Source organism: Solanum lycopersicum, chromosome 3 (genome assembly GCF_036512215.1).
Source record: "Solanum lycopersicum chromosome 3, SLM_r2.1".
Taxonomy (NCBI): domain Eukaryota; kingdom Viridiplantae; phylum Streptophyta; class Magnoliopsida; order Solanales; family Solanaceae; genus Solanum; species Solanum lycopersicum.
Window position 1 is genome coordinate 35,604,845 of NC_090802.1, and position 72,089 is coordinate 35,676,933.

A 72,089-nucleotide genomic window follows, 5' to 3' on the forward strand; every position below is an offset into this window, starting at 1 on the left:
TGTAGGTGCAACTAATGGTGGCATCGACGGTCCGTTCTGCACAACCGTCGATGGAATCAGAAACTCCCAAAAAAATTCAGCAGAGAAAAATTGGCTAAGTCTTGATCGACGGATGGACCGACGGACCGTAGGTCAGACGACCGTCCGTAGTCCGTGAGCATTGATCGAGACCCCCATTCACCCACTCTCTGAAAAGAGCTACGGATGACCAGCACGGTCCGTAGGTATGATCGTAGGTGGAAAATTTGCAAACAGTTAAGAGAAAATGCAGTTGGGTCAACTTCAAATGATAATAACTCTTATCACAAAATGAATTAGGTGTCCCATGACATACCTACAGATAGATATTTGAATTATCTTTCCATAACCACCGACCTTGTTAAAATCAGACCTTCGAGTAAAAGGTTATGCCCATTTTAGTAAAGGTCTGTCGAATAGGCCCTGACGATGGACCCAACGACGAGGCGTCGGGTAGACGACGGACCGTCAGCACTGGCCGTCGTTTGGCCCAACCGAAACTTTCCCAGGGGTCTTCTGGACCTTTCCCACTCCATTTAAACCCTAAGTTACGTCTTTTTGACCCTAAATCATCATATTTTAGTCAGTTTAAGCCTAGAAATATAATTAAAACACATCTAAGTCAAATCATTAAATCTAAAATTCAAAAATTAGAAGCAGTGAAAGGAGAAAAATCTCAAGACTTAAGTATTTTTTTTCGTGGATTTCTTTACCAGGTATGTGGGATTTCACTAGTGGGTTCCTTTCGCCCATTGGGTCCCTAGTTTTCAGTCAGATTCTTGATTCCTATATCATGCTTAGACCTAAGGTTTTCTAGAACTTTGATAGAACTTCATGAATTTATTAAATATATGTTCCAAAATCAGATTATCATGTTATTACTCAGATTATCGCATGAATTTCAGAACCCTAGCTTTGTATTTCTTTAGTTCTTGAATTACACATGATAGGTCAGATATTTCAGATACTTCAGATATACATGCCTAAGTTATAATTTCATAATTACAAGAGTAATTGCTGCATTCTCAGTTTGCATGTTCAACTTTGAGCTATCCAGTATTTATAGAAACTCAGACATAATTAGTTAATTTACTGAATTCATTGGGAGTAGCATAATACTGAGTTGGAGTAGGGTTCAGCGTACCCAGTAGTCAGAACTACTAGCCAAGTAGGTTATAAGTCCCCTCTGTGGGAAATCAGTTTAATGATCACACCAGCATGCCTTTATACCTTTGGCAGGGTATATTGGGTCCTTTCGATATGGCGTATACATCGGACTCCACATTTAGCTCATGTGGTTTTAGTATCGATTATTAGTAGCTCCCACAGTTCAGTCAGACTCTCTGCATTGACCATTTATCAGTATATTCAGTATTCAGTTTCAGCATATTATAAATTGGTCATTGCTTCCAGTTAACTCAGAGTTCAGTTTATCATGTCAAATTATAATACTTGCTATTATGCTTGTTTAGTTATGTTTTATTTCAGCTTTACTCTATCCACATGCTCAGTACATTTCAAGTAATGACGCATACATGTGCTACATCTTCTCATGATGTAGGTTTAGCTTTTCAGCATCCAGATCACGCATAGATCAACTTCCGACCTCTAGTTCATCAGATTCAGTGGAGAGTCCTCATTCTTCGAGGACATCAGTCATAAGTTTCATTTCATTCTTTAGTCATTAGTTTCAGTTTTTGCTAGATTTAGCTGGGGCTTGTCCCAATATTTCTAGTCCAGTTTAGAGGCTACTTTCAGACATAGTTAGTTTCATCTTAGTAGTGAGTTAATATTTCTTTGTATTAAACTCATCAATTTTTCATATATCTCAGTTTTAGCATATAGGTATTCCCTATCTTTTCATTATAATTTATGATTTTGCTTCCGCAACAGTTTATTATCTTTAGTATGCTCATGGTCATGCCAGCAGGGTTAGCTTGGGATCACTTGTGGTACTAGGTTCCGTGTCCGCGTCTCAGGGTATCTTGGGGCATGACAAAACTTGGTATCAGAGCACTAGGTTCAAGAGTCCTAGGATGTCTGAAAAAGCCGCACTAAATAGAATCATTTTCATGGGTGTGAAGTGCACCACATCTAATGAGAGGGAGGCTATGAAGTGTTGTAGGAAAAACTTCACTTTCTTGTTACTCTTATCGTGCATAAGGTATGATCTTATTCCAATCAAACTTGACATTCTACGTTTCAGATCATGCCTTCTCGTGGACTTGGGCATGGAATGCTAATGCATGCAATGCTAACGCAGTTCCTCTAGTACCGGATAAGAAAGTTCAAATGCAGAATTTTAGAAAGCCAATTGAGCTTTTGGCTCAGAGTATGACCAACCAAAACTATCAATAGGTTTTATTTCCTACTAATATAAATGACCGATTAGTGGCAGCCAGAGTTTGTGATTTTGTTAGGATGATTCTGCTAAAAATTTTAGGGTTGTAAGTTGGTAAGGACCCATAGAAGTTCATTGATGAGGACAAGGAAATATTTGGTGTGATGTAAGTAACTGGTAGTGACAGGTGAGATTGGCATCATACCAACTCAAAGGATGTTACTCATATATGGTTCACTCAGTGGAAAGACAACTTACATGACTTTGTCTTTTGTAACTCAGTATAGAAGTCCAATTCAATGTCGTTCCACAAACTCTCTCAGAATCTTTCTCAGTCTCTACTCAAGTTGGTGACCCAGTTATAGCTAGACGGGTATACAGAAATTGCCCTATCACAGTCTCTCAGAAAGTCACCTCAACAGATCTAGTAGAGTTAGAAATGGTAGACTTCAATGTCATTCGAGACATGGATTGGTTACACTCATGTTATGCATCAGTCGATTGTAGAACTAGGGTTGATCGTTTCCAGTTTCTAGACGAACCAATCCTAGAATGGAAGGGTAGTAGCTTAGTGCCTATGGGTCGATTCATTTGTTACCTTAAGGCCAGAAAGATAGTCTCTAAGGGTTATATCTATCATCTAGTTCGGGTTAAGGATTCTAGCCTTGAAACCCACTCTTGAGTAAGTTCCAGTAGTCTGTGAATTTCCAAAAGTATTTCTAGAAGATCTTCTCGGAGTCCCTCCTGAAAGGAAAATAGACTTTTGAATTGATCTCCTTCAAGATACCCAACCTATTTCTATTCCCCCTTACAAAATGGCTCCAGCAGAGCTTAAGGAATTGAAAAGGCAGTTGAAAGACATTATAGATAAGGGCTTCATAAGACATAGTATTTCACCATGGGGTGCACCAGTGTTGTTCGTAAGAAATAAATATGGTTCTCTCAGAATGTGCATTGACTATACACAGTTGAACAAGGTCACAATCAAGAATAAGTATCCCATCCCCAGGATTGGTGACTTGTTTGACCAACTTCAGGGTGCTAGCCATTTCTCAAAGATAGACCTCTGATCGGGTTATCATCAGCTCAAAGTCAGAGATAGTGACATCCCGAAAATAGCCTTCAGAACTCAGTATGGTCATTATGAATTTGTAGTTATGTCCTTTGGGCTAACTAATGCTCCTACAACTTTCATGGACATGATGAACAAAGTGTTCAAACAATACTTGGACTTGTTCGTTATCGTCTTCATTGATGATATCCTCATTTACTCTAGGAATGAGTAAGAACATGCAAGTCATTTGAGAATTTTTTAATAGACTCTCAAGGATCGCCAGTTATTCGCTATGTTCAGTAAATGTGAGCTTTGGTCGCAATCCGTTGCTTTTCTTGGTCACATTATATCTAGCGAAGGGATCTGAGTGGATTCACAGAATATAGATGTAGTGAAACAGTGGCCCAGACTTACCTCTGCTACATATATCAGAAGATTCTTAGGTCTAGCAGGTTATTACAGAAGGTTTGTTGAAGGATTTTCATCCATAGCCTCACTATTGTATAGGTTGACTCAGAAGATGGTCAAATTCCAATGGTCAGATGATTGCTAGAAAAGCCTTGAAGAATTGAAAACTAGATGGACTACAGCTCCTGTCTTGACTCTACCAGAGGGTTCAGATGGCTATGTAATCTATTGTGATGCATCTAGAGCTGACCTAGGTTATGTGTTGATGCAGTGAGGTAAGGCGATAGCTTATGCCTCTAGACGACTTAAGGTTCATGAAAAGAACTATCCAACTCATGACCTCAAGCCTGCAGTAATGGTGTTTGTACTCAAGATCTGGAGACACTATTTGTATGGTGTTCGCGTATATGTGTCACTGACCATAAGAGCCTTCAGTTTGTGTTTACCGAGAAGGATTTGAATCTTCACTAGAGGAAATAGCTTGAGTTCCTTAAGGATTATGATATGAGTGTGCATTACTATCCTGGTAAGGCGAATGTAGTAGCAGATGCTCTTAGTAGATTGTCTATGGGTACTGTAGCCCGTGTTGAGGAATAAAGAAAGGAGCTAGTGAAGGATGTTCACAGGCTTGCTCGCTTGGGAGTTCGCCTTATGAGCATATCAGACAACGGTGTAAAAGTCCAGAATGGGGTAGAATCATCTTTGGTAGTGAAGGTTAAGGAAAAGCAAGACGGTGACCCAATCTTGCTTGAACCTAAGGGTGTAGTCCATAATCAGAGAGTGGAGGCTTTCTTCCAAGGGGGATATGGTGTACTTCGCTACCAGGGTAGATTGTGTGTTCCTGATGTGGGCGAGTTGAGACAACATATTCTTGTAGAATCCCATAAATCTAGGTATTCTATTCATCCAGGTGCCACTATGATGTACCGCAATCTGCGAGAAGTCTATTAGTGCAATGACATGAAGAGGGATATAGCAGATTTTGTGAATAAGTGCCCCAACTGCTAGCAAGTCAAGGTAGAACATCAGAAACCAGGAGGCATGACTCAAGATATCGATATTCCTACTTGGAAGTGGGATGTGATCAATATGGATTTCATCACAGGGTTACCTCGTACTCGCAGACAGCATGACTCCATTTGGGTTATAATTGATAGGATGACTAAGTCTTCTCGCTTTTTAGCGGTCAAGACTATTGATTTGGCGGAGGACTATGTCAAGCTTTACATCAATGAAATTGTGAGGTTGCATGGGGTTCCTTTGTCTATCATCTCATATAGAGGTCCTCACTTTACTTCTCATTTCTAGAAGTCATTTCAGAAAGGTCTTCGTACTCAAGTTAACCTTAGTACAACATTTCATCCACAGACGGATGGGCAGGCAGAGCGTACCATTCAGACCTTAGAGGATATGTTGAGAGCTTTTGTGATTGATCTCAAAGGTAGTTGGGATAATCACCTTCCTCTTATTGAGTTTGCCTACAATAATAGCTACCACTCCAGCATTCAAATGGCCCTTATGATGATTTATATGGGCGTAGATGTAGATCTCCTGTTAGTTGGTTTTAAGTAGGTGAAGCAGCTTTGATAGGATCAGATTCAGTCCTTTATGCTATGGAGAAAGTGCAACTCATTAAAGATAGACTTAAGACAACCTTAAGTCATCAGAAATATTATGCATATGTAAGGAGAAGGGAACTAGAGTTCCTAGTTGATGATTGGGTTTTTCTGAAGGTCTCACCTATGAAAGGGGTAAAGCGATTTGGAAAGAAAGAGAAGATAAGTCCTATATATGTAGGCCCTTACAAGATCTTGAAAAGGATTGGCAAAGTGGCATATGAGTTAGAGTTGCAAGCAGAATTAGCAGCAGTGCATCCGGCCTTCCATATCTCACTACTGAAAAAGTGTGTGGGTGACCCAACCTTTATAATGCCATTAGAGAGTGTGGCGGTGAAAGATAGTCTTTCTTATGAGGATGTACCAGTTGAAATTCTTGATCGTCAGGTTAAAAAGTTGAGAAACAAAGAAATCGTTTCAGTCAAGGTTTTGTGGAGAAGTCAGTCCGTAGAGGAAGCTACTTGGGAAGCAGAAGCAGTCATGTAAGCCAAGTAACCTCACCTCTTTCCTTCCGATTCCACTCCAGCATGAGGTAATAGTTCCTCTTCAATTTTCCAGTCATTCATGCATAAACTCATTCTTAGAATCATGTTCTCTCAGTTTGTACTAGCATTTTCAGCGATTTGCATGTACTCGGAACTCAATTCAGTCAGAAACTTAGTTTTCAGTGTTTAGTAGTGGGGTTTGCAGCTCTCTCCCTCTATTTCAGCTAGTTTAGTCTTCACTCGAGAACGAATGTTCCCAATGGGGAGATAATGTAACACCCCGTAGCCAAAATAGACCAAAAATCAGTTTTTTCAAAAAAATCTACAGGTTCAACCAACGGTGACATCGACGGTCCGTAGGAAAGACGATGATCCATCCTGCACAACCGTCGATGAGATCAGAATCTCCCAAAAAAATTCAGCCGGGAAAAATTGGCGAAATCTTGATCGATGGACGGACCGACGGTCCGTAGGTCAGATTATAATTCGTAGTCCGTGACCGTCAATCGAGACCCCCATTCACCCACTCTCTGAGAAGAGCTACGAATGACCAGCACGGTTCGTAGGTCTGACCGTAGGTGAAAAATTTACAAATAGTTAAAGGGAAATGCAGTTGGGTCAATTTCAAATGATAGTAACTCTTAGCACAAAATGAATTAGGTGTCCCATGACGTACCCACAGATAGGTAATTGAATCATCTTTCCATAGTCACCGACCTTGCTAAAATAAGACCTCGGAGTAAAAAGTTATGCCCATTTTAGTAAAGTTCTGCCGAACAGGACCTGACGACGGACCCAACGACGGGGCGTCGGGTAGACGACGGACCGTCAGTCCTGGTCGTCGTTTGGCCCGATAGCAACTTTTCCAGGGGTATTTTGGACCTTTACCACTCCATTTAAACCCTAAGATAAATCTTTTTTACCCTAAATCATCATATTTTAGTCAGTTTAAGCCTAGAAAGAGAATTAAAACATATTTAAGTCAAATCATTAAATCAAAAATTAGAAAATTAGAAGCAAGAAAGGAGAAAAAGCTCAAAAACCCTAGTTCAAGAACACATCAAGCTCCAGCGGTTCCAGCCCGGAAACTTAAGTATTTTTTTCGTGGATTTCATCACCAGGTATGTGGGATTTCACTAGTGGGTTCCTTTCACCCATTAGGTCCCTAGTTTTCAGTCAGATTCTTGATTCCTATATCATGCTTAGACCTAGGGTTTTCTAGAACTTTGATAGAACTTCATGAATTTATTAAATATATGTTCCAAATCAGATTATCACGTTATTACTCAGATTATCGCATGAATTCAGAACCCAAGCTTTGTATTTCTTTAGTTCTTGAATTCACACATGCTAGGTCAGATATTTTAGATGCTTTAGATATACATGTCTCAGTTATAAATGCATAATTACTATATTAATTGTTGCATTCTCAGTTTGCATGTTTAGTTTTGAGCTATCCAGTATTTATAGAAACTCAGACATAATTAGTTAATTTACAGAATTCATTGGGAGTAGCATAATAACGAGTTGGACTAGGGTTCAGCGGACCCAATAATTCCAGAACTACTAGCCAAGTAGGTTCTAAGTCCCCTCTGTGGGCAATCAGTTTAGTAATCATGTCAGCATGCATTTATACCTTTGGCAGGGCATATTGGGTCCTCTCGATAGGGCATATACATCGGACTCCACATTTAGCTCATGTGATTTTATTATCGATTATTAGTAGCTCCCACAGTTCAGACAGATTCTCTGCATTGACCATTTATCAGTATATTCAGTATTCAGTTTCAGCATGTTATAAATTGGTCATTGCATCTAGTTAGCTCAGAATTCGGTTTATCATGTTAAATTATTATGCTTGCTATTATGCTTGTTCAGTTATGTTTTATTTCAGCTTTACTCTATCCTACATGCTCAGTACATTTCAAGTAATGACGCATACATGTGCTACATCTTCTCGTGATGTAGGTTCAGGTTTACAGCATCTAGATCACGCATATATCGACTTCCGACCTCCAGTTCAGCAGATTCAGTGGTGAATCCTCATTCTCCGAGGATAATAGTCATGAGTTTTATTTCATTCTTTAGTCATTTAGTTTCAGTTTTTGCTAGATTTAGCTGGGGCTTGTCCAGTATTTCTAGTCCAGTTTAGAGGCTATTTTCAGACATAGTTAGTTTCAGCTTAGTAGTGAGTTAATATTTCTTTGTATTAAACTCATCAATTTTTCATATATATCAATTTTAGCATATGGGTACTCTCCATCTTTTCATTATAATTTATGATTTAGCTTCCGCAACAGTTTATTATCTTTAGTACGCTCTTGATCATGCCAGCAGGGTTAGCTTGGGATCACTTGTGGTCCTAGGTTCCGTATCCGCGTCTCGGGGGTAGCTCGGGGCATGACAATAATATTGAGCTCAATAACCATGTTTACGTTGAGCTCTTGTTAAATCAAGTTATGGAAGCATATCGAGCCCCAAAAAATACATCTATATGACATATCTATCAAATCAAGCTACAATGGCTTTATTGCATAAAAACATATACACTCTCTTTTATCATTATTTTATTGTTTCAATGGTTTCATAGTATAAGGACATCATTTCGTGGCATGTGGAAAGAATCACATGACCTGATGACTAAATTTATGATTGTTATGTTCCAAAGGACTCATAGTCTAAAGACATCATTTTCATGGCCCGCATATATCATCTCATGACCTAAGAATTTAATTTCTGTCTATCATGTTCTAATGGTTTCATAGTCTAAGGCATCATTTTCATGGTCTGCGGACATTATTTCATGACCAAAGAATTAAATTTTCGCGTATCATAGTCCTAAGACATCATCTTTTCATCTTAAGACAAAGTTTCATGGTCTAAATGGGAAATTACATCATTTTTGAAAATTATTTTACCATGTAATCACTATATATGTCCTAATCAATTTATTTAGTCAAAGCACAAATTTTACTTTTATATGACATATCTCAACATCACTTTGAAATTTCAAATGGCATACCTCAACATCACTTGGAAATTTCAAACACACCATCACTTATATTTTCTTATTTTGAAGAAGGATTTATAAAATTTATCGAATTAGGTCACACAATAATTGCCTACTCAGTATCTTTCAAAACAAATCGATGATAATTATTACCTTCACCTTTTGAAGGATTATTTTGAGAACCTATAATGTTCTTTCTTTTAATTACCTTTATGATGACTATTATCATTTTACCATGCTCATATTCATACATTTAACCACTTGTCATCTGTCTGACATATTATGCGTTGCTACCATATTCACATAAAAAAATAGCAAATCAGTTGTATAGAATTCACAAATTTGATCAAGAACATATTAATTTATATGTCATTTTTGTTTTTGCTTTGTTTCACGATTCATTGAAGATAGAACAATAGGGTTGATAAAGTATAATAAAATTAAGCTTATAATAGCATAACTATAAGAGAACAAGACAAGATAAGTAGATGAAAGAAATATTTTTCTTCTATTCAAGTGTATTTCATAGAAGAAATGACATAGAATATAATTTGATGAATATGAAAGTAAACAACTAGTTACCCTGTTTGGTAGGAAGGAAAATACTTTCTAATGTTTTTTATGGAAAACAAGTGGGTTTCTTACTTATTTTCTCATGTTTTGTCGGTGTAGAAAATAATTTCCGGAAAATATTTTTTAGTGTTTGATTTGTGAATGAAAGAAACATTTTAAAAAAATTTATCTTTATTTTTGGGACAAGGCACAATTACCCCCCCCCCTCCCGCCGATTATGACCGAAATCCTAGAGAAAACTTAACAAAACTAAGGTCCTATTACCCCTAGACTCACTTTTTTTTAGTTTTGTACACCGCTTGAGTTGTGTGACACACTCTGCGACTTCACGCAATTGAGGCGGTGGAATATATTTGGATGCCACGGAAGCCAAAAAATTGTCCAAAGTTACAAAAAAATAAGTGTAGGGCGGTTAATAAGACTTTAGTTTAGTTAAGGTATGTCTTTGGAATTTTGGTCACAGTCTAGGGGATACTTGTACCTTATCCCTTTATTTTCTTAACAGAAGTAGAAAATAATTATTAAACCGAAAATCAACATCCATAATTGATCTAGGACATGACCCCGACACACGCACTAGGATACAACATCACCAACATATATGAAATATGGCTATAATATCTTACCCAGGACCTGACCTGACTCCAAGATCCACCATTCAAATTAGGACCGAATATTCGACCAAGACCTAACCCCCGACATTCAAACTTGAACACGATCCATCAATCGGGATTTCGACTTCGACACTCAAATTAAGACACGACTTGCAAATGAGGATCTGAACCCAACAAACAACAATTGATGTGAGACCCAAATCTAACTTCAAATCAAAATGTCGGCCCTAACTTTCAAAGTGGGATCCAATTACACTCGACTTGGGACATAATTCCAAACAGAGATTTTTTGTTAACAAAAAAAGAATTAAATTTCTTTAATGTGTGTGGGGAGGGGGGGAGGAGCTAGTAGGGGGTCGGGGTAAAAGAATAATTTTTTTAAGATTTGAAAATATTTTTTAAAAACAAACTTTTAATTTTTTATGGGGAGGGGGTTGGGGAGTCGGGCGGATAAAAAAAATAAAATTTGAATATTTTTCTAAAAATAAACTATTAAATTGTTTTTAGGGGGGCTAGTAATGAGTGGAGTTAGTAGGGGTTAAGCGTGGCAGTGGTATCAAAACCGAGTGAACCGGTCCGGTAAGTATTGAAATTGGGACGGAACTGATACTGTGCGAACCAGTACCGTTTCGGACCGGGAAACCAGTAAAATTTGTACTGTTCTGTCCCGGTCCGTAAGGGAACCGATAGTATACCAGACCGAACCACACGGTAGTTAATAAAAAAACTTAAAGATTTAATTTTTTTAATTGAATATAATTTTTATTATAATAATTAAAAAATTAAAAATTGAAATTTCGAATTTTAAAAGTTGAAAGAATTAAAAAATTTCAAACTTTAAAGTTATAAAATTTAAATTTCAAACTCTTAAAGTTTGAAATTTTTAAAATTCAAACTTTAAAGTTTAAATTTAAAATTTTCAAACTTTTAAAGTTTCAAATTTAAATTTTATAAACTTTAATATTTGGAAATTTTAAATTCAAACTTTAAAGTTTGAAATTTTTAAATTCAAACTTTTAAAGTTAGAAATTTTAAATTCAAATTTTAAAGTTATAAAATTTAAATTTCAAACTCTTAAAGTTTGAAATTTTTAAATTCAAATTTTAAAGTTATGAAATTTAAATTTCAAACTCTTAAAGTTTGAAATTTTTAAATTTAAACTTTAAAGTTAGAAATTAAAAATTGACAATATTAAAAATTAAATTTAATACAACAATATTAAAAAAACAAATTAAGGTGAATAGCCTATATTTTTATTAATATTTATTTGATATTACAATTACATTTACAAAAATATTAGTAGAGTATTAAAAGATTTAATCTACACAGCCATCTTCTAGGAAGGGTTCTGTTTGAATTAAATCTCAAATTATCATACTTTTACTAATAATTGGTGCCACCATATAAATCCTTTCGTAAATCATTCAACATTTCTTTAGTAACATGTTCGGGAATTGGTTGAATAGAAAGATCTTCCATTGCTTCAATACCGTCGTCACTATAATCCTGCATTACTTCATCAACGTCATCTTGAAATTTGGTCGGTAGTGGTTCACGACCCAAATTTCTTCTCTCGGCATTAATCCAATCTCGAAATAATACTGATATCTCTAAGTTGTCGACTGCTAGTGAATGCCTATGTTCTCCAAGTTGAAACCTTGCTGCACTAAAGACGCCTTCCGAAGCTACCGACAACGCTTGCATTGCTAATATATCTTGAGTCATCGGTACTAGTTTTGGAAATTCTTTGCCGCGATTCTCCATCATGCTAGAATATCTTCAGTAGGTTCTGTATTTTGATTAACATAGGCGTCAAAATCATTTCTATTATCGTGAGAAAGTTCAAGATAATTCTGTAAATAATCATCAATATTATTTTCATCAAATCTACTCCTAGAGCTTTAAGGTTCATTTTTACTTGATAAATTTATATTAGCATTATATAAATCATACAATTTTCTAGCTTCAATTTTTATGCTATCTTTAACTTGTTGACAACTAGGAATTTCTTCTAATACATCATTAATATCTAAGTTAAAATACATTTTTCAACCATTTTTGATGCACCTACATCTTTATACTTAGGGTTTAACAAATATGCAGTTAAATAAATTTAAGGAATAGGAATATAACATTTTTTAAATTTTAGAATCATTTTTTCAATGGTTTGTTAAAATCTTGGTTATTTTTAAATTTATATAATTTAGAAGAAATCATACAAATATAAGGGAAACAGTACAAATTGATGCATTATAAAGTACATATATTCTTTTTGTAGTTAAGTAAAAAACTTTTAGGAAATCTATACGTTCATCTGTATCACGCCAATCATTATCATCTAGTCTATATGTCATATCAGAATTATGATCATTCCAAACCATTTGTAAGGGTATTCGATATTCATAAGCGACTACAAGCATTTCATATAAAGTATTCCATCTAGTAGCCACTGTTTTTGAAATTTTTCTAGGTGGAAGATTATTTTCAAAACAGCGATTTTCAAAATCTTTACGCCTAGACTTAACTTGACATTTAAATATAAAATGACATACATTTTCAACTTTCGTACATCCGTTATCATACATATGTACACCATCTCTAACCATCAAATTATATATATGTGCAGTACACCATAGAAAGTACAAAGTGTAGGGTTTTAAATATTCAACAACAACATTATTACTTGAAGCATTATCTAAGGTTATAAAACTTATTTTATCACATATTTTCATAACTTTGTAAAATATCTAAAATAGTTTGAGCAATATAAGTACCGGCTTTTTGCATTTGACAACATTTATAACCTAAATTTTTTTTTGCATATACCAATTTTCATCAATCCAATGTGCAGTAACAGTCAAATAATCGTTACCGTTTACACTACGACCCATATAAGAAGTAATAGCTATTTTACAAGTATTATAATAAAATAAACAACGAAGATATTAAAAATATTGTGCATGATAATCAAATACAACCTTTTTTTTAATTGTATTTCTAGCAAAACCTTTAAAATTTGGATTATATACAATTTGAATATAATGTATAAAATCGAAATTTTCAGCAAAACTAAATGGCAAACCCATAACACATACCATTTTCGCCAGTTCTTCAAGATCTTTTTCTCTACTATATGAAAGTGGTAAACTAGAGCCAGAAACATTAGACGGATTTAATTGTGTTTGTACCATGTTAGAGCCGACTACTCCTACATTTTCAGGAAGGGGGGTACCGTTTTTTAACTTCCGCTACCGCTTTAGCATGCAAAAATTCATTTTTACAACAAGACATTAAACGACTACTCAAATGTCCCGTCCCGCCAGATTTACCAACAGGTTTATGATTTAATCTATGTTTACATTTATTACAAATAGCTTGTGTTTTATCTTCGTTTTGTGTCATAAATTGCCAAACAACCGATTTTTAACACGTTCTACCTTAGGCATAGGATGTACTGGGGGAACAGGGGCAGGACAACGAAATGGAGCGGAACTGGGAGTATTAGTAGTCGTAGGTGGCTCAGTTTCATCATCATCATCATCAAAAGTAAGCGTATCAGTATAACTATCAATATCATTATCATTATCACTAGGCAAATCCTCATCAAAATTACCAAAGCGGCGTTGTAAATGTTCATGATAAGGATCTAATCCTGAATTACTATCAATATTAAAAACCATGTGTATAATCATCCGTATTTATTCTTAATATAGTAGATTTTTTAGTTTTTGATTTAGAAGAACTACCGATTTTTGCATTATTGGAGGATGTAAAGTTACACATATTTTTTACACGCTCTAATGCACTTTTTTCCCTTTCCTTTTTGAACAATATTTTTACCGAAATCCATATTAAAAAATTAAACGTGGGATTATATATAATACGAAAAATATAATGCGAATAATAAATCACAAAATAAATAAATAATTATTTAAACATAAATGAAATGAAAAATAAAAGTTGGAACGAATGTACCGAATGTCTACTTAAAAAAGTAGACGTTTATGACCACCGAAAGCCCAACGTGAAAAGTTGAAAATTGAATTTTGAAGCTCCAAATCTAATTTCCAAAGACCAAATAAGGCAACACCGGAATTTAAGATATTATATATTATAGAATTAGAGATTAGAGAGAAGAGAGTTGAGAGAGTAGAAGATGAATAGTCGATTTTGTGATTTAAAAGAATGAAATTTAGGGGTATTTATAAGTAAAAAAATGGGTTAAAGTGTAATTTTAAAACTTTAGGGTATTAGAAAAGTTCGGGTTGGGGAAGGACTCCTATTTGCTGAAATTTTACTCAAATAGCCGCTGGGGGGGGGGGAGTTTACTAGCCGTTACCCAATGACTTTTAACGGATATATTTTATATTAAAAAAAATTACCGGGTCGGACAAATTGGACCGGACTGATAATTTTCGAAACCAAAAAATACCGATAAATAACGGTTTTCGTCCCGATATCTATCTCGGAATCAGAAAGAATAGATCTATACTGAGACTAACCAATACCGAATCGAAACCGGACCAGACCGGTAACCGATAATTGCCGGTTCCGCTGTCACCTTTAGTAGGGGTATGGGTAAGGTGGGGTAAAATTAAAATTTAAAAATTTAAAATATATTTTTAAAAATGTTTAAATTATTTTTTTGGTGTGGTAGAGGATTGGGGTTGGTGTGGGTTAAATAAAATGAAATTTTGAACTAAAATTATTCTTTTTTTAAAATCAATACTTGTTGAAGTTTTTGTGGGAGGCGGGGTAGGGAAACCAGGAGTTGTGCGAGGTAAAAAAAGAAATCAAAAATTTGAATTTTCAAAAGTAAAATTTCTAGTTATTTTTTTATTTATTGGAGATAGGGACAAAATAAATTGTTAAAAAAAATCTTGAATGGGGAGGATTAGGTCATTAGGCAAAAAAATCTAATTTTTTTGAAGGAGGCAATTTCCTTAAATGTGAGTAAAATAAGTTAATTAAAAATATGTTCTAAATTATTTAAGCTAATCAAATATGAGAAAATTGGAAAACATGTCTACCACACCCCGACCCCCTAATCCTATTTATATTTTGGAAAATGGAAAAGAGCCTAAAATACACTCGAAGTATTAAAAATAGTACAAAATTACCCTTTACTCACCTATTGACTCCAAAATACCATTGTAAATTGACCACTTATTTAAGTGTTTTAAAATTAAACTGTTAAAATATTTTTTTAAATATTTGGCACTCAAGTATTAGTTATAATTTAATTTAAGTATAATTTATTAATCAACCCACTACCCACTCATTACTAACTAAACCCCACCCAATTAATAAGTCAATTATGATATCAAAATCGCCATAAACACTACTAAAACACGACAGAATTATAGATTCCTGAAAAATGACATCCAAAATTATTCGAGTCCGAATCGAAACCCCAATCAAATTTAGGTTGAGCCGTTATTTAGGAGGTCACTTTCAATATGATTCTTTCAAGCTTAAATTCGAAATTTATGATTAAAGGTAAAAAAAAATAGTACATTCCAAATTAATTCATGCACTTTTTATTTAATATAATTTTATAAATATTTATGATTTGTTTTAAAACTTTTAATATATAATTTTTTAAAAAAATTATCATTGAAGTAACATCACATAATTTAGAAGAAAGAATAATTAAAATTAACATAGTCAGACTTTCAATTTTTTAAAAAAATCTTAAATGGGAGGGGTAAGAATTTATTTATTTTTAATTTAAAGATGAAGGAGAGTCCAAAAAATATTTTTCTAAATTTTTTTGAAGGAGAGTAATTTTCTTAAATTTAAATAAAATGAGTTAAATCAAAAATATTTAAGCAATTCAAATATGAGAAAATTGAAAAAAACGCCTACCAAAAACACCCCAACCTATTTTTATATCTTGGAAAATGAAAAAGGAAAAATTGGGAATGAGAACTTGATAACCCTTTGAAAACCCCCCATTGAATTGAAAGTAAAAAAAGAAATAGTTGCCTTCCAACGTTCATCATCCTCATCGGTTCCCACTTTTCAGTTGTTTGTGTGAGTAACAATGGAGAAAGGGAAGAGCAACTGCAAGAACAAGAACAAGAACAAGCCAGCACCCTCAAGTGCCATAACACTGGAGCAATTCGTTTCCACCATGGCTCCTTTAATAGATTTGGAAAAGGTACATCCTTCTTCTATATCTTTTTTTCTTGTCATTCAGGTACATGCAAAAGACAACCTTGTCACCACCTTTTTTTTTTTTGGATTGATGGGTTTTAGCGGAATCTGTGGTTTTGTTCGATTAAAGTTTTTGTTTTCTTTCTTTTCATTTGAAATGTATATGAAAGAGGTGATCAATGTATTGTAGCATAATTTATTAATCAAATATTCCCGGTGCCCCCAATGTAACTATGCTTAAGACTTTTTGGCAGTCAAAAGATAGGAGATTCGGTTATCAATGTTTTTTGCTACTGTTATAAGCATCACAGCCTAAACTGAAGTTAAGATGCAAATTAGGCTAAAATGCTGACACAAAAAGTGGGAACTTTGGCCTATTGTGAGCTTAGCAAGCCGAGTCTAAGTTTATGTACAAGAGAATAACTGTGGTAGATTGACCGCTTCAGTCGAATTATAATGAATCTTGTAAGCACTGAGGTAGTTGGGGCTACATTGACATGCTTAAATACAGATTAATGGATCAGAAGTTTTCATATAGTTGGCCCTAACTAGTTTGTGATCAGGATGTGGTTGATGGTTTGGTTGGACACCTTAAGTGGGACAGAGGAAGTACTTGTTATAGCTAGAGATGTTGTTCTCTCTTTTTCCATAGAAGTGTTGATATTATGCTCTGTTGCCTGTATGGTGTTTTTAGGATGCTGAAATATCAGTTTCCATGAACTCTGCTGAGACAAGGAGTTTGGATTCTGCTCAGAAGAAGGGTTCCACTATTCTTAATTTGAAGTGTGTCGATATCCAGGTATTCTCTCCCAGCTGCTTGGTTATGCTATTTTGGGCACATTATTATATATTTTGCAGGGTATTTTCACAAGTTTTTAGTTTTATGGACAGACAGGGCTAATGGGCAAGATGCTTCTGGAGTTTCAATCAAACAAAGGGGATATCCTTCCGCCTCACAAGGTGAATGCTGATGTGTTTAAGGGGATTTCTCTCTGATGCTTTCAAGCTCTAGGCAATTTATTGCAATTATAAAAAATATTTTGACTCTTAGAGATCAATGCCGTCAAAGGCGAACAGCGTAAAAATGAGGCAACTGTCTGCTGGGTATCAAGTGCAAAGCAAAGTTAAAGCACTCATTTCATTGACAAAGTAGAAGAAGAAAACAAAATGTATATGTACCACATGTATATAATTATAATCACAAACAATGGTTACTGAACCAAGGGATTTAAAATTTTTCAAATGAATCAAATTCGTGGAGTAAAACCTTGTCATTCAAGACCATTCTAACTTTTAACTCAAATGCATACGGGTACTTTTGAGTATCTTATTCAACTTAGTGACTAATTTTACTTAACTTATAGTTTTTTATTCATAATCACTAACATATTTATTTATAATGTTTCATTAACAATTAATTATTGATTTTCCAGCTATTTATATCCCTCAGTGCTGCCCACTTTAACACAAAGTTCATGGCTGTTTAGTTGCACATCTTGATATCATGGTGCTTGCACCAAACATCACCTAATAGAAACGATGCGCACAACCTGCACTTTATTTAGCTTCAGGTTTTAAGTTGTCCTCAACCAGGCTCACAGAGGCCAATGAGAATAAATATTTAGAAAAAATTAAACTTGTAACGCTATTCGATTCGTATGTATCTAGGTATACACTATGGTTGTGTTTTAATGATATCATGTTTTACTATTTTGATCAAAAGTTCTCTACTTTCCTTCGGCTTGCCCCTTCAGTCTTCTTCTTAATTAGTTGTTACTATATGTACTGAAGATAATTTCCTCTCATGCAGTTTGGCACTCATGATGTCGTTGTTTTGAAGCCAAAGAAAGCTGATTTAGGCTGTCCTGCACTTGGACAGGGAGTTGTCCACAGACTAAAGGTAATGTTGCTCTAAAGCATTTACTGGTATACAAAAAGGAGAGAGAAACCAAATATGTAAAAGAAAGGATGTTAAGTGAATGTAATGTTAATCTGAGGCCAAAATCTATTTTTAATTTCAATTTATTATTATTTTATCTGTGGCTGGAGTTGCTTGGAGGCTAGAGGTGTACCTGTAGCATACACTAGGGTAATCAAGGACATGTATGATGGAGTAGAGGCTTGAGTAAGGCCTGGGAGGAGACTCAGAGCATTTCCTAGTTTTGATGGGGTTACACCATGGATTAGCCCTTAGCCCGTTTTTATTCCCCATGGTGATGGAAACGTTGATGAGACAAATAGAAGGTGAGATGCCATGATCTATGGTATTTGCAGATGACATAGTATTGGTTGACGAGACTCGCGACAACTTTAGCGCTATGCTAAAGGTTTGGAGACAGACTCTAGAGCTTAAAAGGGTTCAAATTAAGTAGGGCCAAAACAAAATACATGGAGTGCAAGTTCAGTTCAGTGACGTGACACATGAGATTTGTTTAGAAGTGAGGCTTGACATATAGGTCATCCAAAAAGAGGAAGTTTCAAGTATTTTGGGTCTATTATCCAAGTCAATAGGCAGATTGACAAGGACGAATGTTACTTATCGTATTGGTGCAGGGTGGATGAAATGGAGGCTCGCTTCTGGAGTCTTATGTAATGAGAAGTTGCCACCAAAACTTAAAGGCAAGTTCTATAAAGTGGTGGTTAGACCAACTTTGTTGTACGGGATGGAGTGTTGGCCAGTCAAGAAATCTCACATTTAGAAGATGAAAGTTGCGGAAATGATTGTTGCGATGGATATGTCAATATACTAGGAGAGATAGGATTAGAAATGAAGAAATCAGAGACAACATGGGAGAGGCTTCAACGGAGGACAAGATGCCGACTGAGATAGTTTGGACATGTGAAGAGGAGATGCATTAGAGTAGAGTTGTGAGAGGTTGGCTATGGATGGTTTCAGGGGAGGTAGAGGTAGACCGAAGAAGAATAGGGAGAGGTGATTAGATTGGACATAAGGCAGTTTGAGCTTATCAAGGATATTACCTTAGATAGGAGGGTGTGGAATACCCGAATTAGGGTAGAAGGTTCATAGGTAGCCGTCCGTTGTCTTGTTTTCCAGTCATATTAGTATTTGTAGTAGTGCTTTTATAGTTTCTTGTCCCGCGATTTCTGTTATTCTATGTTTTTCTTGTTTTATATTAGTTCATTGTTTTGTTATAGTTTCTGTTACGATATTATTTGCTATTTGCTTGTACTTCCGTTATTTTTGTATCTGGATTGCTTCGGACAGTTTTGTTCTTGAGTCGATGGTCTATCCAAAACAATCTCTCTACTCGGTAGGGGTAAGGTCTGCATACACTCTACCCTCCCCAGACCTCAATTTATGGGATTATTTTGGGTATGTTGTTTTTTGAATTTCTACAAAACTGTAGTTTATTGGTAATATTTTTTGGTTGGATCTTTAAATGATTGTTTTCTCATGGAGCAGGACTCATCTATTACTATTGCTTTTGATGATGTCCCAGAAGAATGTCTGAATAATCCTTTACGCCTTGAGAAACTGGCAAATGAGGTACATAATTCTTGATCTGGAACAGGTCATGTTTGTTACCTAGGTATGAAATACATTTGAAAGTTGAAAGAGCTGAATGAGCCCCGACACAATCTTGATATAACAAATAAAAACATTTAATCCCTGTTTCTGCTGTATTTGATAAGTACATAGGATACAATTTGATCGGACTTGAGTTTTTAAGGATCACCTATCTTTTAAACAGTAAGGTCTGACCTGAATAAGTTTAAGATAGCATCTTCCCCAAAATCACTAGGAAGATTTTTTCTTTAACTTCCGAAGGTGTCAAAGCTAGTAATGCTATGCATGCTATTATTGTACATTTTGATGGTTTGGAGTTCAGGTAAAAGGAAAAGTCATGCTCTAGAAATTCTATATATTCTGCTGGCGGAGAAAAGATTATATATGGAACACTGAAGTTCAAAGAATCTTTCTATTGGAGTTGCTTTTATAGGTGACCTACCGTCGGATGAAAGACACGTTGATACAATTGAGTAAAGGTGTGCTGAAGGGCCCTGCCTCTGACTTGGTTCGTGTTCTTTTTGGGGAGAGACCTCCAACAATGTCTAAGAAGGATGTCAGTTTCACTCCTTCGAATCGCAACCTTGATCACTCGCAGGTTGTGAAGTCATCAATTGTTTTAACTATTTTAATCTTACCCACACCCCTGTTCCCACTTCATCATTTTCCCTCTGCTTTTGACGTGTTTTACTGGTGCATTCTTTTATAACCAGTATTCAGATTAGTCTGTCTTTGTAGAGAGGCAAAGAGTATCTTGCTTGTTATATTTGACCGTTTTCTCATGTATACCATCTTGACTTGTGTTAGTCTTTAGAGAAGTCTCAACAAAATTGCAAGTGTAAATAATTAATGCACAATGTTAAATTCGATAACCCAAAGATTTTTTGGAACTGTCCTAAATCTGTTCCATAGAGATGATTTAGTTACGAAAAAAAATTGCAATACTTGCGCTTGGAGAAATCTTTATGGACCTAAGTTGCTTGGACTCGGTTGCGGGTGTCCCTGATACGAATGCCGATCTAGAGGTCGGATCTTTCATGATCTAAATTTTATGATTCTGGGGCAGTATCCGGGTATGGATATGGGTGCGTGGATTCGGCTAAAAACAATTTAAATATCCAAAAATACAGTTGTAAAAGTATGGATAAATTTATTATGGATTAATTGGAAGGAAAGGATGAACGAATTTTCAGGAGCATGTTCTGTAATTATTATCAGGCACAAATGTGTTTCTTCAGTCCATTGCAAATTCAACTGTGATGTTGACCTATAAATATATTTAAAGCACCTTCTGGTTGCAGATTTTTTAATTTTAATATATCTTTTAACGATTAAAACCATATGCCTTAACTTATTGTTTCACCCTAACCTTTGTTCTAATAGAAATCATTGTAAATGTCCTGAATTTTTCTTAAATCAATTTGGTTAAAGTACCCTAGAACTATTGACCATATCCAGTGCAATTTAGGGGACAAACAGGCCACACAACTTAGGTAGGGACAGACAGAGATGTCCATGTTAATGCCTAACCTTTACTTACTGAAAGCGACAGCATTACTGTAGCTTCTAGAAATTGGATGTTCAAATGGCTTGTTTGCTGCAATTTTTCCTCTCCATTATGATTTCTTGTTTCAGATGTTTGACAGCCTTTCTAAACCAGTTCCTCTTTAGGCACCTGAAAGTTAAAACAATTGCAAGATTCAAATGATTAGTACACTTTTAGCAATGGCTTTCTCATAAAATGATCAACATTTGCGAAGAATTTTTGTTTAAATGTTTGATGATAGGGCTATAAAAATGATAAGTAAATCATTTGAGTGAATAACTCAAATTGGATAAATTTTAAGTTTTGATTGATATCCACAAATCTTGTGAATTGGGTGCAAATTTTTCCCTCTTTGTTTCTGAGATTTCAAAATATGGGGCTGTTATAAGTCAACACTAGCTTAATTAAGATAGAACTCAACGGAAGCAAAGATCCATATAAGCAATATCAACTATTGGCTTTAATTCTTTGTTGTTATTCTCAAACTCAACTAGTTTGGGATCTAGGGTTGTTTATTGATTGGTTTTAAAAATGATTTAGGATACATTGTACTGCATTTTCCTTGGTTTTCTCTTATTTAATATGGAGTAAAGGAGCATTGAGAAGTATTGATGATTGCAGATGTATATGCCAGACACTAGTAACTGATACTTTTTCTCTTAAACTTTTAAGAAAGATGCAATTTCGAAGGCACTTTCATCCAAGGATGTATTTTTGTTGCATGGGCCTCCTGGAACTGGGAAAACGACCACTGTTGTTGAGATAATTTTGCAGGAAGTCAAACGTGGTTCAAAGATTCTCGCTTGCGCTGCTTCAAATATTGCTGTTGATAACATTGTTGAGAGACTTGTTCCACACAGGTAAAATGATCTGTCATGGTTGATAATTTCTAGTAAACCTCTTTCTCCTCAACGTGAAACATTGATGTCTTAGTGGAATGTGCTTTATCTTCTTTTCACCATCTTTTCTCTAGCCAGCCTAATGTTACAACTGAAAAGGCAATATACTCAAGTGCTCAACGTGAAATGGTCAGACTCAGATATGTGCTTCACCTTTTGTAATTTTACTTAAAATTTTAATGCTGCCACTTTTATTTCTTTGACCAGAAGATCTGATCTATGGTTTGATGAGTTTTTAAGTTGGATGTTGTTCTGTCTAACAGTCTATTTTATAGTACGCCTGTATCATTTTTTTCTATTTAAGATGGTGAGAATATTGGAGAAGAATATTATTGAATTGTTGTCTCTACAGGGAGATCCTATATACAGTCACTATAATAGACACCTTTTCCAACTAGGACACTACAATACAATCCTTTTCTAAGTAGGACACTATATACTATACCCTATTCCTATTCTAAGTAGGACTCTATATACCTATTACTATACTAGCACTCCCTCTCAAGCTAGTGCATACAAATCATATGTATCTAGCTTGTTTCAAATATAATTAATACGAGGACTGATGAGGAACATGGTGAGATATCTGCAAGTTGATCACTTGACTTGACAAAATTGATTGTCAATCTCAATGTCTTCTCATGAAATATTGGATTTGAAGCATAAAGTCAGTCAATCTCAATGTGCTTGGTCTTCTCATGAAATACTGAATATGATATATAATGCGATAAAACGCAGAGTGACAAAATTACAGTGTTGAACTTCCCAAACCAAGCTTGCAAAGACTTAGGCCATAAAGTGACTTATATAATTGACATACAAGGCTACTACCTCTTCCTTAGCAATAGAATTAGGTGGTTGTTCCTTGTAGACTTCTTCACAATGAAGCGGTCGCTGGAAAGTGCTCAAAACCTAGTACAAAGTATATGGGTCGTGTTGTAATCAATAGATGAGTAGATATTAAACAAGAAAGCCACTAAAATTGGTTGGAACATGCTCATATGCCAGAGTATTAGATTTGATGGCTGAAAGTGCTCAAAATCTAAGAAATAAAATTATTTGGGTAGGATTCGAAAAATGGCACGATCCCAATAGAAAATAGAAATTATATAGGAAAGTCCGAGTTGATGGCATGATCTTATTGAAAATGAGAAATAATATTGGTAGGGTCGGAATGATGGCACAATCCTACTGGAAAAGAGAAATTATATGGGTAGGGTCGGAATGATGGTACAACCCTACAAATATTAGATTTGAGCAGTCACTAAAAAGATGAAAGGAACTATGCAAATCAAATCTAAGGAGCCACCAAAAAGACACACGATGCTATGCAACTCAAATCTGAGAAAGTAGTTCAGAAAATCCCTGGTTCTATGCAAATTAAATATGAAAAGTAGTCTGAAGCGATGCACGGTGTTACGCAATAAGATATAAAAAAAAAGTAGTCACCGGAAGGATGTTATGGTGCTACACATAGGATATGAAAAGTAGTCACTAAAATGATGGCACGGTGCTACACAAATCAGATATGAGAAATTAGTCACCTGAATGATGGCACAATGGTACACAAATTAATTATGAAAAAGTAGTCACAGGAAAGCTACACAAATTAAATATGAAAAAGTAGTCACCGGAAAGATGACAAGGTGCTACAACTTTTGCTAACATAATCATTGGCCAGATCAGCAACATATATGGGTAATAGCCTCCCGCTAGCAGCGGAAGCTCTTTGATTGTTTACCAAGATCGTAGAGGCTCTGATACCACGTGAGAAATATTGTAAAAGAATATTATTGAATTGTTGTCTCTAGACACCCTATTTATAGACACTATAATACAATTCTTTTCTAAGTAGGACACTGTATATACTATTCCTATTCCTATTCTAAGGAGGATTATATATACCTATTACTATTCTAACAAAGATAATGTGTTAACTGTAAGTTCATAGATGCAATTCGTACTAGTATACACATGACAATACCATATTTTTTGTGGGATTTTTATGTCCTAGTGGTGAGCTACATGTAATGATGCTTTTTAATTATCATATTTTTGTGATGTTATTTTGGATTGTTAAAAGGTTTTGCACTATCCATTTTTGTCAGAGTGAAACTGGTGAGATTGGGACATCCTGCACGTATGCTCCCACAAGTATTGGATAACGCTCTGGATGCCCAGGTGAGATTTTACCATTTTCATTTGGCAGGAATCTTGTATCATGGAATGCTATCATGTCTGGTGTAATTTTCTTTTAGAACATAGGAACATAACAATTTGGTATCCTTCTTGCTCTGTAAGTGCGTTGTTGTTAAAAATAGATTAAAGCACCCGAGTTACAAGAAGTTGTATAGGCTTGCAAAGGCGAAAGAGAGAGGAAGGCTCAAGAATTGGATCAAGTGAAATGCATTAAAGATGAAGAAGGCAGGGTGTCGATAGAGACCCTCATTAAGAAAAGTGAAAAATCTACTTGCACTAACTTTTGAATGAAGGGAAAAAAGACATTGTGTTGTGTGGGTTGGAGCACACTGAGAGACATCGAGATTTTGAATACTATAGGCGTGTTAAGGTTGAGCACGTTAGAGGTGCTAATAGTAGGATGAGCATGGGAAAAGTGACAGGGACAAATGAGATCTTAGTGGAGTTCTGGAAGGGCTCAAATAGAGTAGGGTTGGAGTGGTTGACTAGTCTATTCAATGTCATTTTTAAGATGACTAAGATGCACAATGAATGGAGGTGGAGTATTAATGTTTTTATTGAACAAGAACAAAGGGGATATCCAGAATTACAAGAAGTATAGGGGTATTACGTTGTTAAGCCACAATATGAAAGTTTGGGGGATAGTGGTAGAGATGGGGTAAAAGAGGGTTGTGTATATTTCTGAGAAGCAGTTTAGATTCATGATAAGACGATCAACCATCGAAGCTATCCATCTTGTGAGGAGAGTGATGGATAAATATTGTGAAAGGAAGAGGGACTTTAGAAACTAAAGGGTTCATGTTGAGCAGGACTAATACATAATTTGTGGAATGCTAATTCAGTGATACGAGGCATGAGGTAGGTTTGGAAGTGAGGCTCGAAACATGAAATATCCCGAAAAGTAACAGATTCAAGTACCTTGGGTCAATAATTTAAGAGAGTAGGATATCGATCAATTTCAAAAGAAAATAACAATTTAGGAGAGTAGGGACATCGATGATGATGTCACACATAGTATTCGTGTAACGTGGATGAAGTGGAGGCTTGCCTCTGGATTCTTATGTGATTACCATTGAAGCCCAAAGGTAAATTCTAAAAAGTGAATGTTAGACTGACAATGTAGAGGCTTATCAAAAAATCCCATGTCTTGAAGATGCATGTTGCGGAGATAAGAATGTTTAGGTGGATGTGTGGTCATATTAGGAGGAATAAGATTAGGAATGAGGATATTCATAATAAGATCGGAGTGGCCTCGGTGGTGGACAAGCGAGGGAAGCAAGACTGAGATAGTTTGGACATGTGAAGCTCGTTCACACACCTGGTACGAGGAGAGACAGAGATTGGTCGAAGAAGTATTGGGGAGAGGTGTAAGATACTGGACATGACCTTAGATAGGAGGGTGTGGAGGACACATATTAGGGTAGAAGGTTAGCACTTAGCAAGTAGTGTAGAATTGTTTTGCTTGTGGTGGTTAGTGTTTGTCATTGTACTAGTGGTATTATTATTGTTTAGTGTGTTTCAATTATCACACTATTGTACTATTGTTTTTCTTCGTTCTAGTAGACTTAACACTACTTACATATTGTTTAGTGCTATACATTCTTCACTTCCTTCTTTTGTACCTAGATTTGCTCTCAAGGGTTTTCTGGAAACATCCTCTCTACCTCCACGTGATAGTGGTTAGGTCTGGTACAACCTTCCCAAACCCCACTTGTGAGGTTTCACTGGGTATGTTGTTGATTCCCTAGGTAAGGTGGTCCGGTGCTTGTACTCGGCTTTTACCCACCTTTTTACATGACTTTTGGCCTTAGGGAAAATAATTTGATTCTTAATATGTTGCTTTGCCTATGCACGTATTGTTTCTTAATGTTCTTTTTCAGTGATTAAAAGATATGTTTTGTAATCTCTTCTTTCTCAATAGGTTCTACGTGGTGATAATAGTTCTCTTGCAAATGACATCCGCAAGGAGATGAAGGTATGGTGTAATCACTTACGACCACTTTATCTTTAGCTTGTCCAACATTTTAGAGGAAGTTAATTCCAAGTAGAAGGATTTCCTTTGGCAGTTCACATTTTCAAGATAGGTCTATTGATACCCTTTCTCTTCTTCTGTAGTTCAGTAACTTTTGAATGTTTTTTTATATCTACCATGATAATTCTCTGTTCTACTGTTGCATTGTTCCTTTTGCTTCATGATGAATTCTGCAGGCATTGAATGGGAAATTATTAAAAGCTAAAGATAGAAATGTGAAGAAGGACATCCGGAGGGAACTCAAGTCTCTTTCCAGAGAAGAGCGTAAAAGGCAGCAGCTAGCAGTAACGGATGTTATTAAGAATGCAGATGTAGTGCTGACAACATTGACTGGGGTATTGACCAAAAAGTTGGATGGCTTATCATTTGATGTGGTTGTTATTGATGAAGCTGCTCAGGCGCTGGAAATAGCATGCTGGATTGCTTTATTGAAGGTGAACATGCTATCTATGATGCTTAAACAATTCAATCTATGGAATTTTTTTTGCTAGATTTCTTTGTTTATGTTAGTAAATCGCCAACCAGCTCTTAAGGTAATCCTGTTGAACTATTGGTGAATCTGACATCAACGCCCTGTCTATATACGAACTGCTGCAGGAGAGTGAGAATTTCTGGCGTAAAGCTTTCTTACACAATTTATTTGTGAAAAGAAGAGTCTTTTTTACATAGTAGGAGTAGTCAATCCTTGTAATTAGCTGGCATCCGGAGTTTTGGATAGCAGATCTGCGGGTTTTTCCAATTCGATAGAACAATAAATGAAAAAGAACTTTGACAAGTTCTTGAACTTGCTGGTCCAAGTGTTATTGACCTATGAGAGTGCCAATATTTTAAAATTTTGCCTGCATAACTGGAAGGACCTTTGGCGTTGCCAGAAAAGGTATACCAAAAAATGCTCGTAGGAAACAAGTGGGTTTTCGGTTGTGCTGCCAGATCTTGCCTCTTTTCAAAGACAAGTAATTCTAAAGTTTGCATTGTGTTTGAGACTTATTATCACGACCTTTCAGTTGTGATGACACCTACTATCCTCCATTAGGTAAGCCAAAAATCAAAACTAAATATACAACATGTGCCCTAAGGGGACAAGGAAAGACAAAATATATACAAGATAACTGCCCGGACCTGGTGTCACTGGTACCAGAGTTATCAACATACAAGTTTAAGGTTGTACAATGCATAACTGTGACAAAATACAAAATATAGACAATAAATACAAGAAGAAAAGCAGCAAGCCTCTGGACGCCAAGAGCTCACCATGATCCGATCAGAAGAAGGCCTCAGAGGAGGGGAGATCAAAGTGGATGACTCGTACTAGGCGTTGCATTAAAAAATGCAGAAGTATATTATGAGTACCAGAACATGGGGTCCTCTATAGGCATCATAGACCCACTGAGCTCAGAAGATAGCATAAAGCATAAAGAACATGAAGAGTAACTATAAAACGAGATCCACCTAGAAATCTAGTCATAACAAAATCAAAACAATCTAACAACCAAAATATTACTACTCATAGGATATAAATACATGCAGACATAACTGTTGCGGTGGAACATGGAATGATGTAATGCAATATGTGTGAAATGTAGAAAAGTAAAACCTGAAATCATCCTCGGGCCGCCCTTAGGCTCATCAATTTATGCAATGCAGAAAAGTAAAACTCAAAATGGTCCCTCACCCGTAGGCTGATAGCATATGCAATGTAGAAAAGTAAAACCTAGAATTTTCCCTCAGGTCACCTGAAATGCACGTCATACTCATTAAAGGAAAAGTAACGCAAGTAAAAATAGTGTCATCTATCCAAATCAGGAAAATCATTTAGTTTAAGGAATAACAATCTCTTCTAAAGAAGGTGATGCATAAGCTTGTGAACAGGCAACAAATGGCCTTTATCAAGTGCAGGCAGATCATGGATGCAGTGTTTATAGCCGATGAATGTGTTGATTCTAAAAAAAGGGTAACCAACCAGGGATCCTATGCAAGTTGGATATCCAGAGGCATTTGATCACAATTGGGACTTTTTGATGTAGATAATGCAGAGGATGAGTTTTGGTCAAAGATGGTTAAAGTGGATCAGACTGCATAAGCTCAATGAAGTTCTCTATTCTGATCAACAGTAACCCATGTGGTTTTTTCCCATCAAACAAGGGTCTAAGACAAGGGGACCCCATACCTCCTTTCTTTTTATCTTGGCTATGGAGGGGTTGACCGACCTATTCCAGACTACCATAGCAAATGGTTGGATCAAAGGTTACTAAGTGGGGGAGAATACAAGAAACAATCTAGAGATCACTCATCTACAATATGCAGATGACACTAGTATCTTGTGGAGCTGTAAAGGAGCACATGCTGATTTTGAGAGGTATTTTAAATATTTTTGAAGCTGTGTCAGGTTTGCTCATAAACTGGAACAAGAGTTTCATTTATCCAGTAAAACAAGTACCCAATATTTAGGACTTAGCTTACAAGCTAGGAGGGAAAGTAGGTGAACTAACAACAACCTGCTTGGGAATGCCTTTGGGGGCTAAGAGCAAGTCAAGTGGAATATGGAGTGGTGTAATTGAAAAATGTGAAAGGTTGCTTGTGAACAGGAGGTCATCTTGACGGAATATTTACCGAAGTCAACACTTTAACTAAAATCAGAGAAAGCAACCAAGCGCACAAAACGAGTCTAGAAACCCCGGGACCTGTAAGGCTGAACCAAAGGTCCCACTAAATCAAAATCAATATTCCTGAGCTAACAACACCGGCGAAATATCATCCAAGCCCGCTTACTAAGAATGTTGACCAAACTCGACCTTTTGAACTTAAAGCTCCAAAAACTAGTGAAACCTTCCCATAACTCACCTGAACACCTCGAGAACTGTTCCCACCCATCTCAACAAGTCACAACAACAGTAAAGAAGCTCCGGGAAAGGAGCAAATAACAAAAACAAACAAAAGCAAGCAAATGACCAGGAGGGTCATTACACTTATTGGACAGGCCTGATGTGAGATAAGTCATTAATATCCTTGTGGAATAAAGTATCAAGTCAAAGACCAAACTTTACTTCGTCTCTGTACATGAGACTGACATCATTATACAGTGGTTTGCTTCCATGTCACGGAGTAATTAGTTACATATTGTGAATTAAGATTTTTTTTCTTGTAGAAGCATCTTTACTGGCTGGAATTCACATCTAAACTTCTTATCTTATGGTCTCCCCTTGCTTCTCTTTATCTTTCTAGAGGAGGTTTAGATCTATGGATTCCGAAGAATTAAGAGGAAGAGGATAAATAAGCTAATTGGAAGTAGCTTAACTGGCTAGACTGAAGCCCTTATGGGTTAAATTCCCCTGATAATATTGGTTATAATGTTTTGCACTATTTATAAAAAAATTCTATATTTTGTATTCTTGCTTGTGTTGGTGGATTTATATTTTGTTTTCTTGCTTGTGTTGGTGGATTTGTGAGTTGCACTTTAGGTTATTGTGGATCAAATTTCTAATCAATGTTGCAGTTATGTGTGCTCTCATTTTTCTTATTTCTGAAAAAGAAACAAAAGAATTGAAAGCCAGATGAATGAGTGATCATGTTAAATTGTTGATCAACTCTAGAGAACACTGCAAAACTAATGATGTAGTTCCTTACTTACAGGGTTCAAGGTGTATATTGTCTGGAGATCATCTCCAGCTTCCTCCGACCATTCAAAGTGTAGAAGCTGAGAAGAAAGGACTGGGAAAGACACTTTTTGAACGTTTAGCGGATTTATATGGAGATGAAATCATGTCAATGCTCACTGTTCAGTACCGCATGCATGAACAGATAATGAATTGGTCATCCGGAGAGCTGTATGAAAATAAGGTGCTGGTCATTTGTAACTGTTGGTTGAAAACAATTTTTTTTCAACCATCTTTAAATTTCAGTATACTCTAAGATAACAGCATCAACGAAATATTCTGGCATCTAATTTTTTCTAAACCTATTCAGCTGCATTTATGATTGTAGATTGAAGCCCATTCAAGTGTTGCAAGCCATATGCTATATCACCTTGAGGATGTGAAGGAATCGCCTTCTACAGAAAAAGCCCTTTTGCTCATAGACACAGCTGGGTTTGCTACTCACTCTCTCTCCTCTACCATTTTCTGGACTCATTCTTTTCTCCCATTTCAAATGACTTCTTAGATGAATGTTCTGTAGTTAATGTTATGATGGTCTGGGGACCAGAACAAAATTGGAATGATTGTGTTTGTGTACATGTAGAAATTCTACCTTTAACCTCCTTTTAGTGTTACTGCCAGGTCTTAACCCTATAAGTTGCAGGTGTGACATGGAAGAAAAAAGGGATGAGGAAGATAGCACGTTAAATGAAGGTGAAGCTGAGGTTGCCATTTCCCATGCGAAGAGACTAGTTGAAAGTGGAGTCCGGGCTTCTGATATTGGACTAATCACTCCTTATGCAGCACAGGTAAGTGTGATTTAATAATAAAAAAACGAACTGGTTTCGTGTTTGAGTGTTATATGACAGATGCTTGTGCAGGTTGTTTTCTTGAAAACACTCAAAAGCAATGTAGACGAATTAAAAGAAATGGAGATTTCGACTGTTGATGGTTTTCAGGGTCGAGAAAAAGAAGCTATTATCATTTCTATGGTCCGATCAAACTCAAAGAAAGAGGTACTCTTCACAACTGTAGAAACTGTCTCATGTATAGCTGAACTACTCAGTTTTGGTAACAGCACAGTGAATCTAATATGAAACATTTCACGATTAGGTGGGATTTCTTAGTGACAGAAGAAGAATGAATGTTGCTGTGACACGAGCAAGGAGACAGTGCTGTCTTGTATGTGATACTGAAACAGTCAGTGGTGATAAATTCTTGAAGGGATTGATTGAGTACTTTGAGGAGCATGGTGAATATTTGAGTGCTTCAGAGTACGTAAATGAATAGGAATTTTGGTCACTATTAGTAGCCTGTTCTTCAGTGCTGCAAACAGTCAAGAGAACTCCAAAACCCATGATGCTTATAGTTTGTAGGTGTAGGTTATCATCTGGGAGCCGGTGATCTGTCATAAAATGTCTAAATCACCTTTCTTGTGTTCTGTGGACTGCAGTATCATGATTTGAAATCTCAATTCCTTATCTAAGTCAATTTTTGACTTGATGATGCAGTATGTCTCTGATTGTACCTACATTGATGTATCTTGGAGGGATGATGCACCATGCCTGTGATGTACTTACATTGATGTATCTCGGAAGAAAGTAATCCTTCTATTTTCACCTACTGATCAGTTTTTAACCAAGTGTAATCTTGAAAATAACAAGGGACATGCCCAATGCATGCCGTCAAGAAATTAACTTGAAAATTTGGAAATATTTGATTGTGGTTCTATTGTGCATATATATATATATATATATATATATATATATTGACAAATTGTGAGACTGCGTGCTGAGATGTCTCAGAACACATGCATGCATGGGGATATTGTCAGGTATTATTCAGCTTGTTGAAGTCAAAGTGTGACTCAATCTCAGTATTTCTTTGTATAATCTCACCCTTTTATGATTATTTTCTTGATGGTTGATGCGAAACATGATGATTTGGCCCGTCCATTATTCTAAATGTTACAAAATTATGAGGTGTTACAGCATGGTCAATGGCGGTCATAAGGGGTGCTACTTAAGCAAGACAATAAATGATGCTCAAAGGAATTACATGATCATAAGCAAGAGTGGCTAGGTGTTGTCTATGCTTTTGAGATTATTTGTTGGGCATCAAAGTAATTGTGCACACGAACCATGCAACTATTCGATACCTCATGGCAAAAAAAATCAATCCACTGACTTTTACTTTTACAAGAGTTTGACTTTGAAGTTTAATATCGCAAAGTTTATGAGAACCAAGTGGCAGACCATCATTCCCAGCTTCGAGAGCGATTGAAATTGACGACCCATTCCTCGATGAACATGTGTCATAATCTAATACCATGCTACGCTAAGTTTGCTATTTAATGTCAGATGACCTCAAATCCCATTAAAGAAGAAGTGTCTCCATGATGTGCGGAACTTTTATTAGGATGACTCATATTTCTTTAAAATTGTGCAACAAGTTCTTTTGGTTAAAACGCTGAATGTGTAGATAATATGATTTGAAGGTGTTTCCCAGAGGTTGAAACAGGAACCATTTTTAAGCATGGGGTCATGACACAGTGGTATGAGGAGGACATTGAATTGAATGTGTTGCAAAACGAGTTCTATTGGCCAACATTGTATCAAGATGTTTTTGAACTTTGTGCTAAATGTCTTAGACTTCTTGAAAGTTGAATTGTTTAATGTAGATATTATTGGACAATTTGTCAATTCTTATGGGAATAAGTACATTTTGGTTGTTGTGGAATAAGTTGATTCTTGTGATTTCAAATAATGAAGGTCAAGGAGTCAATCAATTTCCTAAGAAGTTCATTTTTACTTGGTTTAGAATAGCCTGATACATTATTAAAGACAGACTCCCATTTCTATAATAATTAACAGCCTATTTGGTTCATTTTTGGCTGAGTATAGTGTTAATAGAGTGGACACATTAATTATCATCCTCAATCAAACGGTAAAGTGTAAGTGTTTAACCAAGATATCAAGAGTATATTGGCAAACACTGTGAAAAGCCACATTGATTGGTCTCATAAGTTGGACAATGCATTGTGATCATACAGAACAACCTTCAAAACTAATATGGGTAAATATACATATTCAAACACCATATTTTACCCATAATTTAGCCAACATCTGAGCATAATCTTGTGAATGTTCATGTGTTTATAATTTATATATTGTGATGAGCTAATACACATGATTACGATGATTTCAAGCAAAAATTTGGTTTTAAAAAAAACCAATATAATGGATTAGAATCTAAAGCGAAGTAATCCAAAATAAGATAAAAGCAAAAAGAGTTGCTGGAAGGACCCTAAGATGGCCCCTACATCATAACATTGAAGAATTGTAACACCTTGAAAATTGGAAAGTCAAGTTGGAAAGGAAAAGTTGCAGAATTTCCAGCAATGAACTTCGAGTCCAATCATACAGACGTAGAAAGATAAATCATAGAAGTTGAGTTAAATTTCTAAAATTTCAAACTTTTGAAGTTTGACCTACAACTTGACAGGACGAGCCGTAGGAAGTTTGATGGATCGTAGGATTGATCCTTAGGGGTGGTCCAGAGTAATTGATTGAGACTTTAGTCTACGAGAAAGGATTGGCGGATCATACATAGTTGGTTTTACGGGTCATATGATGGTGTCGTTGAACTAATCTTGACTTAGTGAAATTTTGGGCTTGAACTTGTGAACGAACCGTAGAATGAACGACAGACCGTAAAGGGGTCTTGTGGAAAATGATTGAATTTTTTGGTTTCTAAAGTTGATTCTACAATTGACCAGTAGGACCGTAGAAATTTCTACGGGCCGTAGCTTCATCCGATAGTTATTTCTTAAGGATATTTAGGTCTTCTCCGATACATTTAATGCCTATACTATATTGTTTTGACCTTAATTCTAAGTCCTACAACTACCCTTTTATTACTAAATCTACTCATATCCTTTCATCTTCTCAAATCCCCAAATCCTATTTAAGTTCATCCCCTCTAAATTCTCTCAAGCTTCAAGAAAAAAAAAACTATGGTTCAAGCTTCAAGTCTTCTTTTTCTCCATTGCTTTTGGGGTTTGATCATCAAAGTATGTGGGAATTAACCAATCCATTGGGCCTCAAAAGATTTTCAAGTTTCCAATTCTATTTAATCAAAATTGGCTTGGGTTTCATCTGATTCTCCATGAGTCTTAATTATTATGATTCGATTGTTTGATTTAGTTTTCTTATCAATAATTAGATTTAATTACATACTTTTAACTGATTTTATATGGACCCATGCATTATTCATGATTTTGACTATGAATTTATAAAGAGTATGTGTTGATAAAAAAAACTATGAACTTATAAATAATTATTTATGAAAGTCATGCATGATTTATGAAAAGATGGTTTATGATTTAAGTATTGCTTCTAAGATGAGTATCAATAAAAATTATGAAAGGTTTTCTCACATATTAAGAAATCATGATTTGGTAAAAGGTTTTCTCATACATGCATGATTCATAACTTAAGGATCTTCACTATGATGACTTAAGCTTTATTAGTAACTTAATTGTGTTTTTCCATGTATGTTGATATGCTTATGAATATGACTATTGCATTGAAACTTTACTAAGCATCAAGAGGATATTGATGTAGGTTCTCCCATTAGTAAAGGTTGGGGTCTCTAGTGGCAATCTCCTTATCCTTAACTACATGCCCCCGTAGAATTTGCCTTAGAAAGACATACTAATGGATCAACCTAAGCTAGAAGTTTATGGTCCTTGCCTTGGCAAGTAAGGACATCTCTTTTGGTGCGGGAGCAAGACAACGAATTTCACGTTATAGCTCACGTCATCTATATCAACTAATAATAAATATCCCACAAAATAAACTAAGGTACTTTCAAAGAGTTTATGAAGCTTTCCTTATGTTTTAAAATACATTGACCATGTTCATGATTTATGATTCTTCTTTCAAGGTTTTACTATGTTTTAGCTTGGTCATGCATACAAGTTTTCCTGTATGTCCCCTTATGGATATGTTTACATTCTTATGCATATCCCTCATACTTGGTGCATTTCATGTATTAATGTATACTTGTGCCTACATTGTCCCATAATGTAGGGTCTGACGCTTATCCTCCTCCCGCTCATTGCTAGTGATTGTGTGCTTGACCGTGAAAATTTTGTGAGTCCTCATGTTTCGGGGACCATCTCACCTTTACTATGTTTTAATTATGTTTTAGTTTTCTGACGTTTTACGTGGACCACTTCTTTTGATGTGATAGATTGGTTTGTCAAGACTATATATTATGTTCTGTTGTATGTATGTTAGTGGTTTATATAGGGCCTCTCGAAATCTTGTACGCCATGTCACATCTAGGATGTATTTTGAATTGTGACAGAAACTAAACTTAAAGAGACTCAACAAAAGAAGGAAGGGTCTAAATTGATCCCAATCTGTGAGGCAGTATCCCTCGCGATGGACCCCACATCACAATTCGTGCTTAGTAGACTGAGTTAGACCTAGTCGAAACATATTCCGATTGAGAACATAATTTCGATATATATATTATTTTTATTCACTTGTTTATTTTTGGATGTTGTTGCTTACAAATTATTAAAAGAGGATAACAACTTACTCATACATATTAGAATTCATTGTTCTTAGGTTCTAGGGTTTACTTTACAGATTTAATTTTGGAATAGACAAAATTCGATTGCAAGAGCTACATTAATAAACTATTTTTCTTATTTTCTTCTTCATTCATGTACTTTAATAGTTTAATTTATTATAGTTAGCAGTAGCTAAACTCATAACTCGGGTTATGAAACTTAGAGTAGAGATTATGATAACAAGTTCTTTACAATAAATATCTTTTAATAAAGGGTTAATCATCGTGTATCAAGTTCATTTCACAATTAATGTTTTCTTTAAATGGTTGAAAACATTATAAGGAACTCGTTTGTATTGTCACTTGCTTGACATAGAAGTATAGATTAGGAAAAAAGATCGTTAATAATGATTTGATTCTATCAACTACAATGTAATAGCTTTACCTCAAACGAGGCTAGAATACTTGATACTATTAGTTGATGAACAGTTAATTTGACACCTTGGTACGCCTTACAACTTTGAAAGGAAATATAAAGTGGTTATTGTTTAAATATAGCACCTAACTAAAGTTAAAATCAATTCCACAAGGAATATGACTTGGATCTACGCCGATTGTGGTCATTTGTGCTCTTAGTCTTATTTCCAAAGAGGGGGGGGGGATATAATAGGAAATCCTTATATTCTTCACAAGTAAGGAAGTAGCAAATATCAACTGAACATGTTTTTGAATCAATGAGAGATGAAACAATGGTCCTGTGATCTCCATGAGTTCATAATGTTGTAAGATCTTATATTAGTAACCTTTTCAAGTGTGTATCATGCAAAATCTGTAAGTTAAGTTTACATGAGTGGTTGGTTCCCCAAGTATACGAATATCACCACATAACATGATCCGTCTACTTGTGTTTGTTTTAGTAATCCTTACCCTTGATCCCAAATTAGTTATTTTTGGATAATGTCAAGCTATTAAATAAGGGTTGATAGACTCAAATCTCCGTTGTATAATCATTTTCCTCATTCATTAGATTTTGGTTTTACAAGTAAGAATAAGACGAGTTCTAACGTATGTATCCATTAAAACACAATCAAAATGATGCTTGCACACCTTTCAAGTATTAGTAGACTTTACCTCTACTTTGTTAATTCTTTATGGTTGCCACAATCTTGTTGTGAGTTGTTAAAGAATGACAAAAGTCCCACATCGGTAGTTAATGAGATGGATGGACTCCTTATAAGGCTTGGACAATCCTCCTCCCTTTGAGCTAGCTTTTGGGGTGTGAGTTAGGTCTAAAACCTAATTTCACATGGTATCAGTGCAGGGTCCGTCTCACCCGATGTTGGGACCCCCCGAAATCAAAATTGGACACGAACCAGATGCTAAGCAATGAGCGTGAGGTGGGGTGTTAAAGAATGACAAACGTCCTACATCGGTGGTTAATGAGATGGGTGAACTCCTTATAAGACTTGGACAACCTTTGGGGTGTGAGTTAGGCCTAAGACCTAATTTCACATGGGTTTAACTATTTATAATTGTATGGTCACAATCAATAATTAATTAATAATGCATAATCATGTCCAACAAAAATAGATGGTGAGAAAGAAGGATGCAGTGGTTTTCAGAAGTGTTTATACAATGGTCTAACCTCCCTACCTATCTAAGACAAGTTTCTTGTAGTAGACTAGAAGTAATACTTGTTTCAAAAATTTAATGACTCTCCATCATCCGTTCTCAATGTTATGTACCCTGGACTAGTAAAAAATGTGCACTAATGGTTAAATATAGATAAACTCCTAGCTACCAAAGAAAACAATTAGTGTTTACCTCTATTTTAATTTTGTATAGTCAAATTATCATCTCCACATGAATTGGAAAAGTGGTCCCTCAAGTCCAAGTGAGTTAATGAGACAAATTTGCCTCAAGGAAGGTTACTATTGTGAATCCCAAAACATGGAACTTTTCAATATAACACTTTTAGATAGGGATGTCAAACAGACGATTTGAAATGAAATTAAACAAGTTAAAATGGTTTGAATTAACATATGGATTAGGCTAAAATTAATCAAAAAGTTACTTGGGCTAAAATGAGTGAAGCTAAAATGGCCTAAAATTGGGATATCCAATTATTTTTCAGACAGTCCACCTTTCCCTACCCCACCCCTTATTAGGGTCTACCCCTCCCCTACCATCCATCAAGACTAGAACCTTCAAATCTGATTCACAATCCCGAACCCCACTCGATCCAACTCTGGTCTTAGACCCAAGACGTTACCACGGTCCAATACTAACTCAAAACCCAGACGAGAGTCTCAACCCTCAACCCCATCCCAACACTCATGACACTAGACTCGAGACTTGACCCTAACACAAAGCTTGAGACTCGGCCATGTCTAAGGGACCCAAGACCATAGACCCAACCCGAACCCAACAATCCTACCTTTAGATTTAACTCATATTAGCTCTTTGTTGAATCTAATAAATTGAAGACAAAGATAATCTATAGCAATCTATCTATCTATCTATCTATCTATATATATATATACTACCTTAAAAGCATAAACTCCTAAATTGAATGTTATTACTATAATACCCTCAATTAAAAGTACTCAATTTATTTTATTTATTAATTTTATTATTTGTAATATATTAAATGTAGATACTCTTTCATATAAAAGGGTTGTGATTTTCTCAAAGAGTTGTGATTTTTCCAAAGGGTTTTGACTTTTTGACGGGTTTTGATATTTTCGATGAGTTGTGACTTTTTCAAAGGGTTGTGCCTTTTTCGATGAATTGTGACTTTTGCAAAAGGTTATGATTTTTCCGACGAGTAGTGACTTTTTCGAAAGGTTATAACTTTTCTAATGAAGAACAATTAGCACCTATTCATACTACTATTTGTTAGCTATAAATTGAGGGTCTCCTCTAACATTTAAATTACAAATTTGGAGTGTTCTAATCTTCTTCTTAAAAAATCTAAGGGTTATCTGCAACAGTTGATTAAGTTTAAAATTCAACGAAATATGAGGTACCACATAAGAAAAAGTTGTTGAACAAATTGTAGCAAATCATTCATAAATTCACAATCATATTTTTTCTTACGATTTCCATGTGTTAACAATGACAAAAAATTGTCCGAAAGACAATAATAATAAATAATATGAAAAAGGTCACATGATTTGGGTAAGATATTTCTTCTTTAATTTTTTTTAGTTTTTATTTTTTTACCCTCAAATGAAGCAGTTTGTTTCTAATTTGCTAAAACAACGGGTATCAACATTGTCCATTGAATCAAAAATAGATTTTCACCTTTACTTATAATATGATAATATAGACATGATAATAATTACTTTTGATAGATATGTAAGTAAAAATGAACGAATAAAGTAAAGAGTTGGTGACAAGAGATTTTAATCTAATGAAACACTATAGTGAATATTGCATGAAAATATATTTTCGTGTTCCTTCTTCATTGACTATGTATCGTTCCATATTTTTTTCTATTTTTTTGTGTTCATTTTAATTTGAGAAAATATTATGTCAGGAAATAGGAGAAGACTACAATTTTACGAAGATATGGTAGAAACTTAAAGAAATGAAATAGTTTTGTCCAAAAGTGATGTTGTCCATATATTAAAATCAAATTATGCTTCTATATATATATATATATATATATATATATATATATGTATACTAGTTTCTGGGTACGCGCCACGTGCGTGTGGCCATATAAATAAAAATATTTTTGTGAAGATTGTATATTAGCATTATTTTTAAGTTATATTATGTGTTATAAAATAGAAAATACAAATTACATGTTCTTAAAATTGATAAGCATCCTGGTGTTTTTTGTTTCTAAGATCCAAAATCCAAAAAACTATACAACTACAATATAAATGAATAAGTGAAATGTTATGTGCTACGTTAATGAAATATAGTGTAAAATCAGTAACATATAGAAATCTTTTACCGTAAAATTAATGTTGTGTGTTGCACATATTAAGCCCTAACAAGGAAATTAAATAATAAGTGTCATGAGCATAATCTTCACTAAGAAATTTCTTTGATGAATCCAACAACATGCACATCTGAAATTCTTGCACAAATCCAACAACGTTCATAGCGTATTTTAATAGCCATTAATTTTGACATTGATTGAGAAAAAACTGCTCAGAGAAATGATATACTCTTCTTAGAGCCCATAAAAATGGAGAGGGAACTTGAGGAAAATGAAAATTATTCTTGGCTTTTTATAATAGTTTCACTTTAAATGATTAATTAGTTTCTTTAGCTTCTTTTCATGTATTTATCATTGAAAATAACATATATTAATATATTAACTATGAAATTCATTGTATTGAAATTTACAACTTTTAAGATTCTAGCAAGGTAACTGCTTTTATATTTTAGTTAATGTGCAACTTCAATCTCTACCTATTTGGTCTCATTAACTCACATTTGTCTCTTCATTTTCTTTAACGTTTAGATTATTTAATTTTCATAACTGTTCAAATATTCTCAATTCATTAATAGTAAAAAAAGTTTACTACTCAATATTTTTCAAAAATAAAATAATAAAATGTGAATATAGCATTTTTATTTAGTATAGGGATAAAATGGTAATTCAACTTTACATCTTGGAGCTTCCCAATTATAATATAATATGATAAAACAAAGAATTGGTCAAGCTAAATATTTGACACATACTCAAACCTCAGTTTTATTTAGGATTATTACTTCTATTTTGGAACATTGTATACTATACATACGATACGCCCGTGCAATGCTAGTGCTAGTATATGAAAATGTATAAGGTGAAAGGTTCATTTGCACAAACAACGCTTAAAATTTGTTGGATATAGAACCAATCTTCTACATCTTTGACAGCACAATGACCTGAAATTTTCACATCAATCTCATCATACAAATTCCATTTACTAACTATTTTCCCCTTTGTGAATCAATCAGATATATGACTTCTTCAATAAACATGAAACAAAGAGTTAAGGCACGTACCCTAATTTTGATCTTGTACAAAATATAGCTCCTAGGGAAGCTAACTCATTTACATGTATAAAATATGGCCTGACTAAGAAGAACAAAATACATGTTTTTGCCTTAAGTTGTCCCTCCACAGAAAATACTGACTCATAATTGGTATACTGATAAAAAAAACCTTACTGGAGTTGTATACACTAGCTATTCGCACTGCATTTAATCCACAGCAAAACCCTCCATGTGTTGAATCCTGTTTTCTCACTCTGTTCTAATCAAGCATTCTTTAGGTAATCCAAATTCCTTTTTCTGCAGAAGTTTTTGTCTCCAAGTATCATTATGCAACTTGTAATGCAGCACCTAATGAAATAAAGGAAACGCCGTTCAATACCGTTCCCAAACAAGAGATGCATGGTTGAAGCTAACAGAGTTCTTTCCATTAAAGAAGTGATGTGAGAATGGTTTAAGGGTTTAGTCAAACTTCAAATTAGCGAAAGAAGAACACAACAGAATCCCTAAGTTAAAAAGACAATACTGGAGTTGAAAAGATGTCAAGGCTTTGAGGGGAGGATAATAATGGTGAGGTGAATATATTAAGTTAAACCAAGATAGTATGTTCACTCAGTCGCAGTATTAGAGAAAACATGACATATACCTGTATGAATGTGGCAAAGACATCATCTTCCTCTAGCTGCAAAAACTTTAGGCCCCAGTCCTCAACACTCCCACGTATTGCCTTTTGTCTCTCAGCTTCAAGCACAACTGAATCGCGATACAAAAATCTCTGCCAGATTTTCTTCACATTTTCCAATTTGAATTTTATTTCTGTTTCATTAAAACTCTACAAGAAGTAAATTTATTATTTAGCAATCCTAGCTAAAATATGAATGAAACAAAGAATTCTAAATTGAACTGAAGATAACATAGAGTTACCCGAAGAATGTTTAACAGATAAGGTATTTCATCTTCACGTATCCTAACTGCAAAACTTTCATAGTTGAGAAAATTCTCATATGGTAGGTATATCCCATCCTGAACGTAGAGAAATGGAAGTCAGAGACGCAAATTAGAAGTATGTTCAACAAGCTTTGAAATTTGTCTTTGATCAGAAAAATGAATCACTCTTAAAGGGCACAACAAGTATGCAAGAGCTTCAAAAGGCCATAAGTCAAAAGCAGCCAATAGCATCTGCAAAGCTTCATATTAAGGCGCTTAATTATCTGTGACAATCCTCCAGAATAAAGCATGACATAATAAAGTACCTGAATCACCACAGGAATGCATCCTTGCAAAATACTATCTTCCATTCTTCCACTCCAACCATCCCCAGGCATAACCCCACAAAAGACGGAACTTGCCAATTCATCATGGTAGTTCCCAGCACGTAGTGGTGTCACTATCACATCTTCTGCATGTTGCTTGCCAAGCTTGCCTTCCTTGTTAAGGGTTGATCCAAATTCTTCAGCCACTTTTTGCCTTATACCCATACTATACCTGCATATTTCACCAACAGCCCACATAATGTTAAACAAGCTGCAGGCTAACTGCTAAGGATGATTTGTAAACTGACGGTCCAAATGCCAACATGCTCTCTTCTACCAATAACGGTTAGTAATTGAGCTGTCAGAGATCCAGAGGTTAGGTTCTCGAACATATAGTGCTTCATGTGTTGCAGAAGAAATCCAAATCTTATTAGCTTTCAGATCACTTACGTATCTTCTGGTCTTCCATTTTCATAAGCTGGTCCAAGATTTCCATTAAAATAGAAGAATGTTTTCCGCTCCTCACGAGGTCTGCACATATTTGGTCTTGGTCAATATAAAATAAAATCTGAACTATTGCTGTATTTCAAAATAACTATAGCTTGATAGAGACCTAATATATGTGATTCATGGATGGTAATTGAAAGGCAAAACTACCTGGACCAATGTTTAGCACTTAGAGAACTTTCATCAGGTCGTTTCCAAGCAGGAAGTACGAGATCTTTGTCAGGGTCAAAACATGTGTGGTTTCCTCTTCTATCTGAGGAAATTGGATCCCAATTATCACCCCAATATGCTGTTGTTGAATGGTTATGCTTTGAGTTTGTATTACCCCAATGAACCAACATAATGCTGTTCCATATCTCTTTAGGAGCATAGCAAGCACCTTCATCCCATGAGAAGAACTGCCTTAACAGAAAAAAAGATGACACCGGTGAAATCAATACCATAAAAGCACTACAGCTTCTTTTTTTGTACACTCTTTTTAATGCAAGTTTAAGCATCTCTAATTACTATTATCTAATATTAATATGTGGACATCTTTATAGAGAACATACCCAGATGTGATCCTTTCCAGCTGAGCGGCTCCAATAAGGATACTTTGTGATGATATGATCATAAGCCTTTTTATAGAATTCAAGAGTCAGAGAACTTCTCAATCCACCATGGATATGTTCCTGAAATTGATCATAAGAAAGGTGTAACCTAAATACATGTTCAAGATGAAATGTATGGTATAAGGATCCAGAAACACATATATAATTTGAAAATAAGATCTTGCAATCAATAGAAAAATATCTATTCTCTAAAGTAGAAGTAGACTCCATTGGTATTTGTTAAAGAAAAGACATTGAGCATAAGTCAACCATTTAAGGAGTCCATGTAACCTAAAGCCCACAGATGTGGGAGTCAACATTTATGTCAGCCTGCAAATACCCAACTTCAAGCAGGTAAAAGGTGACAAAAGATTCAAAATGGTAGGAATGGATAATCATACAGAGGTGTTCCTTTGTAAAAACTAAAAAGGGCATTTTTGGTACCTGAAATGGAAATCATGGTTTAGCTTGATGTCGGTAGACACTGTGAAAGTGCCAAAAGCCAGACAACTCTACTAATTGCATGGGTTCTCAATTGTTGAATTAAACAAGATTTATATCCTAGTGGTTATTTGTTTGATCAAACAATACAGAAAAATAATATGCATCAATACCTGCATGCTCAAGTGTGGAGCATCATCAGCACGAGTTATAATACATGAATCAAGAACAGGAACAAAGAAAAAGTCTGCTTCCTCTCCATTCAATGTCCGATGGGGGCTAGCTAACATACTTTCATAGATTGCCATCTACCAAAAAGAAAGTATAAGAAGAGTTAATCAACGTCTGCCCAAACATTCAATTTTTCTTAGTTAGAAACACATACAGTCAGATACCTGTGCACCATACAGCTGGTCAGTCCATACCGTAGCATTCCTCTGATCATAGATTCTGTTTATGCATTCTAGTTTAAAATGACGTCCCTACAATATTCAGGAAGCTAATAGGTATTAGAATTTCACACTCCAGGTGAACGGATAGGATGTGGCAGGAGGAAATTGTTCTAACCTCCAGAAGAAGACTGTTGAAGTCTGGGGGCAAGTCATAAACATATAAAAGGGGCCTTTTCTTCTCCACAATAGCATCTAAATTGACAAGATTTCCTTTGCTGTTCACATTCTCGGGGACAGTAACCTGCGCTGGTCGTAGCCAGAGAGGCCACTCTCTAATGGATGACAAAACGGAGGGTACACTGCAATCTGTTCCAAACCAACCACTGTCACACTGCAATATGTAAGTAAAAAGAACTTGTGTCATAATAAACCATGTTAAAGCTCTGTTACTCTCAACATACTTTCCAGGGGAAGATAAAGTGTCAGAAGGAAATTAGATATTGGTGAAAATAGGAAGATGAATGATTACAGCTAAAATCTGCAATCAACTTATAAATACAATGAAATACTTTTTGAACATTCCGCACAGAAAAGACAATGAGGACTGACTTTACCTGACAAAATCCACCGCGACACAACCCGTGGCCGGAGCATTGATTTATACAAGTGCTTAGTACAGACACCTCGCAGAATCGACCCCAAAGACCATCATACTTGCAATCACACTCTTCCTTGAAAAGCACCTTGGAGGCATATGCTTCTTCTGGATCCACATTACACCATCCTCTTTTGCTACCGTTTGTTGTAAAGACATCAAGATCAGCTTTTGTGAAGTCAGTCACAGGAGCACCACCAGGTTTGGATGGAGGACTACATCACATACAACCGCAATTATGTATTGCCAGGGTTCTTGTGATGGAATAGATGCAAATAAAGGTCAAATGAGAAATATTTTGGCTTACTTGATTGTAAAGCCACATGTCTCAGCAAGAGGACGATTTGGGTATTTTGTGCCGTCCCCACAAAAGCACATTGCTCTAGTTGTGTCACAATAAGCAGGACAAATTGAGACAACCCAATGCCCAAAAGGTTTCTCCTTTGATCTAGGGTAGTTGCAACTCAACTCCTGCCTCTCAGCACATTCTTCACCTGAAAAGATATAGCATGTTAGTAACGAAGAAAATCAGATGAGAATTTCAGCAATTGCCTAATTTGACATAGTTTGATTGTGTTTCACCCTAGAAAAAATAAGAGTTTCCAGCTGATATTCTAAGTGTCAGAAGTTGTTTGATATCTTTCTCCTCTCCACACAGATAACAAAATGGCAAGGTAACTATTTATCTTTGTAATGACAAGTCATTGACAGATCAAACAGGAGGTATGACTTTACAATAGCCCAGGATTTGTGATATGACTTCACAATAGACCAGAATTTGTGATATGTGCGCATGCATTTGTGAATTCGCAACCTGGTAAGTGCTTAACTACAGGTGCAACCACATCAGACTCCTATAGTAAGAAGAGAAAACGAGTTTAAGAAACACGCAACGAAGTAAATACAGAACGCCTTTAATTTTTATATTTCTTTGTATGGAAGATATCAGAAGTTGTAACATTCCAAATGTGCTTTCAAATTTTGTTTTAGGAAATAACATTGTATCTTCTCCCTTGCATGAATCGAAAGGAGATCAAACCATTACAACCATCAACATGAATCAAAATGACTAATTTGAAAGTTAGTTGTTGGCTAATCAAAACACAATAAAAACCAATTTTTATTCAATCTCTTGAGAATTTAAGACACATTTATGTCTAAGATGCAACGTGCAAGAAAAGTTGGATGGGCATTGTTGGAGAATTGTATATCTGAATCTTGTAAAACCAATGTTCAAATCAAAGCCACAATAGTTGATTCCTAATATTTCACGGCACAAAAATCTTACAATGACTCTTGTATAAACCCAATTATTTGGTGTCTTGGGGGAGATATTCTGCTTGTCCATATCCACTGTATGCCATTTGCCACACTCTTTAACAAAGTTTTACATACCATTTCATGGACACACAAATCAAAATCAGATTTCCCAGGTGCATGTTGATATAAAGAGAGTGAATGTTTACCAACCAGTGAAACCATGAAAGCATCGGCATTGACCCAATTCGCGATTGCAGATGCCTTGACCGCTGCAATCATTCCTGCAGCTCTTTCCACCAATTTGCTGATACCAGTACACTTACAGTAAGCTAAATCATCTCAAAAAAACAGTATTACCAGAACCAACATACATAACTTACCAAATTGTTCGATAGACAGATTTTACCAATTGATTTATAAAGAGAGGGTAAGGTAAGTGTTTCGAAAACAGTTGACAGTTTCATAATACCTCAATGACTTTAACAGCAGAAGTAACTGAATCACAACCAGCTAACCACTGACCAACCTCATTCTTCCACGGAGCACCACGATATACGACACCATTGTGTAAATCAACAGCAAATTTGGTTTGATTTGATATAATATTGTTGTGGGTTGACTTAGTAGAATTGATAGGTATACAAGAGTTCTGATACTGCCTAAAGTAATCAAAGGAAGGAACAAAAGGGTAGAAGAACAAATGAACAACTGAAACCAATGTCACTATTAAAACAATTATTGTCACAGTAGACCATGAAAACATGCGTTTCTGATTAAACAACATCATTTTCTCTTCAAATCTTTATATTTAACCATATACCAAACCAAGAGTACCAAACCAATTCGAGAATTTTAAGCAACAAGCATGTTCAAATAAGCAGTTTGGGATCTGTGATGAAGATGAAAATGAAATAGATTCTAACATATTTATATTGCTTTTGGTCAACACCAGGTAACAACAAAATTTTACATTACTGTCACAGAAGCAATACTAGTAACACAGTGTGCTTTTCTAATGTTTTAACTTTGAATATGGTTAAAATTAGAAAATAAATAATTCCCTCCCATCTGCCAAAAAATTAGAAAATAAATAATTTCCTTCCATCTGCCAAACAATAGTAGTATAAGTTTGTTTTATTTTTTACTTGCCAGATCTAAAAGTATTTTTTTTATTAAAATGATGTAAAATATAATAATAATGAACAATTGGTCATACTAAACCAGATAAAATAATTAGCTACAATTTATTAAAATTATTTTATGAGTATCTAAAAATTTAAAAGCTTTTAATGTAAAATAAAAGTAATCTAAACTTTAATTTTTACATAATAACAAATGCGCCTCAATAATACAATAATTAAGTCGGATAGATACATGAATCATCTAAAAGATTCACTCGATATAGGGCCCGTGCTTATGGGCCCACTATATTATTATTTTTTTTTGTGAAAATTACATAGAACCGTCTTTTATTAATAATTACCACTTTTAAGTATACTTTTAATTTATTATCATTTGTGTCAACTTTTAGCAATACTTATTTTAAACAATTAGAAATAACTTTAATACATATTTAATACAACACTAATTTATAATGCAAACTTCAGTTTATAATTTTTCTTAAAACTTACATATGTCATACAAATAAATTATAACTATTTTTTAATACACATTTAATATTTTTTTGTCTCACCACATAATTTTTATATAATACAAATGAATTATATATAGCATTTTAACACAAATTGTGTAATGATATAAACATAGAAAATTTCATAAAATCATACATAATATTAGACATTCGTTAATACTTAATTAAAAGACAAAAAAATGATCTGAACTTTCATAGTAAACTAATCAACTTCTAAAACAAAATGTTAAAAAAGATTTTATTCCGTATTCTTTATTCTTTATTCTTTATCATAAGGTCTAACATTTTTGCAAGTCTTCATGTTGTGATCTTGTTATCCATAGTTTATGTTGAGTGGATTTCTTTTAAAAAATAATTATTTATTTTAAATATACTCTCTAATTCTTAAGCTACATAAAATATATATCAATAATTAATTAGACAAGTAATCTAATCGTAAGAAATGCAAAGACATAATAAATGGTCAAATGAATTAAATTTAAACTAAAAATGTATTACACTCATTTTAAAATTGAATTAGAACCGAAATAAACATGAATTCAAAATGAAGCAAACGAAAGAGCACTATGTGATTTGTAAACCGAATAAAACTTACATCAATAATGAATTAAACAAGTAATTCAATCATAACAAATCAATCAATAAACTATAAATGAATTAATTTGTATTAAAAGTTAATTAAACAAATATGAAAGTTGAATTAGAAGAGAGAATTATGCATGGATACAAAAATGTAATTAATGAAACACCCAGACAATGATATGTAGAGTGAATTAAGTTTATATCAATAACGAATTAAACAAGTAATCTAATAGTAACAAATAATAAATTACAACATGAATTAAATTTGCGTTAAAAGTGTATTAAACAATATTAAAATTATATTAGAAGAAAAATTTAAAAATGAAAAACATAACTAACGAAAGACAAGACAATAATTTATAAATTGAATTAAACTTGTATTATTCATGAATAAATTATGTATTATAAGTATCTTATAAATTATTTTGATTTGATTTTATAAGAACATGAGTGATGTTTACAATATGTATTGTGTCTATGTTATAAATGTATTTACAAGAGTTTTCTTGAATTATTTTGATTGATATCACTATAAAAAAAGAGAGTGAAGTTTGTAATACAACTTTAATACAATTGCGATATAGTTCCACAAACTTCACTTTTTTCGAGTTTCAATCTAATTTTTTTTCAAAATCAATTATAAACTTAATTAAACCCTCTTAAAATTGAGATATAAACTTCAAACGATATTTTTAATTATTTGTAGGAACTACCTATCCAAATTAATCAAAAATCCGTAAAATTCAAAATTTGAAGTTTTATAATGACCATCAATGGTGTACTCTTGTTTATGTAATTTTAGATATCTGAAATTTCTGCTTAAAAACATGATTTTGTACAAATTTTTGGTCTTTTTATTCCTCTTTTCAGTTTGTTTTTGGATAAAAATAGTGATGAGAAAAAACTGATTGAGGATGGAGTTTTAGATGAAACGCTCAAAGAAGAAAAAGAAAAAGAAAAGGAAGAAGATAAAAAACGCATAAGAAAGAGACGAAGAAGTAAAAGAGTAAAAAAAAAGAAAGGAAAAAGAAGCATAGGAGTAAATGACAGAAAGAGACGAAGAAGCAGAACAATGAAAATAAAAAAAGGAAAAAGGGTTGAGAAAAGAGGCACTGTACGATTTTTTTAATTCTAAAAAAAGTTATATTTAGTTTAAAAAATTCTGTTGACGTAGATGGTAAATATTTTTATAATATAGCATATTTATGTGATTATCCTTTTTTTATGTTAATTTATTGGGCAACTTTTATATATAGCAAATAAAAAATTTATATTTGTATGCTATAACAAAGTTTGCATAATTGCGCTCCATATCAAACATAGAAACTGTATAATTCGCAATACATATACAGTTGAAGCAAATTATATAAAACGAAGTGTATAAAACATGAAAGAGAAAGACACTTGGGCAGAGAACTGTATAAAAACGAAGTGTATAAAACGAATTGTATTATTATAAGTGTATAGAACGATTATATACAATTTGAATTTATATAAAATGAGAAAGAGAGAAAGACAAAAGAGACTTGACAAGGAATATACAATTGAATCGAATTGTATAAAACGAGAAAAAGAGAAATTAGATACAATTTGAAAATTGTATAAAATAAGAAAGAGAGAAAGGCAAAAGAAACTGGGCATGAGAGTATTTTTATTGTATAATTATAAGTCTATAGGAAGAAAATATATGTACTTGCATCTGTATATACAATTTTCTCATGCTTTATTTAAACAGAAACGCAATTTATACATTTCGTTTTTGTTTGTATAAGTGAGAAAGGCGAGGGTGGCGAACGAGATTTGGGAGAGTGGTGAGCGAGATCTGGAAGAGGGGAGAGAGGGGAACAAAAATACATGTATTTATATAATTTTCGCTGTTTTATACAATTAGAAACAATTTTTATACACTTGTGTTTGTATAAGAAGTGAGGAAGCGAGCGAGAGATTGGAGGAGAGTGGCGAGCGAGATATTTGGGAGAGAGGCGCTTGGCAATTTTTTGCAAATGTTTGCTATGGAGCACAATTAAATCAAACCCTAGCTACTCCATTTATTTTAGGTTATTAGTTTGCTATTATATACAATTTTTCCTAATTTATTTGACACAATTTGGAGAGTTAGTAAAAGTTTAATATCATTTCTAGATATTTTAAGTTGTTAATTATTGTAATATATGTTATTTTATGTAATTTTTAAAATAATAATATGTTATTATCTTTGTTTTATTTAGGACAATTGTATGAATTATCAAACTAATAATTCAAATTAAATGTTACTTGTGATTGATTTACTTGATACTTATAATTAATTCGTTTGACAGTTGTGTGTGACATACTTGATACATATTAGTTGTTGAATTGTGAATATTGAGTTGTGATTGTTAGGCCTTATGAATAGTGTATCGTGAAACTTTTATGTTCGATTGATTTCTATGCAGGTTCTAGTTTGATGAGGTATGGTTAGGATGAAAAGATTACTCGTTTTCTAGCTAGTTTTATCTTGTTTATTTTGCTACTTGTTAAGTACCATGTTGGTTGATCAATCCTTGCTTCTATACTTGTGTAGGTTCGAAGTCCGACACCATGTGATTACTCTTCTTCTTCTCCTATTTCCTACGCTTGTCAAAGGACTTTTCTGAGGTAGTTATTTTTCATGCCGATGGGCCCTCTTGTTTCTTAAAATTTATGTTTTGTTCTATTTGAGAAACAAATACATTGAAATTTATAATTATTTTTTATTTCCTTCTTTATGTATTAATGGCTTATATATGTGACAACTAGGTTTTAGACTTACAGTTGAAAGAATAAGTTTTTCACTTTTATCTTATTCTTGTTTTAGTTTCCGCATTTCTTTCGTTTTATTGGGCTTGAGGCTTATTTTTATTGATGAGAATCAACAAGTGACATCATGTCCGTTTTTGATTTGCTTACCACCATGAGCGGTCATGACTCAATTTGGGTGGGTGTTGACAGGATGATCTAGTTCAACAATTTCATCCATGTTTGGGTGAAGTATACGACGGAGAAATTAGCTCAATGTTATATCATTCAGATTGTGTGACTTCATGGAGTTCCCATTTTCATTTTTTGTAATCGAGGTTCATTGTTCACCTTCTATTTCTAGAAGGCCTTGCAACATGGTTTGGGCGCTCAGTTAGATATAAGTATTACCTTGCATCGGTCCGAGTGGACAATTCATGTATTGGAGAACATACTCCGAGCTTGTGCGAATGATGTTGGTGCTACATGGGATTAAGATGAGTTTTCTTACAACAACAATTTATCACTCTAATATTCATATGACCCCTTTTGAGGCGTTGCATGAAATACGGTGTAGATCCAATCAATTTGTTTTGGATGAGATAGACCCTTTAGATACAGACTTTTTTAGAAATGTTATGGAGCAGGTTCATATGATTTATGGTTGAGTATTGACAACCCAGAGTCGGTAGAAGATTCGTAAAGATCGAAAAGTTTCAGCCCTAGTATTTATGAAGAGTGACTATTTTTGGTTCTGAGCATCACCCATAAAAGGTGTGATGAGGTTTTAAAAGAACAACAAGACCCTTTGAGATTTCGAGAAGAGTGGGAGAGGTGGCCTATAAGTTGGCCTTGCCACCTAGCTTCTGAGTTATGCATCCTGTGTTTCATATCTCCATGCTTCAAAAGTACGTGTCAAATGAGTCCTATTTAATTTCACTTGATTCAGTTGTGTTGAGTCCAGACTTGACCTTTGACGAGAAACCTATAGCTATGTTGTATCGGTAGGTCCAAAAGCTTAGTATCAAGGAAATTGCTTTAGCATTGGTGTCATAGAAGTATCGTTCGATTGGTGAAGATACTTGGGAGACAAAGTCAGATATGTGTGCTAGATATCCTCAGCTTTTCTAGGCTTTCATCTCTTTTTTTACTTGATATTCAAGGATGAACATAATTTGTAGTGGTGGATAATGTAATGATCTGAAAGGATATTTTTGAAATTTTTAGAAAAAATATTATTTTGCCCTTTCCAATATCGATTCTGAGCCATTTATGATTGATTTTTGAAAGTTGATTTTAGACATTGATTATAAAGTTGAGAATTCTGTATGTTTTTATCTTCAAAGGTTAAAGTCATTAATAAATGATTCTCGATGTCTTTTGGGGCTTCGAGTATTAGAATAGAATTCCATTGATTCCATTAGTCTTGAAATATAGAAATTGGTATAAGAGTCGATTTTAGATTTAGTGTCATTTTGAGGATTTCAGGTCCCTAGTTTGAAAAATAGAGGTTTTAGCCTTTAGATTGACTTAGGTTAACGTTTGGGGTTGGATGCTAGGATCAAAATTTTGAGAGTTCTGTTGGATTCGAGGGATGATATTAGACCTAAGTAAAGTCTTGATTGAATTTTCAATGATCTCGAGCTTTATTTAGCATTTTTAGATATTATGTTTATTTTTTGTGACTTTTATGAATTTCGAGTCAAGAAGAACTCAAATTTGTATTCAATGGCTTTATTGAGTCCGAAACATCGAGTTTAGTCATTTGTACATATTATTTGTGTGTAAGGGTTCTGAACAAATCTCAATGATCCATTTGATATTTTCAGAGTTGGTTGATATTTTATGTTGTTTGTGTGCTTTTGTTTTAGCGATGGATGACTCGCTTTAGCAAGCACCACTTCAGCAAAGCATTGGTGCATTTACGAAAGGTTAATTTCCTTGATCTTTGTGATCACAATGGGGTGTATCGCATTCGCTAAATTCTCAATCGCGAAGGTAAAATTTTTATCCGGAGTTTTATTTTGTGAACGACATCTAAGACCCTTTTTTGCATGTCATTTTTGGATTTTTAGCTATTTCCTCATTTTGAGCTTTGTAAAATCCTTGGAGGCGATTTTGAAGAAATTTTTTGTGCTAAATTATTTGGGTAAGTTTTTATAACCCTAAAAATTCAATTTCCTTAATCAGTTATGGATTTTAACATTAAAACTTATATTTTGATTGAAAAATAGTAAGAATTTTCAAGAACTTGAGTTCTAAACTAAAATGGTGATTGTGAACTGATTTTAACTCTTTTTCATATTGGTTTTCACCGATGATCTCCAAATGTGTTGGATATGTTTTTGATTAAAGATTTTTTAATTCGACCGGTGGTGCTTGGTCGAAGCTCCAGTAGGTAGCCAAACCTCATTTTCATAATTGAATTTTCGAGTGGATTGACCCATTTTCAAAGTGTATGATATGAATATTGCTATTTAGGGAATCTTATTATGATTGGTTGATTGAATTAGATTGTGTGACTTTTGAATGTTATTTGGAAAGGAAAGTATCAAGTCTTGAATTAAATTTTTGAATGAATTGAGGCAAGTGATCTCATAAACATTGTAAATCTAGTAGGTTCATGTATTTTCTTTCATTGTTTATGTTGGGGAGTAATGAGAATGAGGTGATGGATTCATCGTTCCATTTAATTAGTCTTAATGAATAAAAAAGGTACTAATGAAAAGGTAACATATTAATCATAATATTTTGTGAATTGCCTTGTTATAGACCCTATTTTATTGATTGATGATATACTTAGATGACATCACTATGAACTTGAATTGCTTAAATTGTTGTCTCTTTCTTATTGTGTGAAATTGCTTATTTGCATTGATATTGTTGTGCATCGTGATGAGACATGTGATATTATGCCCAAGAAAAATTGTTCAGAAAAGTGACATAATATAAATTCAAAGGGAATTGATTTCGGTTAGTGATGTGCAAAATGACGAATGAAAATAGTTTTGACTAGTGACATGATATAATATCAAAGGAAAATGGCTCTGGCTAGTGATATTGTACTGAAGGAAAATGGTTTCAGCAAGTAATGTGATATAAAGTCGAAGGAAAATTATTTCATCTAGTGATATTATATAAAGACGATGAAAAATAATTCCGACCAGCGATATTGTACTGAAGGGTAATGGTTCAGAAAAGAGTTGACCATTGTGATTTGATGCATTTTGATACTTGTTATTGATCTACTTGTTACTTGTGATTGATGCAATTGATACTTGTGATTGATCCATTTGACACATGTGATTGACATATTTTATGTGTGTTGGTTATTGAACTGTGACTATTAAACTGTGATTGTTAAGCCCTCTCAATTGTGTATCATGAAACTATTAGGTCGGGTTCATTTCTATGCATGTTTTAGTTTTAGGAGGTTTGCTTGGAATGAAAGGATTACTCATTTTCCAGCTAGAAATGCCTTGTTTATATTGTTACTTGTTGAGTATCGTGTTGGTTAGTACTCATTCCTTTCTTCTACACTTGGCGTAGGTTTCGAGCTCGGTACCATGTGTTACGACTGGGGAGCACCCCCTAGAAGTAACTGGCGTCGTCGACCTCTCAGAGGTCTTGGGCAAGCCTCTTAGCGTTCATTCATCGCATTGTCAAAGAAATTTAGCAGAAAATTTAAAATTTTTCATAACATAATGCTTAAACATCACTTCATTAAAAATATCATAAGTACATAGATAAGACACTAAGTCTCGTCTTGCTATCTTAGACTGAACAACAATAGAATAGAAGAGAATAGAATAGGATAGGGACACAAACCTTAACAATATAAATGAATACTTCTATACTATTAAATAAACTTAAATAACATCTTAACATGAAGGTCCTTGAATCATAAGGACACACTTAAGCTTCGAAATAACCATCCAAGCTCTTCATTTAGGAAATATCCTCTATCCATCACCACCTACACTTTGTGTAAAAAGATGAAGAAGAATGATATTAGTATAAGAATGCACTAAGTATGATAACCAAACAAAAACATGATTTAAAGAGGAGATTTTATTGGAAACCATGCATCATGTCATTTAGTAAAACTTCATGAACAATTGATACAATAAACACAATATAGTTCACATACATTATATAGACATGAATAATATTCACAGTCACACATAAAAACCATATATAATATTTAAGGCACATTCAACATATTCATAGTCTTAGCTTTCTTTTTACTTAACTCACCCACCCAAAAAATACCCTTAAGTAATACTTAGAGCAATGCATAAATAGTGTCCCATTCCACTATTCATATTGAAGTATCACCTTAAGGTTACCAAGGTGAACATTCATACAACCTTCATCCTTTTAAGCATATACATTGATACAGACATAACATATCATGAAATACATACTTCACATAAGAACCACCATCTAAGACAACCACAAGTCACACTAGTGCAATGTGCAAGTAGCATTCCATAAAACTACTCATACTAAGTGTTCCCATGAAGTCACCTTAGACTTAGGCACATCACATTCAACAGGGTACAATACATGCATTTAACCTTGAAAATAAGACACACATGCTTCCTAGACCATCATATAGGAACTCATTCATTTATTACATCATAGTCATAATCCATTTAGTCATCCTACACATATGAAGACAACATGCAAGTCAATACTAACAACATCATCATAATGAATTAATATACAACATTGTATATATAAAGAGTTCATCTCATCAATACATCATAAGACCTTACTCAAAATCTCAATCTAAGCCTACTAGTGCAATGTAAATGTGAAGCCTCATAACCTCACACCTACTGAGTAAACCAATCAAAGAGATCACAAGCATTGCCACTCACTTCATACATCAGCTTAACAATTATAGCCAATAACATGCATATTAAGTAATACCTTCATCATGTAGACAATAAGACCAATAGTATGCACATCATTATAAGGAGTATGTTAACACCATCATGTCATGCATAAGATACATATACATATACAAAACATATACATATAGAACTCCTTCTTAGAATTTCCTTCAAGAGAGATACTTGTGCAATGTATAGATAAAGTCTCATTCCCTCACCTACACTAAGCAACATCCCTTAGGCAGTCCTAGTTAGGGTTCATCATCTTACTTCCATTGCTCATTTTACATTTGGGGAACTTTGTCTTAACCGATATTAGACCATGTGAGCTAAACATGGAATCATGTGTCATCCCTCACAGCGAAAGGAGGTCATCCAACTTTCCAAGGTAGGACATCAACATCATCATAACATCTAGGTGGATCCACTTGCTTGGATCTTATGGGGGCACATAGTTAAGGAAATAAGACTCTTCATGTTAATTAACTCGGAGTTTCCACCTCATGAGAACATTTGGTGAACCTACCTTTCTTTTAGGAAGGGACACCTCATTTGGTGAACCTACCTTCCTTTTGGAAAGGGACACCTCTTATTGTCAAGTTCACTCGGTGCTAAGCTAACTTTCCCTTTTTGAAAAGCCTTTTAGTCTTCATTAAATATTAGAGTATAAAATAGGTTTAAGAGATTAACTCGTTATATAACATGTACATAGCTTATATGTTAATGATGAGAATGTCCTTTTATAAAAAACTACGTCATGTGAGAATATCCTTTCTCATAATCATAACATAGTCTAGTATAGAGTAGAAATTATTAAAAATTATCCAAGTGACTCTCATTTACTAGATTATCATTAACATGCTTCATTAATACATTCATGTAAGAACATTACATCATAACATAATAATAAGATGCACAAGAAAATCACTTTCATTCCCTCATAATCATATACCTATAATCATCTCACATCCATCATGTTCATAGCCTAATCATACATTCATCAACTATGTATATGAATAAATCAACCTAGGGATCCCCTCAAGGCCCACTTGTGCAATGTATAGGTAAAGTCTCATACTCTTACCTACACTAGTACACCTCTCAAGTTTTCCTAGTCAAAGTGCATTTTTTAACTTTCATTCATTCAATTAAAACCATGAACATATTACACTTATAGTTATGCATGAGATGTGTGAGTGTACATATTGGTTATCATGATCACCTAAGAGAAACCACCTAGTCATTTATGAAACCACCCTCCAAAGGATCACACCACATATACAATATCCTCAAGTGATGAACAACTCACATATAGAACATTAGGGACTATAGACCACACACCCACATTACATCATAGGAGACATGAACATATTCAACATTTGAATAGAAGACTCGTAAAATACAAGGATCACATATTCATATAAGGTTACATAGGTAGGGGTGATTCTATAATAGTATTCATCAACATCAAACTTGTAGACCATGCCGTACCCTAACATGGAGCTTATGGTTGTCCCTATGAAGAAGGTTTCTTTTCACAAGAGAGGCATAAGTAATGGAATGAATGCTCTAAAAACCATTCCAGTGATTATTCGTTGCAAGGCTTGTGGTCGAGTCAAGTTGCCACATTTCTTTTGTTGCGTAGGGATTAAGCAGAACCCTGGTGAAGAGAACAATTCTACCGGTTGATCAAATTGAAGGGATATTTTCTTCATTTTCAAATCCCTTTCTTTGTAGTAGAATCTCCGATTAGAATCTAGGAAGGTTACGTTATATCATGCCCGTATTGTGTACAATAGTGCAGTCATTGCAGCATGTACTCAAATTCCATGTTAAGTATTACTATATCAGTTGGCTTTATTTCTAACCTTCATTTTAATTGGTTAAAAAAAGATGAACTTGCCACTGTGAGACTGATATTATAATATTAAGGTGATATTAAATTCATTTCAAATGAGATTATGCGAGCAAACAATTATATGTAAAGTTAAAGTGCTAAAGTAAGTTATCTTGCCATGTTTAGGGGTTTTTTTGTGTGTTTTCTAAAAACACACTTATACTTATTACAGTTAACGGAAAGGGCCCAAAATACCCCTAAACTATAAGAAAATGTTTAAAAATACCCTTCATCAATCTTTTGGTCTAACTTTTTTGGCTCAGTTATACCCTTGAAACTAACAATTCTCTACTTATTCTTTATTTTTTTTTAAAATTATCATGTATCATTCTCCTATTGGATAATATCAAGAGACCACCTCAATATTATTTCTCATTATTTATCCAAACCAAATAATATACCTCTTCAATATCCCAATTTTTTGTATATGAATAATAACATTATATGCTATAAAATAAAGACTAAGTACTAAAATTAAAATAATAACAATCAAGAAGAGAAGAATGTAGTAGAGAGATTAAGTAGGAAACTTTTATCTTCCTTATTTTTTGTGTATTTTCAATATAGGTTACAATGCCTTTTATAGGCACAATAGGGGTATAATGGACGTTCACTAATTTTGTTTACAACACTCTCCCCTTTGATGTCCATGTAAAATAAAATCTTAGTAAAGTAAAAAATATAAATAGTTGTTCCTAATACACATTACTTGCTGGCTCATTAAAACCCTTATCAGGAAAATCAGTGGGATAAAACCTTAATTAAGGAAAAAAGAGTACAACACATATTTTAGTCTCCCTGATGAAAACCACAATTTAGCTGCCTAAGTTTTCTCATTCCAATCTTGTATACCATCTTCTCAAAAGTTGCAGTTGACAAAGACTTGGTAAATAAATCAATCACATTATCACTCGAACGAATCTCATGTACGTTCATTTCACCATTATTCTAGAGCTCATGTGTATAGAAAAACATTGGTGAAATGTGTTCCATTCTGTAACCTTTTATGAATCCTCATCTGAGTTGGGTACTTTGTCGCGTTTCAAATCACATTTTTCTCGAATAAGGTGTAATGGACCTTATCCACACACATTCTCGGATTGCCTCATGAATAACTATTATATCAACATGATTTGATGAAGTGGCCACGATGGACTGTTTCGTAGATCTCCAAGATATGGCAGTACCCCCACACGTAAATACATAACCTGTTTGAGATCTAATTTTATGTAGGTCAGACAAATACCATGCATCAACATAACGAACAAGGTTTGGACTACAATCATTATAATAGAATAAACCTATATCAATATTCCCTTTTAAGTACCACAATATGTGTTTGATTCCATTCCAATGTCTCCTAGGAGGAGCAAAACTATATCTTGCTAACAAATTAACCAAAAAGGTTATATCAGGCCTTTTCATGTTAGCAAGGTACACTAGTGCACCAACTGCACTAAGATATGATACTTCAGGACCAAGAATTTTCTCATCCTTTTCTTGAGGTCAAAATGGATCTTTATTCACATTAAGTGATCGAACGACCATTGAAGTACTTTATAGATGTGCTTCATCCATATAAAAATTTTTCAACACCTTTTCTATGTATGCAGATTGATTAACAAAAATATTGTTTCTCAAATGCTCTATTTGAAAACCAAGACACAATTTTATCTTTCCGAGACCTTTCATCTCAAATTTATTCTTTAAATAATCAATTGCCCTGTGAAGTTCCATTGGAGTTCCAATAAGGTTTATGTCATCGACATAAATAGAAAGTACAACAAACCCTAATATTATTTTTTTATAAACACACATGGGCAAATCACATCAATTATATAACTTTCTTTAGATAAATATTAACTAAGACGGTTATACCACATTTGTCAAGATTGCTTCAAACCATACAATGATCTTTGCAATTTAATTGAGTATATTTCCCAAGGCTTTGAGCTATATGTTTTGGAATTTCGAATCCTTCAGGAATTTTCATGTATATCTCATTATCGAGTGATCCATAAAGGTAGGATGTAACCACATCCATCAAATGTAGGATCATGAAACTAATAAAATAACACAATATTATTGCATCCATAACAGATGAATATGTCTCTTCATAATCGACATAGTGCCTTTAAGAAAATCTTTGTGCAACAAGACGTGCTTTGTAATTTTGTATGTCATTTTTCTCATTCCTTTTTCACATAAAACCCCATTTATAGCCAACAGGTTTAACACCATTAGGTGTTTGTACTATAGGCTCAAAAATTTCGTGCTTGACAAGTGAATTCAATTCTGATTGAATTGCTTCTTTCCATTTTGGCCAATTATTTCCTTGTCGATATTCTTTAACAGATTGAGGTTCTAGATCCTCACAATTTTGCATAATTTTTTATGCAACATTGTATGCAAAAACATAATCCACCGCTATTTCTGTGCGATTCATTTTGTTTCATCATCACTTGATTTTATGGATAATTCATTATTTTCTTGAGTCTCACGCTAATTAATTCCTCCAAGGATATCAGAGTTACTCACATCTTGACTTTCTAAGTGAGGTTTTTTCATAGTGTCATTTTGATCTTTTAATTCTTTTTCTAGGATTTTGATCCTTTTATCCTAATGGTCTACCACACTTCATATGTGTTTGTGACTCATTAACTATGACACTAGTTGATGGTCCTATTGAAACATAATTTGAATTGATATATTCTTTGTAGGAATATGAGATTAAGTAATCATTTTCAAATATCTAAATACATCTGATATTTGATTTGCAATTTTCTGCAAAGGAATGATCTTTTGCATTTCTTACTCAATAAATGAAGTAAGAGGATCAAGATGAGACAATGATGGATTTTTCAACAAAATTTCTCCTTTATTTTCATTACTTTCTCCCCCAAGTTTTGGCAAAAGTGTCTCATCAAGTCGATAATCTGCGAATTGGGTTGTGAACATATCTCCAGTTAATGGTTCAAGGTAGCCAAAAATAAAGGGCAATTCAAACACAATGTATATTCCTAACGTTCTTTGGAAGCCCATCTTAGTGTGTTGTGGTGGTGCTACCGGCACATACACAACACACCTAAAAGTTCTCATATGAGATATATTGGGTTGTTGACCCAAAACCATTTTCTATGGAGAAAACTTATGATAACTTGTTGTTTCGAGACAAATAAGTGACATAGCATGCAAAATCGCATGAACCTACACATAAGTGGGCAACATAGTTTTCATAAGTAATGATCTTACAATCAACTGCAGTCGTTTAATTAATGACTTAGTCAGACCATATTGAGTGTGAACATGAGCTACATGATGTTCAACTCTTATCCAATCAATAGACAATAATCATTGAATGTTTGGGATGAAAACTCTACAACATTATTAAGGCGAATAGACATAATTTGATTATCAGACAATTGTGTCCGTAATTGTATTATTTGTGTCAACAATTTTGTAAATGCCAAATTTTGAGATCACCATAGGTATACATAAAATCATTAAGAAGAAACATCTATCATGACCATAATATATATATATATATATATATATATATATATATATATATATATAAATGGCCCACTCGGTGGGTGAATTGACCAAAAATATCCCCATGTATACATTCCAAGAAAGTAGGAGACTAAATTTTGACCTTTGCTGGTGATGGTCTCAAAATTAACTTGCATTAATAACACACATCACAAGAAAATTCACCATTTAACAGAATTTTCAAGTGGATGCCCATTTTGAATTTTCTATAGCTCGTCTCATCATTATAGACCCAAGATGTCCCAGATGACCATGCCAAAGTACGAAGGTATTAGGATCAGAAAATGTAATACCTTGAAATGACTTAGGTGAAGATAGAGACTAACATGGTTGTCATGAGGGTATAAGGTCCTAAATTGGTTTATAATATGCTATTGAGGCAATATCTAGAGTTTTAGGTGCATTGGAATTGAAACATCAAAAGACGACTAAGACGTTTGACAACTAAGTCACCTATGTGTCTCATGTATTGTTATGTTACTATATACGTGTTTCATGAGCTTATAAGGTCCTTATATGATTTATTATAGTGTTTATAGGCAGTGTGTTGAGTTTCATGAAGTTTGGAGGTCAAACGTTCAAGAACGTTCAAAAGGTTTGCCTTAAAATGACCTTGTGTGTCTTGGCATGTTTCGTTGAGTTTTATGTGTTCATTTTCAATGAAATTGGTACGGTAGGACCTAAACTTGTATGCAAAAATATTTGGATTTAAAACGTCCTGAAAAAAATCCCCAAGGACAATCCAAGGGTCCTTGAGGAAGGACCCATATTGGTGGCCAAAACTGCCTAAGACAGTCACACCTATGAATGGCAAACGACGGCTCATGGCCAGGTCGACGCCTCGTAGGTGGAGGGAGTCGATGATTACTTATCCTAGGGGGATAATCTCCCATTTTCCAAGCGCTGACCCAATCGACGGAGGACAGGACGGTCCATTTGTGGACTGATGCCCCGTCGATGGGCAGTCGTCTGTGAGGGTTGTGTTCCTGCGCAGTTCACTGTAAGTCAAGGGTTAAATTGGTAAATTCACCCCGCGTCCAAATAATAGAAAGGGAGGTTAATTAGCGGTATTTAAGGTATTTTATGTTGGTTTATAAGTCCTAAATACCTAGATGAACTCATTCTTCAAATAAAAAATCCAAAAATATCTTAGAAATTCTCTAGAATTCCATTGAAGCCAAAACTCAAGGAAGAGCTTGGACTGGAGATTTAAGTGGTAATTCTTCCTGAATGAGTCTTAAATGAACTAATGAATGTGATGACTTAATTTAGTAAGTATGTTAAATGAATATGTACTTATCTAGAGTAGTTAAGGGTTGTTTAGTTAAGGTGTGAAGGAGACATAGGAATGGTCACTTCGTATCTTACCTAGATAAGTCTTAAGAAGGACTATAGTTAGCGAAGTTGGTTGATTATGTAGACATGATCCAAACCTAGGTAGTCTCAAGGATTACTTAGGTAATCTTGAAGAGGTCAATCATGGACATTATCTTCTTGATTTACTTAAGTAAGTCTTTTGATAACATTTGGAAGGGAGAATGTCATATTATATGTATATTGTTGTATTGAGTGAGAATGATCTTATCCTAGGTAATGTATAGGATCTCTTAAATGTGTGTGAAAGGGATTGTATGTGCAGTCTCTTCACAACTCACTCAAGTGAATCTTAGAATCACCTTTGGTAGGAGGATCTCATGTTGATGTGGTTGGTGTATTGTAAGTGTGTCTATCTAATTATAGGTGGTCTTAACGATCATTTCGGTGTGCCTAGAGAATGTGTATAAACGGTCTCTCTTTGTACTTAAGTGAGTATTAGAATAGCTTTTAGTGAGAAGATTGCATGCTAGATAGTGTCCAAGGTGAAGTTGAGAAACTTCACTGTAACAGTGAAGGAGTTCAATGTAACAGTGAATTAATTCACTGTAAGGTTTTCTAAAAATGTGATAAAATATTTAAGTGACTTCTTATATGTTTCTAAGGTGTTAAATGTTGTTCTTATGCTTATATTATGATATTTAAATCAAAAGATGCATATTTTTAATAAATATCCATTTTCATGATTTTTATGCAATATGTCATACTTAGTACATGTGTTTGTACTAATTCCATGCTTTTATCTATCTCGAAAGTGATTCATAGGTGAAGGTGCTTTTTGGAGCTAAGCTTGGATCACAAGATCTTTCAAGCAAGTTGAAGTATGTCTTCATTTGACTCGAGGGCATAGATGTCTTTTATTTTTTTATTGAAGTATTATAATAGACTAAGTATTTCTATATTTGTATTGCATGGGCCGTGTCCCAAGTATTCTTGAGTCTATGATTTGATGACTTACTATTTCCTATGGATTTTACATAAAGATGTTCTAAGATATTCGTGTGAAAAGTTTTAATTCTGCACTACTTTTCATATGTTTGTATGCGATGAACAGTACGGAAGGGCTTGTACAAGACCTCTGAGAGATCAAGTAGATTGCCCTAAATTCTAGGGTATAGGTGCGGGTCGTGACAGTAAACCCGCGATTTACTATAGAATTTGCCTCAATTGCATATTTTTTGTCTAATACAATCCAGAAGATAATGCCGTGAGTTTTTCTACAACATGTGTCTGCCCAGAGACAATTTTGGTTATATCAAGATATTCAAGGTTCATTTCATCAATTGTCTTGATATGATAACCAATTTCACGAATATCTTTGAAACTCAATAAGTTTTTTCGAGATTGGGGAGAAAACATGGCATTATTTTTTTTGAGTTTAGTTCCCCTGGGCAAAAATATAATGACTCTTTTGGAACCCTTAATCAAATTAGTTTTACCAAATATCGTAGTAACATTCATATTGTCCACACTCAAATGAGAAAAAATATTTCTCATTTTGAATATCGTGTATGTTGTACCAGAATCAATCAAGCAAATGTCTTCATAATTTGATAATTTGCTTGGAGAATTATCCATATCTTCAAAAGTAATGAAATAAATTTATATTAAATTATAATCTTCTAGTAATAATTTAAAAATAATGTAAGTGTTAAAATGACATTTGAATGATTAATAATGAATAAGATTTTTATCACTCAAACCTTTAACACTACATTTGATTTAGTTTAGTATGCATAAAATAAGTATTAATATAATTTTAATATCTTGAAAGGACATTTGAGTGGCAAAATGGAAAAGATGTTTCGACTTACCAATTTAGCTATTGATCTTACTTTTACATTATATAACATATATATTTTCCTTTTATGTTCACAAAAACTTAAGAAGAAAGTATAATTTTAATATTTCCCAATTCTTCTTCAAGTTATAACATTTCAGCTCACATTCCATTTGTGTTTCTAAAAGAAGGGACTTAATGAATATGCATGGATAAATATGAATACTTTATCTATTTATTTTTCACATATGACCAATCAAAATAATAAATATCAATAACATTAGCAAATATCAACCATGATTATTCTTCCATATCCACAGAACCGTCACCAAATTAAGTGATCTATTTTTTCTTTAGGGTGTGTGAAAAAATCTGCCACATCCAAGCGTGTTATGTCAACATGATCGGTGATAAAATTAATTTCAGAATTTTATCTTTTTATTTTAGTGATGCTTGGTAAAGCTCAACCAAGTGTTTAAGAGTACTACAATCACATGTATAATGACCCCTTCCACCATATCGGAAACATTTTATTTTAATTGTTTCACGTTTCTCATCTTTTCCTTTTCTCTTTTGATAGTTATTTTTCTTTGGTGAATGATTAACACCGGGAAAAAGATTTCGCTCTTGGTCGTAATTACGATCACATTCATGACCTCTTCCACGTCTAGCGTGTTGGGTGTATACCTCATTCACTTCAGAAAGTGGTGTAGATCTAGTGGGGAGATTCTCGTGATTTTTCATTACGAAATCATTATTTTGTTCAGCCACGAGAAGATGGGAAATCAGTTGAGAATACTTCTTGAAATTCTTTTCTCGATACTGTTTCTATAAAAGCACATTCGAGGCATGAAATGTGGAGAATATTTTTTCCATCATATCAACATCATTAACTGTATCTCCACAGAATTTAAATTGAGAAGTAATTCTGAACAGGACAGAATTGTACTCATGAATAGACTTAAAGTCTTGTAGCCTTAAATGCATCCAATCATATTGTGCCTTTGGATGAATGACCATCTTCAAATTGTCATATCTTTCTTTCAAATTATTCCACAAAAAGAGTGGATCTTTGATTGTGAGATATTCAATTTTCAAAATTTCGTCAATATGATGAGTAAGAATATCTTTGCTTTAGCACACTCTTATTTTGATGTTTTATTTTCAATTTTAATGGTATCTCCAAGACCCATAGCATCCAAATGGATTTCAGCATCCAGTACCCATGAAAGATAGTTCTTGCTTGAACTACGAAGGGCCATGAACTCAAGTTTAGTAAGATTAGACATTACAAAGAAGAAAAATAATAATACCTTAGCCTTCAAATTAGTTTTCAAAATTTTGAGATGACCGAGTTTCGTGCTAATAACGTGTTATAAAATAAAGATTAAGTACTAAAATTAAACTAATAACAACCAAGAAGAGAAGAATGTAGTAGAGAGATAAAATAGAATACTTCTAACTTCTTTATTTTTGATGTATTTTCCATATAGGTCACAATATCTTTTATAGGCACAAGAGGGGTATAATGGACATTCACTAATTCTATTTACAATATTATAATTTTTTAAAATTATTTATTTATTTTTTTGACTCAACTCCTCTCAATTTCCTCAATTTTTTCTTATATTGAAGACTCATGACATAAGAAAAAAATAACGACCAATATTTAATTAATTAAATCAAGATTCCAAACATGATTAATATTTTATAAACAAATTTATTATGTCATAATCACAACAATATGTTATCTTATTCATACATACATTACACACATTTTTTTCTATTTTCCTACTTAAATTTTTCCTTTGGCTACGACCGTCCATCTGCTATTTTTTTTTCTAATGAGTTAATCTACAAAACTTTTTCTTTGAAAAGTATTCATCACGGATTAGCAAAATATTAAGTTAATAATTTTTATTGTTATTTTAAATAAAAAGACAGATATTGTAGCACTATTAATATATTTATAATATATTAATTATTTAAAAAAAGATTTAAAAATAAAGTTTAGAGCTTGATTTTTTTAAAAATGGAGGTCATATATTCTTGATTTGAATAGATTATTGGAAAAAATTAGTAGAGATGAGATTTTTAATTTATATAATAAGAAAATGACAAATAAGAATTTTTTTTTTAAAAAAAATTAAAACAAAATAAACTTTTGTTGTTAGTCATTAGTCAAAAAGGTGAATGAAAGAATATAGTAAGTCAAAAAGGTGAATGAAGGCGTATAGATAAGTTAAAAAAGTGAATGGAAGAATATTTTTAGACCAAAAATAAATGAAGGGTATTTTTATACTTTATCATATAGTTCAAGGGTAAGTTTTAGCCCTTTCGAACATAGTTAATAATGAACCAAAATTAAAATGAGGAGACAAAAACCAGCCAAAAAATATACCATTTTTTAAGTTTATTTTTCCCCTATTTTCTCATTTATTTTACTAGTTATAAGAATAAAAGTCATGGTGATTATAATTTATTGTTCTTTATTTTTATATTCTTTATTGAATCCACTTATTTATTTATGAAATTATTGGTATTTCCTTTTAATGACCCCTTAAAGTCACAATAATTACAAAAAATAAAGAGACAAGAAAATGTATGTGACCAAAAAAAATATATAAAGGGAAAGCTTCTTCTTTTCAAATAACTTTACCAATATTTACGTATTATAAGGTCTTTTAATATTGTCTCTCATAATCTTCGTAATATGACTTCTACTTCCTCCTTGAATTTAGGATTACCTTTCCATATTTTTCATCTGAAACTTTTATATGAATTAACGTATAAAAAGTTTGTAGCCTAATTTATAGGTTCACATTTTAAAGTAACAATTGTGAATAAGTTAGATTATAAATAAGAGAAACTACATGAAACTATAAATTTAAATGCTTGAATAAATTTAATAACATAAATAGCTTATGTAAAAATGATTGTTAACAAAATAGCTTAAATAATCTGAATCACCTAATAATATATGTAAAGTTAGCACAGAAAGAATTATTTCCTTGTACATTCCCAAACTTATGTTATAGTGCCTTCTACTTTTTTCTTCAAACTAACTAGTTTTGTTAGTTTTTTCCCCCTTTTTTTCTTTTATTTCCCAAACTTTTACCAAAAGTTTACTTCTGTTACAAATTCCTGCAAATTTTACATCAGCCATATAAATTATTGCAAAGGAGTAACATATTTCTTAAAAATTACATTAAGATTACTATTAATCACAACTTAAAATATTTAAAAATATATTAAAATTTTTATTAAATCTTAAAATTTTACATGTGTCATATTAGTTCAGATGAGAGAAATAACATATATTTATTTGAAATTACATACTTGAAATACTTTTTAAAAAATATATAATAATCTAATTAATTCTTAAAATTTCAGATGTGATATAAATCATAATAATTAACAATTTAAAATATTTTTAAAATATTTGTAAATTAATTCACTCTCGAAATATCACATATGGCAAAGATATTATTTAAAAAGTAAGTTAAAAATATGATAAAAATTACAAATAATAAATATTTAAAAATTTAATTAACTCTTCTAATTTTATTTATATGACATAAAAATTACTAAATAAATATACATTGTGCCCGAGCTTTTATATATATATATATATATATATATATATATATATATAGTTTAGTTTTACTTTTGATTTGATTCCACCTAATATTATACTTGATATATAATTATTAAGAGCTAAGCGTAATCACAATTTATTTACTTTTATCTAATAAATAGATATCACAATAACTCATAAAAATGAAGAAATAACAAAACTTAGGTAATACTAATAATAACAATTAAAGACGTTTCTAGAACTATTTAATTTTCTTGTTATCATTCTTTGTAGATTTTTGTTTGCAAGAAGTTACGTTTTTACCTATGATCATCATTCCCTTTATATATAGAAGGGACAATGCACAAGTACCCCCTCAACCTTTGCTTGAAATCTCAGAAACACACTTATGCTACACTAAGCTCCTATTACCCCCTGAACTTATTTTATTAATAATTTTCTACCCCTTTTTGGTTTACGTGGTACTATCTTATGGGCCCACACTAATTGACTATTTTTTTCAAGCTAGTGCCACGTATGACAAAAATGGGCAGAAAATTACTCATAAAATAAGTTCGGGGGGGGGGGGGGGGGGTTAATAGGACCTTAGTATAATATAAGTCTGTCTCTGGAATTTCGGGCATAGGTTGAGGGGGTACTTGTGCATTTTCGCTATATAGAATGATATTTCTAGAATTATTTATTCTTGATAGATTTTTGTTAGAATAAAATTATTCTTGGTCAAATTTAATATAAATATATCATCCTATTCATTTTTATTTGTAAACTTTTAGAGATTTTTTTCTTTAATTTCAATATAATATATATTATTAATTTTATCACACTTATTTGTTTTTAAGTATATTAATTAGAACCAAAATAAAGATGGAAATAATTAATTCATGATAAATTAGTAAACATTTTTTATAAGCATAATGAATAGACAAAATATTAAGAATTAAATAAAAGTAATAGTAAAATAAAATAGATATCGCAATAACTCACAAAATGTTATTTTCAAGTATATTAATTAGAAACAAAATAAAGATGAAAAGAATTAATTCATAATAAATTAGTAAACATTTTTTATAAACATAATGAATAGACAAGATATTAAGGATTAAATAAAAGTAAGAGTAAATAGAGTAATAATAAAATAGATATCACAATAACTTACAAAAAGATGTGAAGTAATAACAAAATAAGTTAATGGTACTAACAATAAATTAAGATGTTTCTAGAACTATTTAATTTTCTTGTTATCATTCTTGGTAGACTTTTGTTAGTATAAAATTACATTTTTTCCCTTGATCGTTATTCACTTCATATATAAAAATATGTTTTAAAATTGTTTATTATTTTGCTTAATAGATTTTTGTTAGTTGAAATTGCATTTTTGCCCTTGGTCGTCCTCCCACTTCACTCTTCTATATAATAGAAATATATATATATATATATATTATTATAAACAATTTGTATTATAGTGAATGTCTAATTATGTGGAGTCCTTGTAGGATATGGTTAGGAATCCTACTTGGGGACCAAGTAAGATTTTCCCTATAAATAAAGGGTTTTCCTTCATTGTAAATAAGTTTTGAGGAAATATCGATAAAATCCTAAATATACTTCAATAGAAATACAAAGTCTTTTCTCTTCTCCCTACTTTCTTCTTCTTCTTCTAAATTTATATTGTTTTATAACACGTTATAAGCACGATTGTTCTATTCTTAAAGAATTATGAAGAAGACAGGAAAAGTGCAAAAGAGATCCTGCATAAGTTTTGCAATAAGGTTCTTATATCTTCAAGGTATGATTTATCTTTATGTTATAATTATTTATGCAAGAGATCTGGAGGTACCATCTAAAGTAAGTATTTAAAGAGACTTGTCGACTTTCTATACGTTTAATTTTAACTGACGAGAAGATAATTCCTTAATTTATTTTAATAATTGAATAAGCGCATAATTTTGTGAAAGGTATGTTTTAAACCTTTATATGAGGTATGTGATCTATTAAGCTATATTTATTAACTACTAATGTTGATTATAATAAATCAATAATCTCAATTTTGTGTGTAATTATAATGTACGATCATATTAATGATCATCAAAAGTGATAAAATTACAATTATTTTGAAGACTTGAGGTTGAGTCTCATTGTGGGTAAGACGATAGATTTGTGTTTTATCGCACCAAAAGAATAAAATGGTGGATTTACGTTCAATCGTACCAAGAGGGTAAGACATTGGGTTAAAGTCCTGGTGCACCATGATGAGAAGATATTAGATTCAATTGATATTATGATGACTACGGGAAATAATGAGTTTTTGATAAAATTAGTCATGAAATATATCTCGTTAAAGGAGATCCATTCCCCAAAGTGAATGTAGCAGTGCATAAATGTCTAAAAGAAGACAATTGATTAAATGATGTACATGAATATGGAATAAGATACTAAGTTATCAAAATTTGATGTACTTAGATGATTGTGTTCCATTCATGAAGAATGAGAGCCTTTAATAAATGGTAACAATGCAGATCCATTCTGTAGAGTGAATGAAGTGATAACCCACCATGCTAGACGTGAAAAAGATAGCAACCTTTCGTCAATGATGTGGTATCACCAAGAATGTATGTCTCTAAGAAGACATCTATTATAGAAAAATTTCATGTTTTATCTTCAAGCTTGTATTGGATAAGAACTAGTGCAATTGAGACACATTTTATGGTAAATAAAATATTTACTAATTCCAATACTTTCTTAGTTTGACACGATTGTCTAGGACATCGTTAGTCTATAATGTTTAGATGAATTATGGAAAATTAAAATGGACATCCGTTGAAGAACCTAAAAATTCTTTTAAATGGTGATTTTTCTTGTAATGATTGTTAGCAAGACAAGCTAATTGTGACACCATCATAAATGAAAGTTGAGATTGAATTCTCTGCGTTCTAGGAACGTATACAAATATTTGTGGACCTAGTCATCCACCTAGAGGATTGTTTAGAATTAATGGTCCTAATAAATGTTTCTTCTATATGGTCTCATGTGTGCCTATTATCATCTCGCAACTTGATGTTTGCAAAAATGTTGGCACAAATAATATGTTACATGCACAATTTTCTTCAGATTAGTTCATTTAATGATGGGATCATGACTCACCTTAAGGATGAAGTAATTGAGAAAATATAAATCTGAAAATTACTCTTGGATTAATAAAATTGAAATTTACTCATATAATAGTAAATCAAATATTTACTAAAGCAAAAGGCACATGGTGTAGTAAACTTGGAGTTTACGAGTACTAATAATTTTACTAGTTGGCATGAATAATTTGGTCATCCCAAAGATATGCATACTGAGTAATGGACATACATTTAAAAACTAGAAGATTCTTCAAGAATTCTTTTGTTGTTTGTTCTCATGACAAGTTGATTGGATCAACTAATGTTGAGATTAAATCTCTAAATTCTGAAAAGTAAAAAAAATGAATTTGGACTCGTTCACCTATCATGTGGCATGACAAAAAGATGTATTTATAAGATAATCACATGTGCGTTTGTTGTCAACTAGCAGTTTGACATTCACAAAATTATTTGTGCAAAAATAATTGAGTTAAGAGTACAATTTCAGAATATGTAATCAAGACAATTTATCTTGGTAATATTGATAAATACTCAAGATGATGTGACACTAAATGTCTCAAATAGTAAAATCATTGTTTATGAAAATAAAGTTTCATATGTTGATATGAAATATGATATTACATACAAACATAATTGTATGAATCAAACCAATAAGTTATGATTAATTTTTCTGTTAATTAATTTATGGTCAGAGACCAAATAGTTTTCATCTGATAATTTTGATGTGCAATATATGATTAATGAATATACTATGATGTACAAAGATATATTCTCCAAAAGATTGAGATATATGTTAGTTTGTCTAACATAATGGGGAGATTAGAAGCAACACAAGAGTTGTAAATACATCTATTGAATGTCCCTTAAGGATAAAGTCTATGACATGCATGAAACATGATAGACTAATCAATTCTAAATAAAATAATCCTTGAAAAAGGGGAGGATCAAAGAATCAAAATGATCATAATAGGGAGACAATGTGCTCTTGGAGATCCTACGATATAACACTTCATGAAACCTCATGAGAGGGTAGCTACCTAAAAATAATGAAGTGATATGATCTCAATAAGTTTTG

General features: G+C 33.4%; 3 protein-coding genes across 7 annotated transcripts; 2 read left to right on the forward strand and 1 right to left on the reverse strand.

Annotated features, from left to right (window-relative positions):
• The first annotated feature begins 15,978 nt into the window (after positions 1-15,978).
• LOC101249337 (uncharacterized) lies at positions 15,979-31,844 on the forward strand. 4 transcript variants are annotated; one of them, XM_069294958.1, is made up of 16 exons: positions 15,979-16,282; positions 16,973-17,077; positions 17,170-17,238; positions 18,089-18,178; positions 19,703-19,786; positions 20,241-20,405; positions 22,026-22,213; positions 24,361-24,433; positions 26,373-26,426; positions 26,660-26,917; positions 30,114-30,320; positions 30,465-30,568; positions 30,780-30,924; positions 30,997-31,131; positions 31,229-31,389; positions 31,627-31,844. In XM_069294958.1, exons 1-16 carry the CDS (start codon positions 16,166-16,168, stop codon positions 31,718-31,720), a joined length of 2,049 nt encoding a protein of 682 aa, XP_069151059.1. In that variant the 5' UTR covers positions 15,979-16,165; the 3' UTR covers positions 31,721-31,844. The 4 variants fall into 4 exon arrangements, with proteins under 4 accessions (XP_069151059.1, XP_004234839.1, XP_069151058.1 ...); XM_069294957.1 differs by having other exon boundaries at positions 16,031-16,282; positions 17,158-17,238; XM_004234791.5 differs by having other exon boundaries at positions 31,229-31,736.
• An 8,803-nt stretch (positions 31,845-40,647) lies between these two features.
• LOC101249053 (uncharacterized) lies at positions 40,648-47,113 on the reverse strand. 2 transcript variants are annotated; one of them, XM_004234790.5, is made up of 14 exons: positions 46,267-47,113; positions 46,008-46,101; positions 44,845-45,031; positions 44,497-44,752; positions 44,058-44,273; positions 43,886-43,972; positions 43,664-43,798; positions 43,011-43,130; positions 42,610-42,857; positions 42,403-42,483; positions 41,953-42,184; positions 41,624-41,722; positions 41,346-41,531; positions 40,648-41,050 (listed from the first exon to the last, which is right to left on the reverse strand). In XM_004234790.5, the coding sequence occupies exons 1-14, from the start codon at positions 46,582-46,584 to the stop codon at positions 40,952-40,954; spliced, it is 2,358 nt and encodes a 785-aa protein (XP_004234838.1). In that variant the 5' UTR covers positions 46,585-47,113; the 3' UTR covers positions 40,648-40,951. The 2 variants fall into 2 exon arrangements, with proteins under 2 accessions (XP_004234838.1, XP_010317924.1); XM_010319622.4 differs by having other exon boundaries at positions 46,004-46,101; positions 46,267-46,896.
• Positions 47,114-57,185: 10,072 nt separating this feature from the next.
• Positions 57,186-57,486, forward strand: LOC138347755 (uncharacterized). Its single transcript, XM_069296065.1, has one exon. The coding sequence runs from the start codon at positions 57,186-57,188 to the stop codon at positions 57,375-57,377; it is 192 nt and encodes a 63-aa protein (XP_069152166.1). The 3' UTR covers positions 57,378-57,486.
• The last annotated feature ends 14,603 nt before the right edge of the window (positions 57,487-72,089 follow it).

Coding starts and splice junctions, on each gene's coding strand:
- LOC101249337 (XM_069294957.1), top strand. CDS start 16,166: ATGGAGAAAGGGAAGAGCAACTGCAAGAACAAGAACAAGAACAAGCCA. Junction 20,406..22,025: donor GCAACCTTGATCACTCGCAG/GTTGTGAAGTCA, acceptor TAAACTTTTAAG/AAAGATGCAATTTCGAAGGC. Junction 30,321..30,464: donor GAGAGCTGTATGAAAATAAG/GTGCTGGTCATT, acceptor TTATGATTGTAG/ATTGAAGCCCATTCAAGTGT.
- LOC101249053 (XM_004234790.5), bottom strand. CDS start 46,584: ATGATGTTGTTTAATCAGAAACGCATGTTTTCATGGTCTACTGTGACA. Junction 42,858..43,010: donor CTGGAAAGGATCACATCTGG/GTATGTTCTCTA, acceptor CTGTTAAGGCAG/TTCTTCTCATGGGATGAAGG. Junction 41,532..41,623: donor ATCTGTTAAACATTCTTCGG/GTAACTCTATGT, acceptor TACTTCTTGTAG/AGTTTTAATGAAACAGAAAT.
- LOC138347755 (XM_069296065.1), top strand. CDS start 57,186: ATGGAGCTTATGGTTGTCCCTATGAAGAAGGTTTCTTTTCACAAGAGA.